Source organism: Danio aesculapii, chromosome 3, assembly GCF_903798145.1.
Source record: "Danio aesculapii chromosome 3, fDanAes4.1, whole genome shotgun sequence".
Taxonomy (NCBI): domain Eukaryota; kingdom Metazoa; phylum Chordata; class Actinopteri; order Cypriniformes; family Danionidae; genus Danio; species Danio aesculapii.
Genome location: NC_079437.1, coordinates 4,261,871 through 4,333,959, shown reverse-complemented (window position 1 = coordinate 4,333,959; position 72,089 = coordinate 4,261,871). Strand labels below are relative to the sequence as shown.

The 72,089-nt window shown below is 39.3% G+C and overlaps 3 protein-coding genes across 4 annotated transcripts in view; all 3 read right to left on the bottom strand.

Moving 5' to 3' along the window:
* Nucleotides 1-17,494: 17,494 nt before the first annotated feature.
* Nucleotides 17,495-36,489, bottom strand: LOC130216775 (uncharacterized). Its single transcript, XM_056448641.1, has 6 exons — nt 36,468-36,489; nt 32,601-33,176; nt 28,404-29,018; nt 22,154-23,047; nt 21,544-22,070; nt 17,495-19,647 (listed from the first exon to the last, which is right to left on the bottom strand). The coding sequence occupies exons 1-6, from the start codon at nt 36,487-36,489 to the stop codon at nt 17,629-17,631; spliced, it is 4,653 nt and encodes a 1,550-aa protein (XP_056304616.1). The 3' UTR covers nt 17,495-17,628.
* Nucleotides 36,490-42,933: 6,444 nt separating this feature from the next.
* On the bottom strand, nt 42,934-55,775 carry LOC130220698 (interferon-induced very large GTPase 1-like). Its single transcript, XM_056452923.1, has 3 exons — nt 55,528-55,775; nt 47,443-48,713; nt 42,934-45,954 (listed from the first exon to the last, which is right to left on the bottom strand). Exons 1-3 carry the CDS (start codon nt 55,541-55,543, stop codon nt 43,858-43,860), a joined length of 3,384 nt encoding a protein of 1,127 aa, XP_056308898.1. The 5' UTR covers nt 55,544-55,775; the 3' UTR covers nt 42,934-43,857.
* Nucleotides 55,776-64,951: 9,176 nt separating this feature from the next.
* Nucleotides 64,952-72,089, bottom strand: part of LOC130220704 (uncharacterized) — a 9,508-nt gene continuing 2,370 nt past the window's right edge. The window contains exons 1-3 of one of the 2 annotated variants that reach the window (XM_056452931.1): nt 70,805-70,984; nt 69,128-69,193; nt 64,952-69,052 (exon numbers count right to left, since the gene is read on the bottom strand). In XM_056452931.1, coding sequence (XP_056308906.1) covers nt 67,665-68,954 — 1,290 coding nt within the window. In that variant the 5' untranslated portion in view covers nt 68,955-69,052; nt 69,128-69,193; nt 70,805-70,984 and the 3' untranslated portion in view covers nt 64,952-67,664. Of the gene's footprint in view, nt 69,053-69,127; nt 69,194-70,804; nt 70,985-72,089 lie in introns of those variants that run through there. The other variant, XM_056452929.1, reaches the window with a different exon arrangement.

The window sequence follows — 72,089 nt, the reverse complement described above, 5'->3', positions numbered from 1 at the left end:
GATAAAAATTAGATCAAAAAGTTCTTCAAATGTATTCAAAATGATCAGTTTTGCAAGAAAAATATATGAAGTATATATTTTTGTCTGTCCAGGTGGAGGATTTGTTTTGCTCTGTGGAAAAAAATTAAAAAGCAACGCAGAGATTATATTATTTGAAGGCAACACATGTTAGATCCACATGTTCTGTAGATGGTATAGAAGAATTTGGTTGAGTGTTTAAAACATGATTACATGGTATGGGTTATTGCCAGTTAAATAAAAGTGAAAAATGTGTCAAGCAGTAAAAGCAGCCAGTGCAATTGTAGGCAAACCACAAGGACAATAAATGAACTTTTTCAAGTAAGAGTTAAACACAAAGCACGTATCCTTTTTGAAGATTGTTCTCATTACTTGAATATTAAATTTCAGCGTTTGCTATCATTTTAAGCATTTTAACCAACCTCAAGTAAAGAAAATTGCATATTAAAACACCACTTGTGCCGACTGCCATTGTAATTTTTTAAATACTGGGAATCAAGGGCGCCGCTGGCCACCACGGGCCCTCTGACAAGTTACCGCGGTTGAAAATGGAGAGGGGGGGCGGGGGAAATCGCAGTTGAAAGTGAAGGGGGGGGGGGGGGGGGGTGATCGCGGTTGAAAGTGAAGAGCAAGGGCGGGCGGGCCCTTGATAATGTCTCTGGGGGCCCCCTAAATGTATGGGCCCTTAGAATCGTCCTAACATCCACCCCCCCCCCCCAGCGGCGCCCCTACTGGGAATTGAGGAGAGTTAATTGTATGCTTTTTAAGATACTTTGTTAGATGGTGTTAAATGTGTTTTTATTGTTAAGATATTTAATGTAATTATTTGGTAAAGCTAAAGACAAATTTATTCTTAAAAAAGCTAATAAAGTCAAACATCTATTAAAAAAAAAGCTGGCGCTCAAAGACAGGTAGCAGAAGTGTGTGAAAGACAAGACAAAACAGAGAATTAGGGAGCAACAGGAACTTAAATACACTGCCTAATGATTTTCAACAGGTGAAACTAATAGAAATCAAAATCAGGTGGCAGGAAGTGGAACAAGGACATTACATCACAATCAACACACAGAAAGAAACACAGAGTTGTTGTTGTTTTATTATTGTTAAGTAATGTCATGCATGCTTTAAACATGAGTTTAAATAAATGAAAGCAGAAGTTTTGTTTTCATTGTAGTCAATTTTGAGTTCACTGTACATTTTCACCTCTAGATGCCAGTAAAGCTGCTCTGAAATATCAACCTCTCACTGGCACCATAAATCATGCATTTAAAAAACAAAAAACAAAGCATTTTCGGTTTCTCTACTCTATACATTTAAAGATTTATACCAGCTTCATGTTAAACTATGTGAAACAAACCTTTTGGGACTTAATAACAGTGATTCCTATAACTTATTTTAAGCCTGTCTCGTGCATTTTAATTCAGTACAACAAATATTTGGATAAATATATTATAATAAAGTGCAATCAATAAAAATTCAATAGCTATGAATGCAATGCCTATATTACCCTTATCTATTTTTTCAATATTTTTTTTAGATATTTCCAGGTTATGCAGGAGATAAATGTGTTTTATGAACATTTTCAATTCTACAAATCTAATTAATAACATCTGAAATTTTCATTGACTCTTCTGCAGCTTATAGAGAACTAACACAGGAGAATATGTATCTAGACAATAAACAACTTTGAGGCGTAGAGTTAGAGAAGTAAAAAATAATTTGTAGCTTTTCTTTTCTATTATTTCACTGCACCCCCATCCTCCTCTATTAATAGCCTAACTCAGGGGGAGGCAAGTTTGGTTCTGGAGGCCCACAGTCCTGCTGAATTTTAATCTGGCCTTGATAAAACCTCACCAGACTGTAGCTTTCTATGTTAACTTAATATCAACGTAGGCAAAATTCAGAAAAAAGTTTTAAACCTTACACACAAAATGTTTTTAAAATGATTTGTATTTACATATATCCATGAAATCTGCCCAAAAACGTTGTATTAATTACTTCAGGCTAGTAGTTGTCACTGTCAGCTTGTTAGAAATCTGTACCTGTAGAGAAATGACATGTTTCAATTTCTGGGCAGGAGTTCTGTTGCTAAAATCCCACACTCCATCTACTCTACCTTTATTGTGTGTGTATTTTTGTTTATGCTTTGCCTTAAAATCAAATCTAGTACCTGATCCCATCATTGCCTGTCGTCAGAATGCAAAAAATTCGGGAAACATGAAATATAAATGTATTCAGTGCCCCATTTTGCTTAAATGTATGTTGTGTTAGTTTAACGTGTATATTGTGAAAAGTGCTTTGTATGTTTGTAATGAGGCAACAAATACACGTAGACTGCAGAATATAAGGCTCCGTTTACACTGCCAGTTTAAAGTGACCCAAGTCTGATTTTTTGCACATATGTGACACAGATTGAATCTGTTCTATGACCGTGTAAACACGAAAAATTCAGCTATTTAGAGGTCGGTTTCAGGCCTCCTTCATGTGTGGAAATAAATAAGATATAAATAAGATTTGTGACAATGTGACTATCATGTAAACAGGCAGATCGCCTTTATTTAGGCATTCCATTTTGTACGTCATTAAACTTGCGACATTGTGGTACTTTTCCACAGTTTAATGACGTAAAAGGAAGAGCGTGTGTGGAGACATCGACGTGGTAAACAATAATAACAGAGAAAACGTGGAGGAGGAAAGTGGTAAGACGCCACAATTTGCTCCCACCAGACCTGAGATCTCTCTTGTACCCACAAATTCCTCTGAATGGTGGAGGACACCATATATAAACCATAGGCACAAGCTGCGATGACGGCCCTATCCCTCCTCCTCCGCTTTCGCCTCAAAATCATTTTAAAGTTGGGCGAACTTCACGTATTTTGCAGAGCTAAAAGCAAGACAATTTCTTCTATCGTGGCTACTGTGGCGCAGATGCTAGAACCCGCCTTTATGCATGCACGATGTCGGAAATTGTATGGCACACATGAATCGGATATGGGTCACAATTAAAAGAACGTGTAAACAGACAGGCAAAAAAATCAGATATAGGCAACAAATCGGAAATGGGCATCAACGGGGGCCAACAGTGTAAACAGGGCCTAAGTATTTAATGTATGTTGATGCGTCAGATCACTCAGCTCCTACTGTCATTTTTCTTTTCGTTATTGACTACTTTTTCCTATTGGCTTCTCGGTATTAGAGTGAGCTCTTGGTATCTTACAGCTCTTCATGTCCACCGTGTTTAATTATTTCTAGAGATTTGATTATTGCTAGAATATCAAAATTGTCTGTAAGCAGTAGACCCTCATATCTGGAGCCTTAATTCCTAGCATGGTTTGGGAGTCAGACACAAATCTTTTTAATCCTTTTTTCAAAACCTGTCCATTTAAATCTTGACTAAAGATACATCTCTTTGGGTCACACTTTATTTTAATGGTCCGTTTGTTGAATTTAAGTTACATTGCAACTAATTCCCATTAGATTATAAGTAGACTGTTAGGTTGGGGTTAGGGTTAGTGTAAGTTGACATGTACTTGCAAAGTTTCTTATAGTCAGTTAAATGTCCTTTGAAGGACCAGTATCAACAGATATTAAGCAGACAGTCTACTAATACTCAAATGAACCATCAAAATAAAGTGTTACCATTCTTTGCTCTAGCTTACACAAGAAACACTAATGCATAACTTTGAAATACAAGTGCTCCAATGGATTGCCAGGCTGCATTTTTTGGGACAACTGGATCTGAGAACACTTTATTTTGAATGGCATCTTTGCTCATGTTAGTCTGTCTGTTTCTCCTTATCTTAAGGTTCACATAATCTTGGACCCGGCCAGTATCCAGAGAAAATGACTTGTCAAGGTTGCAAGACTGATTCCTGCAAGACCCCAGTGACAAAGTGAGAAATCTGCCGCCAAATTAGATCAACAATTTTTTGACAACTTAAGATTCTCGTAAAATCTCATAAATAAAATGCTTTCTAGGATCTGACATGTCCTGCCCCCTTCAAGATGCTATTGCTCCTACTGAACACAATTGTAAAAAAGACAATCACAACGAGTTCAAACTGCCTAAACACTTGCAAATATATGAATATAATCCAGAGAAGATGGTTATTGTGGTCACTGATTTGCAAGGAACGTCGTCGTGTGTCTGGCTGCTCTATCCCTGGAGGATATTGAAGCTATCTATGTATTCGTAACTTTGATAACAGATACAGATTCTGCTGATGAGCTTATGCCATGCCCTGGGGTATCAATGATTGATAAAAGCGGTCAGTGCGGCTCAAAATCCCACCAAGCTGGCCGGCTGGATTGAAACAGTGGTGAGCAGGGTCGTTACAAACCAGACTGTGGCCATGGACCGCAAATTGGAAAACATCAGGGTGAAATTAGCGGCTTTGCAACAAGATTTGATCAGACCAGTGACGGATAATAGATATCTGCTAAATTGACAGATATTAACCCAAATTTGAAAAAACTTTTCTTCTCTTTTGGCTTCCCTGACTCTCCTGCCAGACGGCCTTGGCTGAAGACAAACAACTTCCCCGAATAGCAAGATAAGGAGACGCTCTGAATTCCTACTTCCTGTTCCAAGGACACCTGCTGAGACTCTACAGGGTTACACACACACACATACACACACACACACATACTACAACTACAGATAGACAATCACCACCTAGCCTCGCACCACACGCTTTCGTGTGCTTTCACCCAGCTGTGTGGATAGGCGGGTTTGTGACCAGCACTCTCTAGCGGCAGAACCAGATGGTTGCCGCCCTCATCGGACTCATCCACATCCCGTTGCGATGTTATGTCTATGTGTTTATGTGCTTGGTTGCTGGGGCTTTTTTCCCCCCTGATCTCACACTGTCCTAACTCAAGGACAGTTTTTTCACCTCTCTCTTCCCAAATGTATCCTATTTCCTCTTTCTAAAAAGCTACCTCTTGTTTACCGATCTTTCCTTGAAATGTGTGATGTTTGTATGATGGTCGGGGGGAGTCGAATTTAGCTGCATGTAAAAATGTATGTGACAAATAAAGGCTTCATCATCCTCATCATAAATGGTAGATGAAACCATGTTGATCGAAACTTCTTATTAGATTTGACAATGTATAGAGAATGTAGGAAGACAGCATTTTTAATAGATTTTGGCTAAAGGAATTTAAAGGTTGGGGTCAGATGAATTATGTCAAACATCAAACAAAACAGCTAATTTCTAAACGTTTAAATGTGGATATGTGGAGATACAGATTCTCAGGCCATTCTGGCTTTTTTTTTTTCATGGACAAGCAAACTTTTCAGGGGACTTGAATTATTCATTCATTCATTGTCCTTCGTCTTGGTGCCTTGTTTATCAAGGGTTGCCACATGAACCGCCAACTATTCCGGCATATGTTTTTTGCAGCGGATGGCCTTCCATGGCTGAAAACCAGTACTGGGAAACAGCCATACACTCTCACATTCACACATGAACTCCAGCCACTTTAGTTCATCCAGTTCACCTATACTGCATGTCTTTGGACTGTGGAGGAAATCCACACCAACACATGGAGAACATGCAAACTCCACACAGAAATGCCAACTGGCAAAGTTGGGACTTGCACCAGGGACCTTCTTGCTGTGAGGCCACAGTGCTAACCAGGGACTTGAATTAGATTAGTGCTATTTTAAAGATGCAATTCTCAAGCGATCACATATTTGGGACGTCATTGAAAGAGGAAATCAGAGAAGCAAATCTGAGCAAAACTTGTTTTATTAATATCACATTTAAAATTAAGCTCAATGATTCTGCTTTTTAGATTATGCTGTCTGAATTTGTGCTGTACAGAAACAAAACTAAGAGTTACAGCTGTGTAGTAACCAACTCATTGGCATTTTTACATTTAGCAGACCGTTTTATCCAAACTGACTTACAAATGAGGATAAGAGAAGCAATTTAAAGTAACAGAAAAGTAACAATAGATGCAGGTACAAGTCTAAAGCTTAGCATTGCCCTTTATAGAAAAAACAAACAAACAACCAAACAGGATAGATTAAGAACAAGCAGATTCATTCCACCAGAAGGCAACATTAATGATGAGAGTCTGTATTTAAAACAGATTTGATGTTGAAACATCAATATAAACCTGTGCTCTCATCCTGAAGCTTTCGATAAAGGCTCTTCGAATGTAACGAGCCGGGACTCCCCGAGGTACGATGATCTGAGAATAAGTGGTGCTTACACCAGCCCTCCGTGGCACGTTTCGCTGGACCTGCAGAATGTAATAGGTCAGATTGTTACGGTTTATTATCCCCTGCATGTCAATACGGACATCAGCAGAGTGTAATAGATTAGAACGTGCCTGGTCCACTAAATACCCATTGTCCCATTGACTGACTAAGTTTTCCACCTCATGTTTAAATTGACTTCCATCAGCAATGTCATCAGGATCTGGCTCAGCAGTAAAGGTGGTTATTATCCTATTTCCTTTATCTACTTTTGTACATATCACAATTTTCTTAGGGTCGTTTTCATTGGCTCTCCCGCTGAGATGTGTAGAGGGGATGTAGGAGCACTCTGCAGATTCAATGGGGCCACAGTAATCATAATCTGATCCTGAGGTCCAGCACCAGTTGTAACTATAGTCATGTAAACCACAGGAGTGATCTGAGCGACATGGTGTGCCTTTATAAGTTACATCCACCTCTGGAGAGCAGTAGTCCCAGCCTTTGTCTGTGTGGCACCAGTAGTAAGGTAAGTCCAGTAGTAGAACATCTTTGGCTTCACGAGGCCACAGTAACCCCAGGTTTTCTCCACTGCACACCAGTAATACTTGCTATGCTTTGTGCATGGGCTGTCTTCTTTACACTGCTTGTTCGTGTAATCTGTGTTTTCATTAGGTGAACAGTAATCCCATCCCTGTTCAGTATGGCACCAGTAGTAGTATTCAATTCAATTCAATTCACCTTTATTTGTATAGCGCTTATACAATGTAGATTGTGTCAAAGCAGCTTCACATAAAAGGTCACAGTAAATAGGAACAGTGTAGTTAAGTTTGTAGTGTTTAAGTTCAGTTCAGTTTAGCTCAGTTCAGTGTGGTTTAATAATCACTACTGAGAGTCCAAATACTGAAGAGCAAATCCAACGATGCGCAGCTCTACAGATCCTGAACCATGCAAGCCAGTGGCGACAGCGGAGAGGGAAAAAAAACTTCACTAAAGGCGGAAGTGAAGAAAAAAAACCTTGAGAGAAACCAGGCTCAGTTGGGCACGACCATTTTAATTTCTCCGCTGGCCAAACGTCTTGTGCAGAGCTGCAGTCTCAGTGGCGGAGGCTGGAAGCTGGCCTCAGCGAAGACTCGTCTGTCTCTGGAGCGTCATAGGAATCAGTCTCATGTTCTCCACTCTTCCATGACCATCGCAGTAGTTGTTCAGGATTCGGCCAGGTCCAGGATATGGAAACTTTGGGATCATCTCGTCGTTGGTCTTGGATCGAATCAGTGACTCTGCATAGTCTGAGGGCCTCGGGAAGAGTATCCCCAGGTGGAAATGGAGAATAAAGAAAATAATTAGCGGAGCTGATGTTCACAGTGTATATCAGCAAGATGCATAACCTGTGTGGAAGCCCCCTAAGTGGTGCACTAAGTGTATGCTTTACTGAACAGATAGGTCTTTAATCTAGTTTTGAATTGGGAGAGTGTGTCTGAGCCTCGGACGTTATCAGGAAGGCTATTCCAGAGTTTAGGAGCTATAAATGAGAAGGCTCGACCTCCTTTACTTGACTTTACTATTCTAGGTACTACCAGAAGTCCTGAGTTTTGAGATCTTAAAGAGCGAGTTGGATTGTAGCGAGACAGAAGATTGGTTAGATAAGCAGGAGCTAGATTATTTAAAGCTTTATATGTAAGAAGCAATATTTTAAATTCAATACGAAACTTAACAGGCAGCCAGTGTAAGGAGGATAAAATTGGGGTGATGTGATCAAATTTTCTAGACCTGGTAAGAACTCTGGCAGCTGCATTTTGTACTAATTGAAGTTTGTTAATAGAGGATGCTGGGCAGCCAGCAAACAGAGCATTACAGTAGTCCAGCCTAGAAGTCATAAAAGCATGGACTAGCTTTTCTGCATCTGAGATGGATAGCATACTTCGTAACTTAGCTATATTTCTCAGATGAAAGAAAGCAGTTTTTGTGACATGGGAAATATGATTTTTAAAAGTTAAATTGCTGTCTAATATGACACCCAGATCTTTTATAGTAGAGCTAACGCTAACTTTGTATCCCTCTAATTGTAGGTCGAGTTGTGAGATCTGCTGTGTACAGGATTTAGGCCCAATAAGTAATAATTCTGTTTTGTCTGAGTTTAAGAGAAGATAATTGTTGGTCATCCAGTCTTTAACATCTTTAATACACTCGGTTAGCTTGGACAGATTAGACGTCTCGTCAGGTTTAGTTGAAATATATAATTGAGTATCATCTGCATAGCAGTGAAAGCTGATCCCATGTCTTCTAATAATGTCTCCCAGGGGTAGCATGTATATTGTAAACAGCAAAGGGCCTAAAACTGATCCTTGAGGCACCCCGTATTTTACTGGGCTGATTTGTGAAGGCTGTCCATTTATATTTACAAACTGGTAATGGTCAGATAAGTATGACTTAAACCATTGTAGGGCATGTCCCTGGACACCTGTAATTCACCTCTTTGTTCACAGCTGTCATAACACTGTGCATCTGTGTAAGATCCATAATGGTTGTTGTCATCCATTACCAGCCCACAGTATCCCCAATGTAAGAAATCAGTTTTGGAGGAATAGTTTTCACCACGCTTCCAGCACTTACTGGTTTCACTGCACTGCCGGCCCCAGTAGTCTATGTTTTCTTTAGGCGAACAGTACATTGTCTGACACTGTCCATCTTTATCAATAGTCTTACACTTGTATGCACCCCAGTAGGCCTTACAGTCTTCAATACAACGGGTTCCTTGATGAGTCCAGAATGTTTTCCCGGCACTTGATGAACAGGCAGTGAATATGAGCAAAACAAGAGAGATGTAAGGATGATCCATTTTCTGTGAAAGAAAAGAGGAGAATAAAGTGAATAAAGGCAACATGCTGTAATAAAACCATCATTGTAAAATGTTCACAAATGATCAACTGCAAACATTAAGCTAATAATGATATTTTGTATGTGTACATTAATCATTTTTAGATTGAAGAATGTAAGAAATATGAATTTGATATAATATTGATTTTGATAATTTTCCAGAGATGGAGCTGGAAGGGCTTCTGGTGCGTAAAAACGTGCTGGATAAGTTGGCGGTTCATTCCACTGTGGCGACCCCGGATTAATAAAGGGACTAAGCTGACAAGAAAATGAATGAATGAATGAATGATTTTGATAAGTGAAGTTTATTCATAAACTAATTTCGAGAGGATCACATGCTTGTGATTTACCATGGCTGGTCTCGCGTTAGGTAATCATGATCTCCCGATCATTTAATTCTTAAGTTACTATAAATTACAGCAGTCTTCAGTCCACATTTATCTTCATCTGGAAGATAGCTCTGCCTCTGACTGTGTTTTAGCAACTTAATACAAGCATCAAACGAACATCAACTTTCATCTTCATATCCATCATTAACACCATCTGCTTTACAACCATAATCTCCTTCAACTATTCAGCAGCATCTTCCACAAAACAACGACATCATGAACAACGAAAATAACAACCTGCAAGGAAACAACCAACAAAACAACAACCCGCAAGACAACTCCGATCTCCTCGACTCTCTTTCAACTTCCAGCACCGCCAGGCTCCTAACCCGAGCTCGAGGCCGCCATGAGAGGCCAGCGTATAATTCGCTTCACTTCTCACAGACTTCTCAGTCACAACTCACCAGCTCAATCCACTTCAAAACATCAAAATTCGTCACCCATCACATCTTACGTCTCCGTCACCTCCTCACAAATCAGGAAACTGCTCGCAGACCTCAGAACCCACCCACCCAGATCTCTCAATAAACTGGAACATCAGACTCTCATCCTTCCACTAGCCCACCTGCAAGACCAGCCACACAGAAAATAGTCCACGTTTCACTCCATATCCCCAAACCTCCCACTCGCTACAAGGAAAGAGGAAATCAAAACAAAAACACACAGCAAGAAACTCCCCCGCAAGACCACAACCCCAGAAAACCCGGCCTCCTCAAATGACGTCACAAACTCTCCCACAACAAGACTCCATTCAGGACAACCCTGCCTCCCCCCCTCTCCTCCAAACCTTCTCCACCACTTTTTCTTGGCCTCTCGCCCCTCAAGCTCTCTTATCAGCCCTCATTTCCCTTCTACCCCAATGCTCATTTTCATTCTCTTACTCTTTTTTCCCCCCTTCTAATATTCCATCTTTTTCTTCCTCTCTTCCCACTGCTCACACTAGCACTGATGCCATACATTTTTTCTCCTCCCCTACACCAGTTTCCTCTGCACTCCCCCCATTAACCCTGTCATCTGCCACGCCTCTACCTCCACTGAATAATGCTCTAGCCTTGGAACCTCCACCCATCTCCGATATAGACCTTATTTCACTCTTATCACCCATTGGACCTCTCGCAGCAGAACGCCAGGTTGATTGCGGCGAATTCTCTGTCTCCCTCAAACCTTCAGCCAGTAGCCAATCCTGCATTCTAACCCTAGCAGAATTTTGCATAGCCTTTGCCAGATTTACAGATATAATTTGTTCCACATTCCCCCTTAGGAGATGTGAGTTAAACCATTATATGGCCATTATTGCCGAGCTTGCGCTCTCCTATGGGGGAACTCACTTCTACACATGTCACAAATTATTCTCTGCCAAATGTGCCATACGAGTGACCCAGTGGAACCAGTGTCCCTACTGGGGGGCTTTGGACACTGAACTCCACAACGGGGTATTTTTAGGTTGCCGCAATCTAACCTGCGCTGTCTGCTGCTCCAGTCTGCACTCCACTACCTCCTGTCCTCTGATCAACCCACCCAACCAACCCTCCCGCAACATCTGCCAGATTATCAATCTCAGTAGATGTCAAAGAATGCCCTGCAGATACCTCCACTTGTGTTCCTACTGTGGTGGCGCCCCGCTACAACAAATTTGCCAAGTCCTTAGCGTACACAATAAAAAAATGTAAAATTACCTGGCGACTTATATACCTGTCGAATATTCCTAACCTTGCTCTAGAATTAAGTTCTCACCCTGACACTAACTTCTCTAATTTTCTCATTTCAGGTCTAAACCATGGATTTCACCCAGGCATTTCAGCTCTCCCTTCACTTAGCCTCTTTTGTCCTAATCTGAAGTTCGCTACCACTGAACCCGAAACCGCTGATTATCTAATTAAAAAAGCAATCAAAATAACTATATGATCGAACTATTTATGGCCCCACCATTTAGGTGCTTTAGCTGAAGTTTACTGTATGCTTATGACAAGAGCTAATGTCTATTTCTGCTTTGTATGTACCGTATAGTTAGAGGTATATTATCCTTGTTGTCTGTAGTAAATCAGTCTGGCCTTTAACCGTTTACTGGAGTCTTTTAGAAATACTTATTTTTGTGCATTTTGGTTCTGTTGTAATTCGCAAATGTCCCCTAAAACTGCGTCCGCGAATGTCCAGCAAATATCAACCCTAAAACCAACTTTACTGAGCTAGGAGGTGATTGGTTTTCTAAAGTATTTCCCTTTTCAAACTCCAGGGCGTGTGTAGCTTCACGAAGCAGCTGAGGAACAAACTTCGCCATGTTTATGTTGCCAAATGTCAAATAGTCCTCGCTGCAGCCATGAAGACAAAACATAATACCTGCCTTGCAGCAACAGCCGCCATATGTGCGCAGCCCAGAATGCGTTTTCAATTTTCATTCTGCACCAAACATTGCACATATGTCTTGGAAAATGCTAACTGAAATACAGAAATATTTATATTTAACATATTGCATATATATTCAACATATTGCATTGCCATTTTGCATATTACATTTCGAAATGAATTATGCTACTCATATGCTTCCATACTATGCTGGAATATATTTTTGAAGTGATCAACAAGACTTTTATTTCTGCTTTTTTATTGGCTGTTATTCTTTTATGCTGCATTAATAATCAGAATGTTCAACTCTGCAATTCCCATATTACAATACACCATCCTACATTATAACCATGTGTTCTCACCTTCCTTCGAGTGTGTACTTTTTTTATTCAGAAACCTTGTGGCGTCTGTTCCAGCTTCAGGCCAGTATGGCATTCTGTGGCTCGATGAGAATAAATACTCCAGCTCAAATCATAAATATTATTTTAGGTAGAAGTACCCTGAGACTCATTTGAAACATTAACAAATCACCATATACAAGCACTTTGGTTTAACGAACAAATTTCTGAAAAAAAAAAACATTATAAAAGGCAACATAACAGCGAAGATCATAATAGCTCAGATCTTCCTGTTTTTCTAATGGCATATGCACACAACAGAGCTTGAACTTCCTTTTTTTCTTGAAAGCATATTCACATATGACTCTTGCATAATAACTCATCTGGAGCTGAACTCAGCCCCACAGAGCATACATTTGAACAGAAAAACAGCACCAGAGCTTATAGATTTCTAAACATCTAAAGCTCTAACCTCCTTTTTGAGATCGTTAACATCATTGTAAAGGTTAAGTTTGACAAATAAAGAGAAATTTTCTATTTTGTTTGTAGGTAGTTTTACTTTTTTATATATTTTCTGCTGCTCCCCCAGTAGTTTCAATAGTTCATTCATTCTTTCTTTCATTCATTTTTTAGCGGAATGAACCACCAACTATTCCAGCATGTTTTATGCAGTGGATGCCCTTTCAGCCTCAACCCATAACTGGGAAACACCCATACACTCTCACATTCACACATGCACTCATACACTACGGCTAATTTGGTTTATCCAATTCACCTATACCACATGTATTTGGACTATGGGGGAAACCGGAGCACCCGGAGAAAACCCACACCAACACGGGGAGAACATGCAAACTCCACACAGAAATGTATATTTCAAATGGTTGATTGGGAGATTACATTTTATTTCTATTCCCACCAAACACCCTTCCTATTAAAGCATGCTGCTTAACTGCTGGTCCAACCCCTTCTGCAGAGGGTTGGACTTTTGCAATGCTCTTTTTTTTCTTGCCTCCCAACCACTGGCTGCCAATTACCACCCCACTTTAAATTATAGCCTCTGTCATTTGCCTGCAAAACAAATACAAATAATCAATCATCAAGAGTAGTCTTGAACACCTTGATTAGTTGGAGCAGGTGTGTCTGATTAGGGCTGGAGCAAAACTGTGCAGAGCTGCGAACCTCCAGGCATTGACTTTGAGACCTATGATCTAGAGCGGGGATCACCAAACTTGTTCCTGGAGGGCCGGTGTCCTGCAGATTTTAGCTCCAACCGTAATCAAACACACCTGAACAAGCTAATCAAGGTCTGAAGCTGCGGTCACACTTGACTTTTCCTCCCATAGACTTCCATTTATACGCACGCGAATGCGTTAGACCGGAAACGCAAGGTCATGCGTCAAGTTTCGCAAGTTGCTGCGGTGCAAAGTTCAAGCTTGGTGAACTCTGACCTGCGAAATCGCATCACTTGACTGCGTGTGACCAATTGAGGATTAAAACAGGACCTCTCTGGACAGAAATTTAAAATATTGAGCAATCGCTTGCTTTTTAAATGTCTAATCATCTTGTTTAATCAATTAATCAATAATCAAAATGTTCAATTTCGCAGCGCCGTACAACAGAATTTCGCCGCACAAAGCCCAGTGTGACCGTAGCTTTACTAGGTACACTTGAAACATCCAGGCAGGTGTGTTGAGGCAAGTTGGAGCTAAATCCTGCAGGGCACCGGACCTCCAGGAACGAGATTGGTGACCCCTGATCTAGAGTAATTATTTATTTTTTGGATATTATACATCAAGTGTTTCAAATGTAATAATCACAACTTGAGTATACCTTGCTGATGGAGCCAGATTTTGAAAAAGTGCACCAAAGTGATCATGGTATCATGTAGTTGTTGTGTACTTGATGCAGTCTTCTTATTTTAATTTCAGGTCAGATGGAGGAGACACATCATCATCTGAAAACAACAGAAACAACTAAACTGCTAAAGAGAAAAGACAAAAAATGTTTCACCTGCGCTCAGTGTGGAAAGAGTCTGTCACACGAAAAGACCCTCAAGATGCACATGAGGATCCACACTGGAGAGAATCTATTCACGCCACATGGCTGATGATCACCAAATGTTTACTCAGCTAATGAACAGCATGTGTTTAGGTTTAAATTCAGCTTTCAATTATTGTTCTTCATTTCTCTTCCTTTTGGTATTTTGAAGCACCATTAACTACCTATGATCCACCAATGGAAAATTGTGAATACTTTTTTATGATTACTAATATTTTTCCCCAGTCTTGATTTTGTTTAGGAGTGTATAAGACAGTGAACATAAAACGTACAGCACCTGAACTAGATAGGAGTGCAGGATCTGGGGTGCGTTTTCCAAACAACGATGTAACTCGCTGATGAACTATCATAGTACGATGCATCATTTGGGAAAAGAACGATGACCAGTGTTTCCTTAAAACTCGTAGTTTCTCTGTCACAGATCCATTATTTGACCCACGTTAGTTATAATGTAAAACGCCCATAATGATGCTCTAAACGGGGTGAAGTAACTACTTCTTTAGAGAAGAACCCCATCATTTCTTTGCGCAAATTATACTGATTTACACGCACACACATTAAAAATAAAATCCAATATTAGTTTTGGTAAAAACATGCACTCGCTTTCTATATTAACTGAAATATAAGTAAATGGCACATATAGGGCCTGTGTTTCCTTTACGAATATTATTGAGAACATTACAGTCTATTCTAAAACATAAAATCACTTACAAAAGCTAACACATATTCTAATATCGTATATAAATCCTATAAATAAATAAACAATGAGGCTATTTATTAAGAAATTAAATTTAGTATTTATTAGGAAATTTAAAAAAATCCTACTTTAATATTAATATTAATGATGATGATGATGATGATGATGAGTATTATTAAGTAGGATATGGTTTGGTCCCACTTTATATTAAGTGTCTATAACTACTATGTACCTACACAGAAATTAATAATTCATTACAATGTACTTATTGCGTAAATACATGTATTTACTGTGTACTTATGCTTGATTAATTACATGTATGTAATTACATCTGTAGTTAACTTCTCTAAATACACTGTTGACCATCCCTTACACCTTAACCCACCCTTAAACCCATACCACCAAACCTGTCCAAAACCCAACCCTTATACCCACTCAAGAGCACCACAAGTGTTCTCAAATACATTATGAACACAGTAAGTACATTGTATTCGTTTTTTTTTATGCAAGTACATAGTAGTTAAGAACACTTAATATAAAGTGGGACCTATGGTTTATTTATTTATTTTTTTTTAGAAAAGTTTACTTTTACAATTTGACACATGCAAACCACTGCAGAACTGTTCTAACCAGCAGGCCCATGTCATATACAGATACATTTCTTTAAAACTACTGACTACAAATTAAAAGCATAAACGTAAGCTATGTTTTTTGCTTTCACAAGCTTTGGAGACGTAACATTTTAAATAATAGGTCACCGATAGCTTTCATCATGAGCCACGGCTGTGTTCAAAATGACATGAATGTTTTCAAAGTGCACTTCGAAGGGAGTGCAATTGTAAACATGAAGATCGCTAAAACTGAACTGTAAAATACTTTGAAAGCAAATTACACCTAAGAGAGATGACCTTAATGCTTTTTTTAATAATTCCAAGTTTAAATGTTAGTATGTTCTAAAGGAATAGGGCATAGGGGGGATAACTAGGAATAGAACACAGCTGGAACTATGTTTCTAACTACATCTCTAGAGGTGTAGTTGCAAGCGTACAAGTTTGCGACGCAGTTTGCGAATGTTCATTGGAACGATGGATTTGGGAAATGCCAAATCAACCAAAAGACGGATTGTGCGACCTTAGTTGGCTGACGATGATTTTCTGAAATGCACCTCTGAACTTCAACTCATAAAACTCAGTGAAAAAGAACAAACATCCAACTTCACAATCATGAAAAAAGAGAGAAAAAAACAACAACAAAGCAACATACAGATATTCAGAAATACAAGACAAACACATGTTTAATTAGACTTTTATTAGAACTTCATTTGAAGTGACCATTGTGGTAATCAGTGTTTGCTTTAGTTAGACAATTGGTCCAATGAAGTTGTATCATTGAATAAAGTAATAAATGTTCAGTCCTTGTAATGGAAAGATCACGTAACGCATTAACAATGACCTGAATTTTTCAAAAAGGCAACTTGTGTTTAAGTAAAAACTGAGATGCTTAGAAATCAAAACTCATCTTCAACCTAAACACTGAGGACAATCTAAATAAAGAAGGACATCCATCCCCAGAATCCAAAAATGTTCAATTAACATTAAAATAATTTGTTCTCACCTTTCAATTCAGAGTGTAGTCAGCTATTCAGCAACCTCGGCCAGCTACACACATGTTTGGCTTCTTACAGTGTTTGCAGTTAACATAGGAGAGAAAAGCAGTCAAGCTTGTTTTTGTAAAAATTCCACCGATCCACCTTATATGCGGACTATAAAAGGTGCATTGGGCCCCTCGTTCCCCACCTCCAGTGATTCACTTACCAAACACACAGCCTGTTTTTCACCTATGCTCTGCATTTCAAAACTATGCAAAGCATCTTAACACTTCTAAACAGCTGCATTCAACAGAAAGCCACATATTCCAGTGACAGTGAGGTCATGTCTTGACAAATTTCAGAATATATCAAATTTATTTTTATCAGCTTTCTTATTGCCTACACATTTTTCATGTTATTTGAGTAAATTTGTCAACTGTTTTATTTTAGAGACCTTCCCGTACTGGGAAGATCCAGTTTTTCTTCTTTCACCTTCTCCACGCTGTCTTTTGCAAACCTTGTGCAATCAAATCACTCATATCAGTTTCTAGCAATTGACTTAGGACCCTGCAGAAAAATCCAGCTTAAACCAGCCTAGGCTGGTTGGCTGGTTTTAGCTTGTTGACCAGCCTGGTTTTAGAGGGGTTTTGACCATTTCCAGGCTGGTTTCCAGCCTTTTCCCGCCTGGCCTTGGCTGGTCAGGCTGGAAAATGAGCAGCTACGTCCAGTTAAAACCAGCTTGACCAGCCTGGTTTAAGCAGGACAAAGCTGGATTGGCTGGGCTCCCAACCTGGCAAGGCTGGTCAAGATGGTTTTAGCTGGTCATTTTCCAGCCTGACCAGTTAAGACCAGGCTGGAAATGGCTGGAAACCAGCCTGAAAATGGCCAAAACCCCTCTAAAACCAGGCTGGTTGACCAGCTAAAACCAGCCAACCAGCCTAAGCTGGTTTAAGCTGTTTTTTTCAGTAGGGGAGGGTGTATCTTTTCTATTGGATTAAATAAGCACAAATGTCACGGCATGTCAAAACACCTTAAGGGGCCCAAAATCCCCTCAGACCCCAGAGGGTTAACATACTCTTTATTTTAGTGACTTGTTTGTACTAGTGGATACTTTAGAAGCACTCGTTTAAACTCAATAGAGCTTCTTGCTTTGAGTATTTTCTCCATTCGTCTGGAATCTTACCACTCTCCTCAAATGTCTTATTGTAGTATTTTTCCAGTTGTTTCTTGAATTTGCACACAAACCACTTCCAGTGGGGCAGTTCAGAGAGATCAGGAGTGATGCTCCAGTCTTCATAAACTCCCCCTGCTTGTCTATATTCTCTGTATTTAAACCATACTTCTGGTTTATAAAAACACTGATCACTTGCCACCAAGTTAGTGCAAATATCAGCACAGAGATTCTGTGTCAAATAGTAGTTTGCTCCATTAATCCCTCTCACTCTGTGGAACTCTGCGCTGTGATCTCCAGCATGGTTGTCTATGGTGTTTGTGCAGAATACTCCACAGAACGGACACTGAACCCAACAACATTGACAGAAGTGATCAATCAGTAGCTCATCTGGCCTGAACCTGTAGTCCAGATTAGACGGGAACGTCTCTGTGTTGAATTCACTGCTGATTCCATATATAATATGAGTAAGTTGTTGTCTTATCACATCTTCAACTAGATATAAGTTATTGACATCCTTATGGTTTACTCCACTGAGATCTCTTTCAGAGAAGATCAACTGATCTGAAAGCTGCTGTATGAAGTTTTCCAACCACAATTCGACATCTCCACTGTTGACTTGAACATGTACAGTAGATTCATGTGCTGCTTTTATGATCTTCTGTTTGAGGAGGTCAATGTTCTCCTTCATCTTGGGTAAAATACTGACTTTGAACTTATCAGTGATGTACCGACTGACTTCATCTCTGATGAAACTCATGAAGTAATCTCTGGGATTATGAATGCAGACCAAGTATTTGTCAAAGTCCTCCTCTTCTGCCAGTGTCTTCAGGATGTGTTTCTCCAGATTTGATCTGTTTCCATTCAGTGATTCACAGTTTAATCTTATTTCATCTGTCAGATCTCTGGCGGTTTTCTTGTAGACACTCTGCTCAATGGGCTCCTTCAGTTTCTGACAGATGATCTGACCAAATAGAGCAGATGATTTTGTTCCATGGCAGTAATTACTGAAAACGCTATAGTATTCTTCTTTCTTCTTCTTCAAATATTTTGCAGGGTCATTGGCTTCTCTGAACAGTCTGTGTTGGTCAGTGATCATCTTGTTTGCTCTTTTACAGATGGAGAGAACCGAATCCCTGAAGAATTCACTCTTTAGTTTATATTTCATCAATTCTTGATGTTCTGTTACTCTTTTGTTGATGTAATCTATGACTTGTTGAATGTAGCTGATGCTGTAGCCCATCTTTGACAAGTTAAGGGACTTGATCATTTTATCTGTCTGCTGGACAACATCTGAGACAAATGATCGGATTTGGATTTCGTCAGCAAAACTAGATTTGTTTGTCTTTACATAATCTGCAAAAATCTGCACCGAGAAAATATCCTTATCCTTCCTTACAGTAGGAATGTCATAGATGTCACTGAGGATCTTTTTCGCATCCTTCATTAAGTCGATCTCTTTGATTGAAGGACTCTCTTTGATGATCACCTTCACGCTCTTTTCCCAAAACAAATTAAACTCCTTCTTTAGTGTTTTTTCATCATTTGCTTTGTCTTTGAATTCCAAAGTGAGTTCTTTGCTCTTTTCGTAGAGCGTGTTTTCGTGTTGTTTCCTTTCAGCATCACTCTTTTTCCTCAGGTCTCGCTGTTGAACAATCTTATTTAATTTCTGCTTTGACTCTTTCACTGTATTTTCCAGATGCTCTTTGATTTTAGTTTCAAACAGTGTTTTCCACTGATTCAGTATATATTTATCCTTGTCTTTCTCAAAAAAGTCAGACATTAATTTTTCCACTTCTTCACTCGTCTTTAGTTCTCTTTGCAGATCAGTTTCTTCAACCACGTGGATCACTTCATTGTCTATGTGGTTATACAGCTTATTCTCTATTTCCATCATGGCTCTGTAAAGACTCCAGGACCACTTGCTGTATTGTGAAATCAGTTTTCTGTAGGCGGCAACCTATTGGGATTGAAATAAACATAAGTTATTCTGTATAATCAAAGGTTAGGTCACCTAAACAGGAAGATTCTGTCATTAATAACTCATACTTGTTTTGTTCCAATCCTTCGAGACCATTCATATTCAAACACAAATTCTGCCTCATCCTCTATACACAGAAATGACCACAATAATTTTTCTCGAGAATATGAACCAAAACATTGTCAAAGCAGTCTATGTGACCTCAAATGTTCATTTCTTGGCCAGTGTCACCTACGTCAGGTCAGAGTGTGCATTTACTACAGACAATATGATGCTTGTGTGTTGAGATGACGACTCTAATGCATAAGTCTTAAACTTGATCCCTAGGAGGACGCAGCTCTACAAAAATTTATCGTAACCCTAATTAAACACACCTGATCCAACTAATCTAGGTGTCAAAGAGTACTAGAAACTGTTAAGCAGGTGTGAGTGAAGCTAGTTGAAGCTAACCTCTGCAGAGCTCTGGCCTCCAGTAATTGAGTTTGAGACCATTGCTATAATGCAGGGGTCACCAAACCTGTTCCTGGAGGGCCGGTGTCCTGCAGAGTTTAGCTTCAACCCTAATCAATTACAATTCCTAATCAAAGTCTTATTAGGTATACTTGAAACTTCCAGGCAGATGTGTTGAGGCAAGTTGGAGATAAATTCTGCAGGGTCACTAGCCCTCCAGGACTATTATTGGTGCTAATCAATTGCTCCAATGGCAATACTTAACATTGGCCTTACTAAATGCTCACCCTGACGTGACTTGAGCAACAAGACATTGGCAAAAAAGTAGTTTCTGCAGGTTTCTTCTACACAAAAGTGTCCTTGGAGCTTTGTATGTTTACAGTTGAGTCACATTGACTGTTTTTACAATGTTTTTGGTTCATCTCTGGGCCGTTGAGAATGAAGGCACTCTCAGATTTAATCCAAAATATCTTCATTTGTGTCCTGAAATCAAATGTTCCCTAGAGTTAAACAGTTTAACAGCTTAGATTAGGGGTGCAAAAAATTAGTCCTGGAGGGTCAATGTCTTGCAGAGTTTAGTTCCAACCTCAAGTAGCAACAACTGAACCTGCTAATCAAGCCCTTTCTAGGTATACTAGAAACTTCCAAGCTGGTGTGTTTAAGGAAGTTGGAGTTAAACTCTGCAGGACACTGATCCTCCAGGACCAAGTTTGGGCACCCCTGGCTTAGATCATCGAAGCGATGTTTCATAAACTAATTTCGAGAACATGACTGGCTGCTCCTCTGTAATCAGTAGCAATCCAATCAGAGTGATCCAAGCTTACAATAAATGGATCGTTTTCTCTCTACTGCCCTATATTCGTGTTGGAAGAATCCCCCTTCCACCCCATCTCCTCCTTTTCTTCTTTTTTCTCCTTCTCCTTCCTTTTTTGCTTATTGACCGGGCGGGAGCCTTGGGCTCAAGTATCTCCAGGCTCAGGCTTCGCTCCCGGGACAGCATGCCAAACCTGCTATTAACGCTAAGCATATCTAAGTGGAAACTTTTGAATTAAATAGAGTCATTCTCATCTCACTCAAAATTTCGAAAAACCATATGAATAATTAAAAGCTTGGACCTATTTAAAGATTGACTTTGCTACAGCTACATTGTGTACTAAGAAAGATTTATTTTAATCGACTGAAGTTGTGAAGTGAGTTTTAAGTAAAAACATGTCACATGTGTTGTTTTACATGATTCCAGGTGTAACATTAGCAGTATTTTTATGAAAGCCTGAAGATTTACAGCTGATTACAGAGCCGGTTTAATTGGTAAATGTACATGACAATCGTTTGTGATTTATATGTCTATTAGAGGACTTTTAAAAACAAAACTGCTTGGTGGGAAGATTCTACTACTAATGAAAGACAAAAAACATAAACCCTCACCTGTAGTGAATCATTGGTTTTATTATAGATTTTCTTCATCTTTTTCTCTTTGTCATAGTCCTCTCTCAACTCCACTTGTCTTCTCTTCAGCTCATCGTCATGATCAAGGAGATTCAGTTTCTCTTCTAAAGTCTTTATTCCTTCTTTCAGTTTATCTGAATCCTCTGGTTGTTCTTGTCTCTCTCTTTCTATTCTTTCTCGTTCTTTAATTTTAATCCTGAGAGTCTGATACAGTTCAACATCAGCCTGTTTTTGCTTTTCTTCTAGTTTCAGTTTCTCCAGTTCTTCTTTGTCTTTCTCCTGAATATTTTTTTCTTTCTCTAAATCCTCTTTCCACATCTCATCCAGCACCTCCAGTCCATCTTTTAAACTCCCTTGTTTTCTTGTCCTTTTTCTTTTATATGTATTTTTTTTAAACTCCTCCCAAATCTGTTCCATTTCTCTGAGCATCTCATCCTCTTCTTCTTTACTCACAATTTCATCTTCATCCAGCTCCTCTTCTATCTTCTCCTCGTGAACCTTATCTTCTTCCTCATTTGTTTGTATTTTATATTGTTCTTCATATTCTTCATCTCTTTCTTCCTCTCTTTTTCTATTCTGTCCATCTGACTTTCTGTTTCTGTCTCATTGTTAATCCAAAGTTCCCGCTTTTCTTGCTTAATTTGTTTAATTTCAATTGTAAACATCTCTCGTTCTCTTGTTATCTCTTCTTCGTGTTTCTTTATCAGTTCTTCTTTTTCTCTATTTAGTTTCTCCACTACACCCATCATCGTCTCCATTCTGTGTTTCTCTTCGTCTTGTTCCTTCATCAGTTGTACCTTTTCCCTGTTCAGTTGCTCAATTCTGTCCATCAGGATCTTCATCTGTTGTTCTTGCTTTTTTCTCTCTATTTCCCTGAACATCTTACAAGAGTAGAAACTTCCTCCGTTTGTCTTCAACATTTTGTCTATCTTCTCCAGTAGATCAGACACTTGGGTTCGGTCTTCAGTCTGATTATTGTTGAACACATGGAATCTGTTTCCACAAGCTTCAATCAGCTTCATTAGAGGAGATCCAGGTTTCCCCAAACACTGATTTATAGTTTTGTTTCTTAAATAATCTCCTCTGGTGAAGAGCACCATGGTGTACATTAAAGAGTTTTCCCCAAATGTCTCTTGGATGATCTCCACTGATTTAGCCTCTTCTTGAGTGAATCTCTGTCCTAAATTGAGCACAATGAGGAACACGTGTGGTCCAGGAAGAATCATGGAGATGCAGTTGCTGATTTCTTTCTGGATTTCTTCATTAGTGAGTTCAGTATCAAACAGTCCTGGAGTATCAATTACAGTAATGTGTCGGCCATTAATTTCTTGAGTTTCACTTTGACTCTCTTTAGTAACAGACTCTTGAGATGTTTCAGCTGTAAACACATTTTTTTCTAAGATGGTGTTTCCAGTTGCACTTTTACCAACTCCACTTTTTCCCAACAGGACAATCCTCAGTTCATTTTCAGTCTCCATTGAACCTGTAAAAGAAATATAGGTTTACACTTGGGTAGATGGGAGTTTAAAGCCCAAGATATTTTAAAATGAATATCAAATATTTTTATCCTCATTGCTCCAGAGGTGTATTTAATAAAGCTAAATATAGTTTTGTGCCTGATCGCTATGTTTAAATAATCTCTAGTACAGGGGTGTCCAAACTCTGTCCTGGAGGGCCAGTGTCCTGGAGAGTTTAGCTCCAACCCTAATCAAACACACTTGAAGCAGCTAATCAAGCTCTTACTCAATATACTGGAAACTTCCAGCAGGTGTGTTGAAGCAAGTTGGAGCTAAACTCAGCAGGACAGCGGCCCTCCAGGAGCGGGTTTGGACACCCCAGCTCTGGTATGTTTGTTTTGTTACCCACCTTTATTTAAGTTTATCTGTTTCACTTGTATATAAAGTATATTCTCCTATTCCTTCCACATTGTGCTTATTCATCTTATCCCAGTACCATTCCAGTCCTTAAATTTATTTATACAAATGTTTTTATCTAACCTCACATTCACATCCCTTCAAGGCCAAAGAAGACTTTTCCTGTAAGTTAAACAACTACCTGGACCAGCAATCTGCAAACTTGGACCTTGTGGGCTGGTGTCCTGCAGAATCTAGATACAACCCTAATCAAACACACCTGCCTATAGCTTTCTACAGATCTTGAAGACAATGATTTGCATGTGCAGGTGTTTGATTAGTATTGGAGCAAAACTCTGCAAGGAGAGTTTGCCCATACCTGACCTAGACCATGTACTCTGAATTCTACTGTGCAAGCCTGCAGAGGGCAACCATTCTGGGTGGTACTCTGGAAAGTCTTTCCTCCTTTGTGAAAGAGCCACATCAACTAAAGCAACAGAGAGAATCATTGGCCTTAAGGAGAACATAATTGATCATCTGACCAGGTACGTGGACCACCATTGATGATCACAAAGGGATAAAAGCAGTAGCTGGATGGGAGACCACATGGGAAAACTAGGTTGCTGTTGGAAGTGGTGTTAGTGAGGCCAGGAGGGGGCGCTCAACCTGCGGTCTGTGTGAGTCCTAATGCCCCAGTAAAGTGACAGGGAAACTAAACTGTCAATGAGTGCTGTCTTTTAGATGAGATGTTAAACCGAGGTCCTGACTCTCTATGGTCATTAAAAATCCAATGGAACTTCTCATAAAGAGTAGGGGTGTAACCACGGTGTCCTGGCCAAATTCTCACTATCGGCCCTTACCCATCATAGCCTCCCCATCTACCTAATTGGCTCTATCACAATCTCTCCTCTCCATCAATATATAGTGTGTGGTGAGTGCACTGGCGCAGTGGTCCTGTAGCAGTTATCACATCATCCAAGAGGATGCTGCACAATGATGGGGGTGTGGAGAGACCTCACCCCCCACCCCCACTAATGCGCTATATAGATACACATTACAAATAAATATTGGAGCCCCATCCACATCCCCACCACTTAGGGTAGGGATGTCCAAACTTGCTCCAGGAGGTCCAGTGTCCTGGAGAGTTTAGTTTCAACCCCCTTCAGACACACCTGGGTTAGCTAAATAAGCTTTTACTAGGCTTTCTAAAAAACATCCTTGCAGGTGTGTTGAGGCAAGTTGGAGCTAAAATCTGACATTGGAAAGCCCTGATTAGGGTGAGCTTAATATGGTCTCTGGGAATTTTTTTTAAGAAAATGGACTGTGATAATGAGGAGAATTCCCATGGTTTCTTCCATGCCTGCAAGTTAGCCCAGTAAGTCAAGCAGACAGGAGAGTAGTGGTAGAATGCTGGTGTAGTTCTAACAAATTAAAACTGCTTCAGTTCAGTTTAGTATCAATGGCATTGTTCAGTGCAGTTTAACGCATATCAGTGTAATGCAATTGTCACTATTGAAGATAGTTTCACTAAAGAGTAGCTTCACCGGCCCCAACCAAGCAAGCCAAAGGCAACAGTGACAAGGAACCAAAACTCCACCAATTGAATTAGAATTAAACTCAACAGAACTCAGACCAAACTGTAAAGGCAGAACTGCAGTCTGGACGTTGGAGACTTGAAAACAATGAGCATCCATTGTTGGATGCAGGTCCTAGTAGGTCACTGGGGCGACTAGCCGAACAGTGCTAGGAAGGCTGATCCAGAATTAAGATGTCTGATTTGAAGCATCTACCCCTCTCCTCTTCGCTGCATCTTGGTCAGCTGAGCCTTGAGTCCTGCCTTGGCTTTCAAGGCATCAGAATCACCCTATCTCATCAGTTCTTTGGTTCTGCATAGTGCAACAACTGCACCTATATTGTTTGGCATACAGATGCTGTCAGCCACTTCTCCACCCTGGCTCCTATCTTCCTATCAAGCTGCCATCAAGGTCCATTTCCTCATTCTTCAGTCTTCTTTCTGGCTCCCCCTTAGTCCTCTTTTCTGCCTGTCCTGTTTCAATCTACCCTTCATCATCTCCACTCTGGTCCTCTGTCCTCCCCTAGATTTGCCATCTTTCCTTCACAGTTGTTCTACACCTCCACAGAAAAACCAGTATTACCAGCATTCATACACTCACATTCTTTTCTACTTTTTAAGAGGCATAATTCTCAAAACCCATCCAGTCACTCTTCTACCACTTGATCCAATTCCATATCAACTCCTTTAAGCAATTTCTCATTCAGTAGTTCCAGCCCTTACTCACACAATTAACACGTCTCTTCATTTTGGTTCCAGCAGTATTTAAGAAAACTATGGCATGTCACTATTGTATGTCACACAAGTGATATTCAACCAAGTCTCTGCCTTTCTTATTTCAAAGATATTCTACTAAAGTTTCCTCACAGATATTCCTCACAAAGGTGCATTCACATTTTCAGTATTTGACTTGCTATGTATATGTATGTAAATCCTGTACACAGCAGATCTCACAACTCGACCTACAACTAGAGGGATACAAAGTTAGCGTTAGCTCTACTATAAAAGATCTGAGTGTCATATTAGACAGTAATTTAACTTTTAAAAATCATATATCCCATGTCACAAAAACTGCTTTCTTTCATCTGAGAAATATCGCTAAGTTACGAAGTATGCTATCCATCTCAGATGCAGAAAAGCTAGTCCATGCTTTTATGACTTCTAGGCTGGACTACCGTAATGCTCTGTTTGCTGGCTGCCCAGCATCCTCTATTAACAAACTTCAATTAGTACAAAATGCAGCTGCCAGAGTTCTAACCCGGTCTAGAAAATTTGATCACATCACCCCAATTTTATCCTCCTTACACTGGCTGCCTGTTAAGTTTCGTATTGAATTTAAAATATTGCTTCTTACCTACAAAGCTTTAAATAATCTAGCTCCTGTTTATCTAACCAATCTTCTGTCTCGCTACAATCCAACTCGCTCTTTAAGGTCTCAAAACTTAGGGCTTCTGGTAGTACCTAGAATAGCAAAGTCGAGTAAAGGAGGTCGAGCCTTCTCATTTTTAGCTCCTAAACTCTGGAATAGCCTTCCTGATAACGTCCGAGGCTCAGACACACTCTCCCAATTCAAAACTAGATTAAAGACCTATCTGTTCAGTAAAGCGTACACTTAGTGCACCCCTTAGGGGGCTTCCACACAGGTTATGCATCTTGTTGATATACACTGTGAACATCAGCTACGCTAATTATTCTCTTTATTCTCCATTTCCACCTGGGGATACTCTTCCCAGAGTCACTGATTCGATCCAAGACCAACGACGAGATGATCCCAAGGTTTCCATATCCTGGACCAGGCCGTATCCTGAGCAGCTACTGTGGTGGTCATGGAGGAGTGGATAGCATGAGACTGATTCCTGTGATGTTCCAGGGACAGACGAGTCTTCGCTGAGGCCAGCTTCCAGCCTCCGCCACGGAGACTGCAGCTCTGCACAAGACGTTTGGCCAGCGGAGAAATTAAAATGGTCGTGCCCAACTGAGCCTGGTTTCTCTCAAGGTTTTTTTCTTCACTTCCGCCATTAGTGAAGGTTTTTTTCCCTCTCCGCTGTCGCCACTGGCTTGCATGGTTCGGGATCTGTAGAGCTGCGCATCGTTGGATTTGCCCTTCAATATTTGGACTCGCAGTAGTGATTATTAAACCACACTGAACTGAGCTCAACTGAACTGAACTTAAACACTACAAACTGAACTACACTGTTCCCAGGGGCGTTGCTAGACATAAAGCTCTACTGGGGCACATACCCCCTTACCCCATATATATATATATATATATACACACACACATACATACATACATATGTATATTATATTTATTATAAATAAAAGTATTCTTATTATTATACTTACTATAGTATTCTTATATTATATATATTATATTATTATAATTATTCTTCTAAATAATCTTAAATGTAACTGGAAAACAATGTTAAGACAACTGGAGTGATATGCTAAGATCATTTAAGAAATTACTTTTGCATAAATATTCATTTCGTTTAAATTAAATTCTATAGACAATTCAATAAAATACAAAAAAAAAAAAAAAGGTGTTATAGAATTATCTGTTGTAGACTTGACACATGGCAGATAATTAGGTTTGTTATGTCTTACCTCCCTGACTTGTCATCCCCCCTTTTTGCTTCATACAAAAAAATCGATCAGGATGCATGCTTAGTAAGATCACCGTCACGTTGTTTAAACTTTAGTTTTGTCCACTTGCAAAACAAAAAAGGCTGTTACGCTGGTTTTACAACGCATGAGCGGCGCGTAACAACCAGTTTAGCCTGCTTTTTTGGCGCGCATGTTTACTACCGGGACTCTCAGAAGAAGAGCAGCGCGTGCGAGATGAGCGCGTGCCAGAGGCGCGCGTGTTCTCTGCGCACACGCGGAGATGCTTCAGTTTGCTTTTTGGTTAAACACATTGCTTTCACCAGCGTTGGTTCGGTTGCACATAGAGAATAACGTCTTTATTTCGGAATTACCACTCTTATTAAATACACTTGCATATGAAGTAAATCATATCTCAATGCATTTACTGGGGCACTGGAGATTTTTACTGGGGCACGTGCCCCAATGAATTGGGTCTAGCAACGCCCCTGACTGTTCCTATTTACTGTGACCTTTTATGTGAAGCTGCTTTGACACAATCTACATTGTATAAGCGCTATACAAATAAAGGTGAATTGAATTGAGTTGAACTCCACCTCCTATTACACTTATTACACTTAGATTTTTTTGAACTTCATGAACAGCTGTTTGTTATCTTATTACTTGTTCTATCGTTCTTATTTGCAAGCTAAATTGGATGTGGAAGTGTCTGCTAAATGATTAAATGTGAATACCTGCACTAACAGGATTTAGAATTGTAACTTTTTTTATTTATTTTTTTTAGCTCAGACAGATTTTCTGGTCATTACCTTGGGACAGTAAATTTGTCTCTAGTGAATGAAGTTTCCTCTTCATGTCTTCATAGTGGAAATTTTTTTTCATTTGTGCCTCAAGAAATGTCTCTGTTGAGTAAGCCCCTTTCCTGTTTTCTTCCAGCATCTTCTCAATGTTCTCCATCAATGTGGACACCTGAGTGGTGGAACCAAAGATATAATGTCGTCCTCCAAAACTCTCAATGACAGCCTGCGTTTCTTCATTGAGTTCGGCTTTCTGAAGCTCTGAATTCTGCATGATGAGGGTTATGAGGTACTTGTTGATTCTGGAGCTGAAAATCCTCTGAATCACCTCCATTTCTGCTTTGTCCTCATCAGTCAGTGGAGCATCGGGAATAATAAAGAGAAAAGCATGAACGCCAGGTTGACAGAGAGACACACAGCTGAGAGTCTGACGCATCACTTCCTCTTCTGAGAGCTCAGTCTTGAACAAAGCTGGAAGCTCCAGCACATTGATCTGACAACCATAAAGATCCACGTCTGTGCTCACACTCTCTGATCTTCTGTTTGTGTGCTGTGGGATCAGCTCTGTGATGGAAGATTTTAGGGAGCAGTTGCTCCCGCACACCACCACATTCAACTTCTCACAGTCTGAAAGAGAAAAAGAAGATTATACAGGGGTCACACTGCATGATTTTTTTTGTTTTCTCACTACACGATTATCTGGAGGTATCTGTGGTTCTCTTAGATTCTTTTCTTTTAGTGAGGTGGAGTAAACAATATATATCTCTCTTTCTACCTCAGAACTGTTGGCAACACTTCATTTTGATGGTCCATGTGAGTATTAGTAGACTGTCTGCTTAATATCTGCTAATACTGCTCCTTCAACAGACATTTAACGCACTATAAGAAACTTTGCAAGTACATGTCAACTTACACTAACCCTAACCCCACCCTGATTTGTATTGTAAGAATATATTTACAAGTTTGCACTGAGTAGTGAGATGTACTTAGGCCCTCTTTACACCAATACGTTTAGTTTTAAAACACACAACCTTGTCCACACTGGCGTTTCACGTCAAGAGTTCACACTTAGCTGATGATTGATCATAAACCTTGTTTGGCATGCTGTCCTAGGAGAGAACCCTGAGCTCATAAGATCCTCGTGCCCGGGGCTCCCTCCCATTTGCAAGGCGAGAGGAGAGTTTGAGCTCAGGTAGATCTCGAGAACTCCTCTGCTGTGGTAGCTAATGAACAGACAGTGATTGCTTTTAAGAGATAACTACTTACTAAGAGCATATCTATGGTGCCAATTTGGATTAGTCAGTTAACTTAAAGTTGTATGTTTTTGGACCATTGGAGGAAACCGGGGAACCCGGGGAAAACCCACGTGAGCACAGGGAGAACGTGTAAACTCTGCACAGAAACGTCGACTGGCTTAGTAAGGACTAGAACCAGTGACATTCTTGCTGAAACATATATCATGTGACCATTCAATTATCTTCTCTTAAACTCAGACAAAACAGAATTATTACTTATTGGGCCTAAATCCTGTACACAGCAGATCCCACAACTAAACCTACAATTACAGGGATACAAAGTTAGCGTTAGCTCTACTATAAAAGATCTGGGTGTCATATTAGACAGCAATTTAACTTTTAAAAATCATATATCCCATGTCACAAAAACTGCTTACTTTCATCTGAGAAATATTGCTAAGTTCCGAAGTATGCTATCCATCTCAGATGCAGAAAAGCTAGTCCATGCTTTTATGACTTCTAGGCTGGACTACTGTAATGCTCTGTTTCCTGGCTGCCCAGCATCCTCTACTAACAAACTTCAGTTAGTACAAAATGCAGCTGCCAGAGTTCTTACCAGGTCTAGAAAATTTGATCACATCACCCCAATTTTATCCTCCTTACACTGGCTGCCTGTTAAGTTTCGTATTGAATTTAAAATATTGCTTCTTACATATAAAGCTTTAAATAATCAAGCTCCTGTTTATCTAACCAACCTTTTGTCTCGCTACAATCCAACTCGCTCTTTAAAATCTCAAAACTCAGGGCTTCTGGTAGTACCTAGAATAGCAAAGTCGAGTAAAGGAGGTCGAGCCTTCTCATTTATAGCTCCTAAACTCTGGAATAGCCTTCTTGATAACGTCCGAGGCTCAGACACACTCTCCCAATTCAAAACTAGATTAAAGACCTATCTGTTTAGTAAAGCATACACTTAGTGCACCACTTAGGGGGCTTCCACACAGGTTATGCATCTTGTTTATATACACTATGAACAGCAGCTACGCTAATTATTCTCTTTATTCTCCATTTCCACCTGGGGATACTCTTCCCGAGGCCCTCAGACTATACAGAGTCACTGATTCGATTCATGACCAATGACGAGATGATCCCAAGGTTTCCATATCCTGGACCAGGCCGTATCCTGAGCAGCTGCTGTGATGGTCATGGAGGAGTGGAGAACATGAGACTGTTTCCTGTGACGCTCCAGTGACAGACGAGTCTTCGCTGAGGCCAGCTTCCAGCCTCCGCCGCTGAGACTGCAGCTCTGCACAAGACGTTTGGCCAGCGGAGAAATTAAAATGGTCGTGCCCAACTGAGCCTGGTTTCTCTCAAGGTTTTTTTTTCTTCACTTTCGTCTATTAGTGAAGTTTTTTTTCCCCTATCCGCTGTCGCCACTGGCTTGCATGGCTCGGGATCTGTAGAGCTGCGCATCGTTGGATTTGCTCTTCAGTGTTTGGACTCTCAGTAGTGATTATTAAACCACACTGAACTGAGCTAAACTGAACTGAACTTAAACACTACAAACTGAACTACACTGTTCCTATTTACTGTGACTTTTTATGTGAAGCTGCTTTGACACAATCTACATTGTATAAGCGCTATAATAATAAAGGTGAATTGAATTGAGCCATTCGCGTACTCTGGGCATGCGCATTCTAGTATAAACAGGAAGCATTTGGATACTGCTAGACAACAAATACTGGTTAAACGATGAACGTGATGGCAAAGAAAGCAAGAGAAGTCTTTGTGTGGACAGACGACCAGGTTAAGTTGTTGCCAAAAGTAACAAATTAATATAAAATGGCCATGACTATCAAAAATGACTGGGAGTCATATCAGAGTAAATACAACAACCTACTCAACCTATTTTTGGAAAACTATCTGACATGGGAGGAAGCCATGGCTACGGGAAAAGATTTTCCTCACAAAAAGGAGGACATTACAAAAGGTACAATGTTTGCTCACACGTTTTTACTTATAAATAATATAAACTCTGGCAAACATCTGTACATTTAAATAGAAAAATATTTGTTATGCAACCAAACCTCTGTTGTGTTGTCAGTATGGGAGAAGGGCCTAGACCACATGTATTTATTTGTATCAGTATGCGTTTGTTTCAATAATGATTACAATCCAATTATAGAAACATATCGATACAATATCAAGTCATTTTGCTTTGCAATCTAAACTGCACACACTGTCATGTGATCTTTATCATATAATATATTAAGTACCTACTAGGAGCATGTCTATGGTGCAGATTTGGACTTAAGTTGGATATTTTTGGACAGTGGGAGGAAACCGGGGAAAACGTTGGCTGGCTTGGTAAGGACTAAAACCAGTGACGTTCTTGCTGTGAGGCAACAGTGCTAACCACTGGGCCACCGTACCACCCCTCTAGTAAAGGAGGAGGAGGAGGAGTAGGGGTGAAAGGGCGAATTCTTCAAAATGAAGATGGCTGTGATATGGAACTTAGAGTATTTATAGTGGCTTAGAAATCGTCTGATTGGTGAATCATCATTGAATAATGCAGGACCGGCTGCAAGCAATCAATAGCATGTGATCCTCTCGAAATTAGTTTATGAATAAACTTCACTTAAAACAAATGCCTCTCCAGCATTTCTCAAGTCTCAGTTTTTGGGGCTCGAAAATTCCAGCGTAGTGTGGACAAAATGCGTAACCGTAGCAAATCTTATGCATTTTAAAATGAAAACGGGGCCTTAATCTCATTGCACAAATAAATAATGTACTTTGTATATGTTTACAGTGACAATAAAAGGTATTTTATTCTATTCTAGATCAGAACGAGCATCAATTTGCCTCTAATTTGAAGAATGTGTCTGCCATTTTCCAAAACCTGTCAGCAGGTCAAATCAGAGTTAACATCATTAAAGAGTTTCTATATCAAGAAAACATCAGACATCATCATACTCACCTCTTTTTGTGGTCTGTTTATCCACTGTAAAACACTGTGAAGCTTCATATTGAGCACAAATCAGGTGCCGTCCATCATTGCTCTGCTCAATATCCTCGAAGGCCTGCAGAAGATCATCAGGAGAGCTGCTTCTCTGAAGACTGAAGTGTCTGTTTGAGCACTTCTGGATGATCTTCTGCAGGATCTCATTGGGTTCAGCGGACTCTTGTGTGCTGAGCACCATTGTGTGTTGAAGAAGGCGCTCAGAGAAAGAGTCCTGCAGCTTCTCCACACGCTCTTGATCTTCTGCTGAACACTGCTGATGTTGGAGGAGCAGAACCACCACATGAGGTCCTGGATCAGACAGACTCACACACTCTCTGACTGTCTGTGTGATCTGATCATCTGAGATGTTTGTGTGGAGCAGCTGAGGACTGTTGATGAGTGTCACATGTCTGTCCTTCAGTCTTCCGCCGACTCTCTCCACAACACCAGGAGGAGCTTCACTGTCAAATGCAGACCGGCCCAAGATGAAGTTTCCCACCTCGCTGTTTTCTGACACACTTTTCCCCAGAAGAACGATCCTAAGATCACTCACTTAAACACAAAATACACAGTCTAAGGAAGAAAAGAGCACTGTAGTAACATGATACTTCTGTAATACCAGAACTCAAACACAATGTGTTGTTGTTTATCCTTTACATCATAGCATTGGCTTACCATTATTAATTGTTAAGTACTGACAATATTCATTTTGTATATAACATTTAACATTTGAAATAGATCATGTATTGAACATACTGTTAGGGCGACCCAAAAATGGACTACTACACCCCACTGTAAAAAAACAAAACATAACAGAATGTTAGTGGACTTGAATCTTATGTGCACTAAATGAGATTTAAATAGTATGCACTTTATTTGAGTAGAAGCACTGTTTTCAAATGCAAATGAGTTGCTGTTTATGAAGAGGGTGGGACTTTTACAGCTCATGCCTTGGTCTCCATAAACAATAAAACATCTGCATGATTTAATGAGCACACAGACACAAAGTAGGCACACAGAAAGACGACTTACGGACAATGTCACATACGTATCATAGCTTATCGAATGCCAGCTGTTAAATACACAAAAGGTCATCTCAAAAGCACACATAAACTAGAATGTTCCCCTTCATTCTATCCTTGACACATGGTAGCTAGACCAGTTATGCGCTTGGTGAGAAGTTTGCCAAGCATGTTGTGAGTACACAAGCATCACCAAAAGTGCAGCCTTCCAACGTCCCCAGACCCTTACTTAGCAAAATGTGTGAATAAATAAATATAAGGAGTCGAACAAGTTCTTTTTCACAGCTAACTGTAGACTAGGGATTTTAGAAATACGACAGTTGGGAAAGCGTGCCAGTCCTATAGTGGAAGGACACTGCCAAGGCCACCTGCTACCCAATAAGGAGAACTGGTGACAATATAAGCATATAGGCTAGCCCTATCCAGAGGGAGCGCTGCATATGATAAGCTGGTTAGCATGTAGGGAAGAAGGGGGAACTGCATCATGGCTGACTGATCCATATGGGATCGCCAGTGGGGATCACAAATAGCTGGCACCAATCCTCAGGATGCAGGTAGACCAAGTGAGCATACAGGACAATATACTGAGCCAAGCACCTGGCTCCTTCACCTGAACTTTCTAGGGTCGGCCAGATGGTTGGACCACAGTGAAAGACGAGTCTTTGCATTGATCCCGTGGGCCAAGCTGATCTACCACCGGTGCAGTTCTCCACAATGGATGTCCAGCGTTTTCCAGCCTCCGGTGTCTAGACTGCAGCTCTGCACAGAAAGTTTGGCCAGAGGAGAAATGGTCGTGTCCATCTGAGCCTGGATTCTCTCAAGGTTTTTTTTTTTCACTTTCATCAATTGGTGAAGTTTGTTCCTCACCACTGTTGCCACTGGCTTGCTTGGTTTGGGATTTGTGGAGCTGCGCATCGATGGATTTGCTCTTCAGTGTTTGGACTTTCAACAGTGAAAATTAATCTACACTGAACTGAAATAAATTCAACGTCAACTGTGAAAACTGGACTGACACAGTTTCAATTGCAATTTACTAGAACTATGTTTAGCTGTTTTGATACAATCTACATTATAAAAGCACTATAGAAATAAAGATTAAATAAATTATTGAATGGAACTGAAGTTAGACCGAGCGAGCATACCGGACAATATACTGGGCTAAGCACCTGGCTCATCTGCTGAATCAGGGGCCTCAGAGGAACTTTCTAGAGTTCGTCAGATGGTGAGCGGCACTAATCTAGCATGTCCAGGGGTATTCTTGGCAAAAAGTGCACCACTCAGTAAATAGACAGTTTAGGGCATAGGCATGCCTCATAGGTGGTGCCAAAGGCCACGGATAAGTAACCTTCAGGCCTGCTCGACTGTTCACCGTCTTAAGAACTCAGTTGTGCAACTGACATGCCCTCGCAGTGAGGGCATGAGCTGTCCACGAGCACTGCCTCCACATGCTAGCCCCCACACATGTGATGCAGTACTTGTGCCCATCATCTGGGTAGGGGAAATCACCAAACCAAGAAACGAGTGGTCGGAACAACATCTTAAAAAAGATGCATCGCTTGACTGTGTTGCTCTTTTAGATTATATTAGGACCCAGCTCAACCGTTGCTGCTTGCAGCTTGGCTGATATTCTCTTCAGTTCCTTTGTGAGATTTCTGAAGCAAAAAGTCTGGCTTGCTGGCTTTATACTTCGCCTGATCGCTGGCATCTGTGGAAGCTGTACTTTCTTAAGGTTGGTTTATACTTCTGCTTCGAGTAATTACCGTGACCCACCATCATTGCCTTGTGCGTAGCCATGCATTTATACTTCTGTGTTCTGTTTGTCTTACTCTGCAATAACACCTCCAAAATGCCAGCTGGCAGCAAGTTTTTATGTTCCTCTGTATTGAGTTTCTTTGTGGGTGTTTTTAATGCTACCTTACTGTAGAAATATCTCAAACTCGCTCATTCAGAGATGAGAACCAGCATCATCATGACATGTAGTTACGTTATTTGAGAGGTATGTGTCAGGATCAGCATCAGCCACGGTGACCATCCGTGTGCACTCGACACAGATTTATAAATCATCCTTTACTCTTCAGAGTGATTGGTCATCTAGTGATTCCCAATGTTTAAAGGACACAACATAGAAGTTCCCGTTCTGAAGGGGAACATTCATAGCACCATACAGAAGTGTAATATATTCACATATATGTAAAAACGTTATTTATATTTAAATATATATATTTTCCTAATGCATAAAATTCCTATCTAAAACTTTCATCTTCATGTTGCATGTGTAACATATATGTGTCAGTATATCTTATGACATTTAAGCCTATAAAACATTATACATGAAATTTGACACCTATGCATGGACACCAGAAATGGAATAAAAGGGTCAAAAAAGAGGCCAAAATCAAATAATTAAATTTGTTTTTGACATATTTAAATACGTGAAAATCTATGAGTTACTCAAATATTTCAATCTATGTGACTTCCATATGGGGCACCAATTTTTGAAGTGAAGTTTCATAAACTAATTTCGAGAGGAGCACGTGATATGATTGAGCACGTCTGGCCACTCATCTGTAATCAGTAATCTTCGTTGGAAGAATCCCCCCTTCCACCCCATCTCCTCCTTTTCCTCCCTTTTCTAAAGGGGAGCTCTCGAGACCTACCTGATCTCGGATCTCCTGATATGCTTATCGACCGGGCGGGAGCCCTGGGCTCAAATATCTCCGAGCTTAGGGTTCTCTCCCGGGACAGCATGCCAAACCTGCTTTATACACCAAGCATATCTAGGTGGGAACTCTTGAATCCAAAAATAATTTTAAATTCTTACCTCTGCTTTCTCTGCTGTACATCGTAATATTTAGTCCTTTCCTTCGTCTTCAGCTGATCATTTTCATCTTAATTCTGTCTGTTCATCCTCCTCTAAAAGATTCAAAAGTTCTCTAATCGTGTTGCAATTTAGCATCATATTTACACAATTGCTAACAGCATTAAAAAAAGTCTTGTTACAACTACAATTTACATTTGTAGTAAGAGAATTAGTAATAAATTACACTCTTAATCTTAACTAAACTGTCCTGAACAGATTTGTTTGTTTTGAGACCAAAAAAAGTAATTATATTAAGTTAAATTTAAGAAACATGGATAATATTTATAAAATGTACAAGTAAATACCTGCTTGTCAAGGTCTCATCCTTCTCCGGTATTATTTACTTTGTTGTCAACATGAATCAGGAAGAAATCTATATCCGTGGGAAGAGTTGGTGACGTTAAAAAGATAAAAACCAGTTTCGGTGTATCTGATTTGATTAGGCAAGAGCAGACAAACTGCAAAAAAAGAAATGCTCTTCTTCAAGTTTTTGTCATGTTTCTAGTTGTAATATATACAAATTCTTAAATCAAGAAGCATTTTCTAGACAAGTAAAAGTAATTGTCTTGTTTTGAGAAAAAGTAAGTCCAAATTAAATGAGTTTTTCCTTAAAACAAGCAAGGTAATCCTCCAATGGGGTAAGCAAAGTAATCCTAATTAACAAGACTGTTTTTCTTAATCTTAAAACAAGACTATTTTTTAAAAAAAAGAGTAATTCCATGTACTCTCCTATCAGAAAAGCTATGATAACATTAACTATCATTAAATTGGTGCGTTATCCTGCTGGAAGTAGCCATCAGAAGATGAGTACACTGTGGTCATAAAGGGATGGACATGGTCAGCAACAATACTCGGGTAGGCTGTGGTGTTGACACGATGCTCAATTGGTACTAATAGGCCCAAAGTGTGCCAAGAAAATATCCCCCTCACCATTACACCACCACAACCATCCTAAACTGTTGAAACAAGGTGGGATAGATCTATGCTTTCATGTCGTTGACGCCAAATTCTGACCCGACCATCCGAATGTGGCAGCAAAAATGGAGACTCATCAGACCAGGCAACGTTTTTCCAATCTTCTATTGTCCAATTTTGGTGAGCCTGTGTGAATTGTAGCCTCAGTTTCCTGTTCTTAGCTGACAGAAGTGGCACCCGGTCAAGCCAATCTTCTCTGACCTCTGGCATCAACAAGGCATTTGCGTCCACAGAACTGCCGCTCACTGGATATTTACTCTTTTTCAGACCATTCCTCTGTACACCCTAGAGATGGTTGTGCGTGAAAATCCCAGTAGATCAGCAGTTTCTGAAATACTCAGACCAGCTCGTCTGGCACCAACAACCATGCCACGTTCAAAGCTGAAATGATAAAGATCCTAAAGTTAAGGTCTAATGTTTTCCTCTAGAGATTCACTGCAGAGTTGTAAAAGAGCTGCTTTTGATCCCATATGCTTAATTTTTAAGGTCAAGTTGTTTGCTCTTTTAAAGGAACAATACACGCAAAAGTGAATATTCTGTCATCGTTTACTCACCATTTATTTGTTAAAACCAGTTTGATTTTCTTTTTTAGGTTGAACACAAAGTGTGGTTTATTTATAAATTAATTTCGTGATGATCACGTGCTTATGATCAACACGGCTGGCACCTCATTAGCTCCGTAATCTGCCCTATAAGATTATTACTGACGCATTATCAATAACCAGAGTTTTTCACTCCAGTTATCTTCGTCTTGAAGTTTCCCCCCCCCCTTCCACCCCTACTTCCCGATAGGGTGACACGGTGGCTCAGTGGCTAGTACTGTTGCCTCACAGCAAGAACACCGCTGGTCCAACCTCTTATCGGGCCAGTTGGCAGAGTTTCCATGTTCTCCCCGTGTTCTCGTGGGTTCCCCCGGGTTCCCCGGTTTCCTCCCATCATCCAAAAACATACAACATAGCCAATCGACTAAACCAAATTATGACCCAAGACAACCTTAGTTTACACTTCTAACACGGCGACAAGCAGGGGAGTTCTAGAGACCTACCTGAGCTCGAACTCCCCTCTCGCCCTTCTAATAGGAGGGAGCCCCGGGCTCGGCGGTATTACGAGCTCAGGGCTATCTCCCGGGACAGCATCCCAATTACGTTTTTTGATCATCAGCTAAGTGTGAACTCTTGAAAGAAGATATTTTGAAGACATATAAAACCAAATAACCACTGACTCCCATATTTGTTTCTCCTACTACAGTATGGAAGTCAATAGTTTCCAGCTTCCTTCAAAATATATTTTGTGTTCAACAGAATAAAAAAACTTTTCAGGGGGTGATACTTGAGGGTGAGTAAATAATGAGTACACTTTCCAATCTTTTGAACAGTTTTTTTTTTAGATTCCTGGTAAATTTTCCCAGTTTACCTGTTGCACTTTTTCTGTTTTCTTCTCTAGTTAAAATATTTTTTCTGACCGCGTCATGCTTTGCGTGTAAACTCTTATGATTGAAAAGATACACAAAGTAGGTGTCTGTGGTATGAAGACTATTTCATACTTTTATTTCTGTTGATATGCAGGAGGAAGCGTGACAGATAAAAAGACAAAAGCTGGTATCTCAGTAAGTGCTGCTCATGTCTCCAGACACAACGATTAGCTTAAGTGTTTTAGTGACTAAAAACATGTGATGAATGTGACCATTTTGATCAAGATTTGATAATGACAAACCCTGGAAAACCCCTGAGACAGATAAAGAGCAGGATACACCTTGTTCTTGCACTGTTAAGGCTCTGGTATGCTGCAAACCAAATCAAAGAATTAACTGAAATGACATTATTTTCAACAAAAAAAAGGTTATTTTTGAGTTTGTTTGAGCAGTTTGAAACAACTCACCAAGCAAAGTTTCATTTTGGCTCCTAAACACCTCTGAGGTACTATTGGTCCGTGGTGATTATGCAATTTATAGTTTTAATATGAAGTCACAGGTCACACTTTACAACAAGTTTCATTAGTTAATGTTAATTAATGCATTTACTAACATGAACAAACAATGAACAATACATTTACTACAGTATTTGTTCATGTTAGTTAACATTAGTTAATGAAAATACAGTTGTTCATTGTTACGGTGCATTACCTAATGTTAACAAGGATTGTCTTGGATGTTAATAATGCATTAGTAAATGTCCAATTATGATTAATAAATGCTGTACAAGTGTTGTTCATGATTAGTTCATGTTAGTAAAGGCATTAACTAAGGAACCTTGTTGTAAAGTGTTACCAAGTCACAAGTGTTTCAAAAGTTCACACTTAGCTGATGATTGATAATAAAGCGTGTTTAGCATGCTGTCCCCTGAGCTCAGCCCGGGGCGCCCTCCTATTTGTTGGGCTTAGGTAAATTACACTCGAGAACTCCCCTGCTTGTGAACGTGTTAGGAATAGCTGAGATATAGCAGGTTGAGCGTTTGTCTTAAGATGCTACTTTGGAGTAGTCAATTTACATCTGGGAAAACCCACGCGAGCATGGGGAGAACATGCAAATAAAGGATCTAATTACTTAGTTTCAGTCACAATATATCTAGATTTTTTTCAGGAAATCTTGGAAATATTCAATTCAATTGACCTTTATTTGTATAGCGCTTTTACAATGTAGATTGTGTCAAAGCAGCTTCACATAAAAGGTCACAGTAAATAGGAACAGTGTAATTCAGTTTGTAGTGTTTAATTTCAGTTCAGTTGAGCTCAGTTCAGTGTGGTTTAATAATCACTACTGAGAGTCCAAATATTGAAGAGCAAATCCAACGATGCGCAGCTCTACAGATCCTGAACCATGCAAGCCAGTGGCGACAGCGGAGAGGGAAAAAAACTTCACTAATGGCGGAAGTGAAGAAAAAAAAAACCTTGAGAGAAACCAGGCTCAGTTGGGCACGATCATTTTAATTTCTCCGCTGGCCAAACGTCTTGTGCAGAGCTGCAGTCTCAGTGGCGGAGGCTGGAAGCTGGCCTCAGCGAAGACTCGTCTGTCCCTGGAGCGTCACAGGAATCAGTCTCATGTTCTCCACTCTTCCATAACCATCACAGTAGCTGCTCAGGATACGGCCTGGTCCAGGATATGGAAACCTTGGGATCATCTCGTCGTTGGTCTTGAAATATTAAAGAAGTGGGTAGCACAGTAAGAAAGTCACTGGTTCGAGTCCCAGTTGGCATTTCTGTGTGGAGTTTGCATGTTCTCCCTGGTGCTCTGGTTTCTCCCACAGTCCAAAGACATGCACTATAAGTGAAATGTATAAACTAAATTGGCCATAGTGTATGTATGTAAATGTGTGTATGGGTGTTTCCCAGTACTGGGTTGCGGCTGGAAGGGCATCTGCTACATAAAACATATACTGGAATAGTTGGCGGTTCATTCCGCTGTGGTGACCCTTGATAAATAAAGGACTAAGCTGAAGGAAAATTAATAAAAACTATCCAGGTTTAATATGGATTTAATAAATAGTTCATATATATTATATGATATATATATATATATATATATATATATATATATATATATATATATATATATATATATATATATATATATTTTTTTTTTTTTTTTTTTTTTTTTTTTTTTTATTAATTACACACTTTTCTAAGAATTATGTTGTACTGAAATTAAAATGCATGATGCAGACTTAAAGTTACTCCCTGACAGTTTTAGGATAGTACCAGTGAGCAATGGAGACTTCATTGTGGCTTTACTGACCTCTAGAGGTGAAAACATGCAGCTGACTCAAAATTGAAAGGAAAAGTTCCCCCAAAAACGTTTTTATACCTTCACGTTTTAAACTTGCATGGCATTCTGTCTACTGCGGCATATAAAAATTAAGATAATATTAGTTTAGATATAAGTGTCTGGAAAATAAATAAATGTAAATGTTGAACAGAGTAAGACATACTGACTCCATTGATGTTAGTCATTAGCTGGAATACCACCAGGGGAATTTGGATCATATTTGAATGTTTCATTGATTTTGCTTTATTAAGTTTTATTAATAAAAAATATAGTATAATTTGAACAACTTTAACAATTATCCTTTGGAAGGACAAAGTCTTGGACATAATCTTCAAATCCCATTGACTCAGATAACAGCAGGTCATTGAGGCCTTAATGGAAAACGAAAGGATGTCAAATGTCAAAAACCAGCCAATGAACAAACAGAGGTAAAGAGCACATCATGACAAGACAAAGAATGACACTGCTTTCTGTAACCCTTTCAAATATTTGAGTGCACGTCCAATTTAGGAAGGGCTCATTTCCTAATCTCTTCAGAGAGGGTCCCTCAAAATCACAGTTCCTGGAGCATTGCAGCTCTACACTGTTTAGCTTGAGGCCTAATTGACACAACTAATTAAAGAGTAATTTGGGTTGTGGGTGTGTGTGTGTGTGGGGGGGGGTGCAATAAAGAATAAAATCCAAGAATTTGACAGTGTTCAAACGACAAAAAATAACACAACCCAGACATGCATGAAGCAATGATGCATCTAATATATACAGCTTAGTCTATAAAAAACTGTGTTTGTTCAGTTTTTTATAGACTAAGCTGCATCATCGTTTCATGCATGTCTGGGTTGTGTTATTTTTTTGTTGTTTAAAAATGCAAGAAAAACCTGTTCAGTGTTGATTTATGTTGGTCATTTAATTTTTAACACACACACACACACACACACACACACACACACAGACACACACACACACACACACACACACACACACACACACACACACGCACACACATATACAAAGGTCAAAGTGATCTGCATCAGTCACTTAAGAATGTATAGTGTTGCACAACAAAGATTGTGTCTGGTGGCGTTGAGGGTGGCTTTGGGGGCTTAAGCCCCTGATGTATTGTCAAAAGCACCTGATTTTTTTGGAATATGTTGCACTTTGAAAATACTTTGTATAACATTTATTATCCAAGTACTTAAAATTACCACATACATCACCCACATTCCACTTAACACAGCGTTTGTGTCGGGTATTTAAAGTCAGCTCTTCAACAGTACCTGTTTCTACCAGCAGGTGGGAGTGTGATTGTTGTCATGGTTGTCACACAGTATACGGGGAGTGTTAAAAAATCCCACCACTGTCTTCATTCATTCATTATTTTGAGGAGCTGAAGCTGATGAGGTAATAATACAACAGTTTTGCGAAACTGAATAGTTCTAACTACTGATGAAGCTTAATATTTGTTTTTACATTTTAAAATGTGTGTAGTTTTGGTGAAATAACTGTAATCAATAAAATGTGCGTCATATAAATGTAAATACATGCAAATTAGTCAGAAAAATGTCAATTGTACTAGCTTTCTAGATATGATATAGATATCTAGACATATTTATCTAGATTTGATATAGCCAGTCAAATCTGTTTCTGTAATAGTTAAATCACAGTGAGTTCATGCATCTAGCTTATTATTAACATGCTATGTCAGTTAGCATCGAACTATAAATCAATGTATTCTTATGAAAAAACCTAAAATGGCTGGAAGAACACAGTTAAAGCCTTTTTATGTTTAATCTGATCTTATTTTTATTCATTCAACTACAGCAATAGCTGGATGCCGTCATCCATGTTATTGATGTCCTGGACTGTTCTACTACTTCTCAAGTATGAATGAAACAGGCATTACATGCATTTCAAGAGTTCACACTTAGCCGATGATTCAACAAAAGCTTGTTCGGCATGCTGTCCAGGGAGAGAGCCCCGAGCTCAAGGGATCCTCGAGCCCGGGGTTTCCTCCCGTTTGCAGAGCGAGAGGGGTGCCTGAGCTAGGTGGATCTCAGAACTCCCCGTCTGCAGTAGCTAAGGGAACATGTGAGGAAAAAAGGGGGCTAGACAAATGCTTGATTGTTATGCATGATGAATATATTTGAATGGTGGGAGGAAACCGGAGAACCCGGGGAAAACCCACGCGGACACGGGGAGAATATACAAACTCCTCACAGAAACACCTACCGACCTGGCTGGACCAGGGCTGGCAGTGTTCTTGCTGTGGGGCTAACAGTGCTAACCACTGGGCCTCCGTGCCGCCCGATCTATAGTGAAGGAGGAGAACGGGGAGGAAGGGGGTTTCTTCCAAACGAAGATAAAGTGGATTGAAAACTGTGGTTATTTATAGTAGCTTATGGCTCATATGATTGGATGATACTGATTAGCTTAATATGAGACCGGCTGTGATAAATCATAAGCACATGATCCTCCCGAAATTAGTTTATGAATAAACCTCACTTATAGCTCCACATTGTCCACATCTTTGACTTCTTTGGGGATAAGCCCCTCATCCCTTTCGACCCTAGAAACGCCCCTGGACATGGGCTTATATAAGCCCAAGCTTTATGTGCTCTATTAAATGTAATCATCTAAACTCTCAATAGCATCTTCTTTTGAGTATTTTCTCCATTCGTCTGGTATTTTACCCTGTCCATCAAACGTTTTATTGTAGTATTTTTCCAGCTGTTTCTGGAATTTGCACACAAACCAATTCCAGTAGGGCAGTTCCGAAAGATCAGGAGTGATGCTCCAGATGTCAAATCGGTGTCCTGCTAGTTTGATTTCCTTCCAAATAAACTTTCCGTCTGGTGTACGGAAACTCAGATCATATGCTATAAAATGTGTGCAAATATCAACACATAGATTCTGTGTTGGATTGAAACACGTTCCATTAATTCCAGACACTCTATGGAAAGCAACACTGTGATCTCCATCATGGTTTTCTATGGAGTTTGTGCAGACGGCTTTACAGAACGGACACTGAAGCCAACAGCACTGACAGAAGTGACCAATCAGAATTTCTTCTGGCCTGAACTTATGGTCCAGATTTACTGGAAACGTCTCTGTGTTGAATTCACTGCTGATGTCTGATATTACATGAGTAAGTTCTTGTCTGATCATATCTTCAAGTAGGTTGAAATCATCAACATCATCATGTTTGACTCCACTGAGGTCTTTTTCAGAGAAGATCAGCTGATCTGAGAGCTGCTGTGTGAAACTGTTCAACCACAAACCAACATCTCCACTGTTGACTTGAACATGTATAGTAGATTCATGTGCTGCATTTAAGATCTTCTGTTGGAGGAGTTCAATGTTCTCCTTCATCTTGGGTAAAACACTGATGCTGAACTTATCAGTGACGTACCGACTGACTTCATCTCTGATGAAACTCTTGAAGTGATCTCTGGGATAATGAATGTAGCTCATGTATTTGTCAAAGTCCTCCTCTTCTGCCAGTGTCTTCAGGATGTGTTTCTCCAGATTTGATCTGTTTCCATTCAGTGATTCACAGTTTAATCTCATGTCATCTGTCAGATCACTGGCGGTTTTCTTGTAGACGCTCTGCTCTATGGGCTCCTTCAGTTTCTGACAGATGATCTCAGCCAATATAGCAGACGATGTTGCTCCATGACAGTATTTATTGAAAGTACTATAGTACTCTTCTCTCTTCTTCTTCAAATAGAGACAAGGATCATTGGCTTCTCTGAACAGTCTGTGTTGGTCAGGGATCATCTTGTTCGCTCTGTTGCAAATGGAATAAACCAAATCAATGAAGAATTGTTTTTTGAACACATACTTCACTTGTCCTTCCTCATGTTCTGTCACTCTTGTCCTGATGTAATCCGTGAGTAGTTGTGTGTATGCGCTGTTGTAACCCATCTCTGAAATGTTAAATGAATAAATCATTTTGTCTGTCTGCTGGACAACGTCTAATACGAAAGATCGGATCTGACCTTCATCCTCTGGAGACAAGACATAACTAAACATTTCTTTAACTGATATAATAGCGCTTTCAATAGGTGATGTAAATCCACTTGTTCTTTTTAATCGTATATATTCTGAGTAGCTCCGCAGAAAGAGAATATCTCTGCTGTCACTCCAATAGTTTAATGGAGGACTTTTGTAGACATCACTGAGGAAGAGTCTTGCATCCTTCTTCAAGTCAATGTCTTTGACATCTGGAGTGTCTCTGATCCAGTTTACAGTCTTTTCCCAAAACAAATCAAATTCTTTCTTGAGATTTTCTTCATTGTTTTCTTTGCCTTTGAATTGTAATGCAAGTTCCTTAACCTCTGCATAGATGGTGTTTTCATGATGCTTCCTCTGATCATCATATTTCCCCCTCAGTTCTCGCTGTTGAAGAATCTCATTTAATTTCCTCTTTGTTTCTCTCACAGTGTTTTCCTGAAGCTCTTTGATTTGGATTTCAAACGATGGCTTCCATTGAATCAGTATATCTGCGTCTGGGACATTCTCAAAGTATTCAGACATGGATTTTTCCACTTCTTCACTTGTTTTCTTGAGTTGTCGATAAAGATCAGTTTCCTCAATCTCCTGAATTGCTTCATTTTTTATGCGGTTCTGTAGTTTGCTCTCTATTTCCATCATGGCAGTGCAAAGACTCCTGGACCACTTGCTGTATTCGGTCTCCAGTCTCCTGTAGGCTGTAGCCTTTTAAAGTTGAATCCAGTGCAAATAATACAGTAAATAAAGACCCATAACATCCTTGATAAATACATGATCTATTATTGATATTAAAGGTGCAGCATGTAGGATTGACACCTAGGTATTGTGATAAAAATTTCACCAGGAGAGAGAAGCTTTAATGTACCTCCTCCGTCATGATGGAGGTTGCCAGATTGATGACACCAACAGATCACAAGCATGCATGAAGATCAAAATAATGTTTGTATTTGTAATATTTTTCTTATGTGGAATTTTAAGCTCTGAATCTGTGTCTCGTTTCGAAGGCTGCTACTGTCCTCTAATGGTTGCATTTTCAGCAGAATCATCTGCACACCCAGCAGGCACACAATGTCATATGACCTTAATATTAGGTTAGATTTAGGTCGCCAACATCTAAGGACAATGTTATTTTGTCATCAATAACAACGTGAAATGACGTTGATATTTTGTTGATTTTTGGTTGTGTTAGAAAGTAACCAAAATCCAACGTCGAGCCAACATCTTAAACCAACATCATATTAACGTCACATACTGACATCTATCCATCAGGTATAGCAACCAAAATCCAACGTCTAATAGACGTCATCTTGGTATCGTCCACACAACGTCAAACTGTAACATTAGACATTGATATTTGGTTGTTTTTATGCTGCATTCACACCAGAAGAAGCGTCAAGCGTGAGTGATTTACATGTTAAATCAATGCAAAGACGCAAATTGACATACTGCGGCACGAATGAAGTGACACGAGTTGAGCGTTTTGCATGATTGACGCACGTTTTGGGTGAATCGCTCAAGTTCGAAAATCTGAAATCTGAGCAGACATTCGTGCCGCGTTAACTAATCAGGAGGTTTCTCTTGTAGGGGCTTGCTTATTACATAGCGCCTGTTGTTAGGGTCCCAGGGGGAAATCCTCTTGCTGACTGACACCGGACAACAGTTGATCAAACTGGGCTCGGCTCAGTCGGAAGCACCGCTGAAAGCTTCCTTCATCCAGGTACAGTTTCTGGATGAGTTTATGAACTCACAGAGTTGGGTGCACTTCTGAATGGATCTAGTGTACATAACACATAAACAGAGCTATTCTCTCAATAAAATAAGTTCGCCATTTAGCAACGAAACTAGAACCACCGTGCAGACAGAAGCCCCCGCCCCCAATGTTGGGGCACAATGTCAATCTGACGTTATGTTGACGTCCTGTGCCTGCTGGGTACACTGAGGCAGCCTTCAAGACTGAAATGAAATACTACATGTTTTCCAGCAATGCAACCCAGACTGCTGAAATGTAATTTGATAAACCGGGATTGGGAAGACTAACACAGACCAAAACAAAGAGACATTATCACATGTAACAAACTTTTTGAAATGAGAATAACTGACTTTAGCATTGATTTTTAGATAGTCAATACCTTAAATACAGCACCTTTAAATTGTTATATTAACAAAATAATCATACAAAACATGAACACTCACTTGTAATGGATCGTCCATTTCAGAGTTGGTTCTCTTCTTTGTCTCTTTCTCTCTGTCATATTCCTCTTTCCACTCCACTCGTCTTCTCTTTAGTTCATCTACGTGCTGTTCTTTAAGAAGTTTCAGTTTAACTTCGGAAATCTTTAGTTGGTCTTCTTTTATAGTTCTTTCCTCCTTCAGTCTCTTCTTTAAGTCATGTAGTTGTTCTTGTGTCTCGTTTTCTATTTTGTCTTTATCTTTGATTATTCCCTCCATCTCACACTTGAGTTTCTGGAACTGCTCAACAGAAATCGATTTTTTGCTCTCCCACCTTTTCTTATCCTCTTCCTCTCTTGCCTTTTTTTCTTTTTCTTGATTCTGTCTTTCACGCTCTATTATCGTCTTCATTTTCTCTTTCTCTTGTTCTGCTTTTTTCATAATTTCCTCTTTTTCTTTGCTAGTTTGCTCCACTCTCTCCATGAAGATCTTCACTGTCTTTTCTTCAGCTTCATATTTGTTTTGAAGCCTTTCATTTTCCTGCCTGCATTTTTCAACTTCATCTGCAAGTGTCTCCCTTCCTCTTTTTATCTCTTCTTCCAGCATGATGATCTGTTGTTCCCTTTCTCTGACTCTGTCCATCAGGATCTTCATCTGTTGTTCTTGCTTTTTTCTCTCCATCTGTCTGAACATCTTACAAGAGTAGAAACCTCCTCCGTTTGCCTTCACCATGTTATCTATCTTCTCCAGTAGATCAGACACTTGTGTTCGGTCTTCAGTCTGATTATTGTTGAACACATGGAATCTGTTTCCGCAAGCTTCAATCAGCTTCATTAGAGGAGATCCAGGTTTCCCCAAACACTGATCAATGGTTTTATTTTTCAGATCATCTCCTCTCGTAAAGAGCACCATGGTGTACATTAAAGAGTTTTCTCCAAATGTCTCTTGGATGATCTCCACTGATTTAGCCTCTTCTTGAGTGAATCTCTGTCCTAAATTGAGCACAATGAGGAACACGTGTGGTCCAGGCAGAATCATGGAGATGCAGTTGCTGATTTCCTTCTGGATTTCTTCATTAGTGAATTCAGTATCAAACAGTCCTGGAGTATCGATTACAGTAATGTGTCGGCCATTGATTTCACTTGTTTCGCTTTGACTCTCTTTAGTAACAGACTCTTGAGAAATTTCAACTTTAAATAATTTTTTTCCAATGATGGTGTTTCCTGTTGCACTTTTACCAACTCCACTTTTTCCCAGCAGGACTATCCTCAGTTCATTTTGACTCTCTGTTGAACCTGTTTAAAAGAAAAAAAGCATCAGTCTTAAAGCCTTGAAATAGTTTTCTCTTCAAATGAATCAATTAATAAATAAATGTAAAATTTATAGCATGTATTAGGGATGGGAAGATTCCCTCAGGTGCATCCTGAATGCTTGACGCTGTGTGTGCGTCAATCCCTATTTGCGTGTACAGGCTGCACATCTCCATTTTAAAATAACAAACTTGTGTGCACAAAAGATGTGATGTGTTAGTTTCTCTAGAGCAGGGGTTGCCAAACTTGTTCCTGGAGGGCCGGTGTCTTGTAGATTTTAGCTCCAACCATAATCAAACACATCTGAACAAGCTAATCAAGGTCTTACTACTGTATGTGAAGTTTAGTTATAAACTAATTTCGAGAGGATCACGTGCTTATGATTGCTAGCGGCTGGAGCACCCAGAGTTTCAATTGCTGCAGCGGAGACGCTCTAAACAAGCTCATATACACCTTAATTTTCAATACCACTATCGTCCCATGTACTCATACAGCAGCAATGCTTCTACGGGTGCGCACATTACCTCCATATTGACCCACTGCACCTCTGCAGCAGCATAGACGCTCCGCCAAGCTACACTTACCCATAGCACCACCGCAACTGCAGTGAAACTCTAGCTATGCCCTTATTTACCTTCATCTCTACATATCACCACGGACAGTATTTACATTCCAGTGGGAACACTCATAACTCCACTGAGCTCAAACTTCCCTCTCGCCTTGCAACGGGAGGGAGCCCCGGGCTCGAGGATCTTATGAGCTCAGGGCTCTCTCCCGGGACAGCATGCCAAACAAGCTTATAATTAATCATCAGCTAAGTGTGAACTCTTGAAATCTAGTTGATCTATGGGAGACTGCAGAATTGATCGAACTTTAACATTTTTAAAGGTTAAACCAATATCTCGTTTTTGTCAAGTCAAAATTTATGGCTGACACTAAAACACATCCACAATGGACGTAATGTTGACACACAGACAAAAGATTTATAATAGTCCTTCAATAATAGCCCTTAATCATGCTTTTACACATTTTGTCACATGTAGATATTCGAACCAAATAAAAGTTAACAAAAGGTTCTTACCATAAACAAGGTCTATCAGTAACCAGTAAGTTGTCGTTTGCTGCCATCTAGTGGCTACAACGATAATTTCAAAGTAAATTATTCTTGATGAATGTTTTTAAGAGTTGTAAACCTCCAACTCCTTTAGATTGTGTGTATTTGTATAGAATATGTCACATGTGCTTGAATAACTGTGAAGTTTTGAGATTTCTTTTGAGTTTACAGGCTTACACCAGGTTAAAAATACCATCTGAATCAGGGGTGCTCAACTCTGTTCCTTGAGATCTACATTACTGCAGAAAGGTAGTATAGCTTCTGCCCTGAACCAAATAAATAGGACCTGAACACCACGTGATAATTACAGACAGGTGTGTTTGATATGAGTTGCAACTGAAATCTGCAGGAAGGTAGATCTCCAGGAACAGGGTTGGCAACCCCTGGTCTAAATGATTGTGATAGGACTGTGCAAATGCAAAAGTGCAACATTATTAATAAATATGTATCGAGGCTGTTTTTTGTGCTACATCAACGTAACCAGTATTTAACAAGTCTATGGACTGCCTAGATCAGGGGTGTCCAAACTCGGTCCTGGAGGGCCGGTGTCCTGCAGATTTTAGCTCCAACTTGCCTCAACACACCTGCACGGATGTTTCTAGAAAGCCTAGTAAGTGCTTGATTAGCTAGCCCAGGTGTGTCTGATTGGGGTTGGAACTAAACTTTGCAGGACACCGGCCCTCCAGGACCGAGCTTGGACATGCCTGGCCTAGATCATAGGTCTCACACTCAATTCCTGGAGGGCCGCAGAACTGCACAGTTTTGCTCCAACAATAATCACACTGGACTTTTCTCCCCATAGACTTCCATTCAAATGCATGCGAATGCGTCAGACTGGAAACATCAATTTCGCAGTTTGCTGCATTGGAAAGTTTAAGCTTGATGAACTCTGACCTGCAAAATCGCATCACATGATTGCGTAAGACCAATTGAAGATCAAAACATGACCTCTCTGGACAGGAACTTAAAACATGGACCAATCGCTCGCTTTTTTAATGTCTAATACTCTTGTTTAATCCTGCCCCTTTTCACAGTGCCATACAACAGAATTTCGCACACACAAACTCTACTGTGACCGCAGCATAATCGCGGTGTTTAAAAGACTCTTGAACACATTGATTAGTTGCACCACTTAGTGAGCATGTTTGACTGCAGGGAAGAGGGGAGAAGGATGACCTGGGCACTTCCTCGCATGTCCTCTTCTCCAACTTCCAGACTTTTTATTGTTTTATTGCAGGGCACATTTAAGTTTGAGTAAAATCCATTCTTACAGTCTTAGGCCCACTGCTGTTTACTTTGATGACTCTCGAAGCATTAGCCTAACATGACTTAAATCATTTCATTAAATTTGCAGATGATCCAACAGTCCAAGAATTCCTGTAGCCAGTACTTTCATCATAATGATGAATCGGCTATAGAGAAGTTAACTATCTTATTTGATAACATTTTTTTTTCTAAATGTCAATTGACAAAAGAGACAATTGTGGACTCTTCCACCCATCAGCCAAACATTGGAATCCAGTGGCGTGGGTGCTCCAACCCAAGGGCTTTGCCTCACAAATAAAGCATTGTACAAAACTGCTAAGCAAACTGAGCACACCAGAAAAGTTATTCATATGGAGATAGATTAGAGAGGCAAACATATTCATTGCAAATCATGGACAGTGTTAAGTTGTTTCATGGTATTTATTTGGTGCTGTGCAAAGAACTGCACAAACTAATCCTTCAGTCATCAATAATATATTTGTGTAAATATCTATAGTATGAAAAGAAACAACAAAAACAGCCAGACACAGGAAAGGTTCTTTCCTCAGGCCATCTACCTCATGAACAGTTGAATATTCCCCTACTGTGCAATAAATGTGTGCAATACTTTCTCATACGCACTTGTACACAGCACCTTATAACCTGTATATTTATAAGAAATCTCTAAATACAACTCAACATCCAGATTTCTTGACTAAATGCATCTCTCTTTAATGTTTATCGTCTTTTTTTCATATTTATTTTGTGTTGTCACTTGTCACTTTATGTACACTGGAAGCTTCTGTAGCCAAAACAAATTCCTTGTGTGTGTGAGAAGCACACTTGGCAATAAAACTGATTCTGATTATTATATTTATTTCATGTAATATTACATACTGCCCTGGGTTCAGTGATCAGACTAAACTGGATGTTTTAGTTGTCCAAAATGAAAATAACAGTTATGTAGGGATGGATTTGACTCAGACTTAAATGTGCCATGGAATAAAACAGCAAAAACTCTGGAATCTGAAGAAAAAGGCCCAGAAAAGACTTTGACACACATTTTTGCCCTCTTTCCTGAACTTTCCTTCCTCTCTGGTATTGATAACTACTCAGGTGTGACTGGAGTTTTTTTTTTCACTATCTTTGATACATTTTGATTAAATCCCAACAGATGAGTAAATCTTTAAGTCACTGGTTAACTTTAACAAAATAACCTTTCATTGCTGTCATATGGTATTTAAAAAGAACGACGAAACATCTCAGGGTCACAAGTCTGTAGCCAGACTGGCTCATGGTGAAGAGCACTCAAGCTCATCGCTATGTATAATTTGTACTTCCATCTATACTCTTAGGCCCCGTTTACACTGCCAGTTAAATGTGACCCAATTCCGTTTTTTTTTTGCTCACGATGTCACACAGTTTAGATCTGTTCAATGACCATGTAAACACGAAGAAAATGCATTCAGATATTCAGAGATCGGTTTCAGGTCTCCTTCATATGTGAAAATGAATCAGATATAAATCGCATATGTGACAATGCGACTGTCATGTAAACAGGCAGATTGGATTTATTGAGGCGTTCCATTGTGTACACCATTAAACTTGCAACAATGTGGTACTTCTCTGTGCTTTAATGAAGTAGAAGGAAGAGCGTGTGTGGAGACGACAACGTCACAATTAAAAGAACGTGTAAACGGACAGGCAAACAAATCAGATATAGGCAACCAATCGAAATTGGGCATCATGACCTGATAGTGTAAGTATTTGATGTTATGCATTTACTTCTGAATTGGCTTTTACTGTTTGATTCTGTAATCGGCTTGATACACTTGTATCTGGAAAATAAATGTTAACCTTTCTGTTTAATTCTGGAGTCTCCCGAAATTACTGTATCCAGTATGCAGAGTCTGTGCTACCTCTATGTTGTGACATGATTTTTAAGGTGCATTTGACTGTACAGAGCAGGAGGCACAGCAACATGAAGATCTTTAATCATTTAATCACTAATATTAGCAAGTTGTATTGAAAAGACTAAATGAACTACTCTTTTAGTACGAGTGAGTGAGCAGGAGGCAACCAGACTAATTTGGTAAAAGTTCAAGTTAACCCTGCATCCTCTAACAAACTTCAGAGTGTTGAGACGCAATCCCGGGGGCGTGGAAGCGGCGTTTGGTCCCTAATGAACATACAATTAAGAATATCGGACCCAAGAATATATCAAAATCTAAATTATCACAACTTATATTGTGTGCAGCTAAAAACATAAACAGTAAAATTGGAATAATCAAAACTGGAGTCAAATTGAACTTTCAGAAGCGCTAGAAAAGGCTTGAATGCATTTAAATTTCGACTATTCATCGGTTTTCGTTAGTGGGCTGATAGAATAAATTCTTAAAGTGACACAATAAAATAAGTAAATGGCCTTGTTTTATCTTAATATGCACACCAGTAATGTGTGTCCTCATATTTAAAAAAAAAAACCTCTCTATAATTTAACTGACTAACTAGGCAATTTAGTTGTATACTGCAAGTGTTACATAAGTAAACTACTAGTATAGAATAAGCACAAAATTTAAAACTTCATTGTGGACTATTTTCGCACAAAAAGTGAACTACTTTTACACTTTTAGTACACCTAACAATGTACTCTAATTACTTTTTAAGTTTTTATAAGTAATATGTAGGGCCAGACGGAATCTGCGGACGTTTTTTGCAATTTCTGCAGAGTATTTTGGTAAAAATCTGCGGATTTCTGCGCAATCATTTTGGGAGTATCATAACTAAAACCTTAATATGTGTCTTTTATCTTTTATTTCAAGAGTTCACACTTAGCTGATAATCAATAAAGAGTATTTGGCATGCTGTCCCGGGAGAGAGCCCTGAGCTCGTAATATCCTCGAGCCCGGGGCTCCCACCCGTTAGAAGGGCGAGAGTGGAGTTCGAGCTTAGGTAGGTCTCGAGAGCTCTCCTGCTTGTCGCTGCGTGAGAAGTGTAAACTAGGGTTGTTTCATTGATAATTTGTTTAGTCGATTGACTATGTTTTATGTTTTTGGACGGTGGGAGGAAACCAGGGGACCCGGGGGAAACCCACGCGAACACGGGGAAAAGGGGAGAACATGTAAACTCCGCACAGAAACACCAACAAGTCCTATAGGAAGTTGGACTAGTGGTGTTCTTGCTGTGAGGCCACAGCGCTAGCCGCTGGGCTACCGTGTCACCCATCGGAAAAAGAGGGAGGAAGTAGGGGTGGAAGGGGGGAGCTTCAAGACGAAGATAACTGGAGTGAAAAACTCTGGTTATTTATAATGCATCCGTAATCATCTAATTGGTCAGATTACGAAGCTAATTAGGAGCCAGCCGTGTTGATCATAAGCACGTGATCCTCTCGAAATTCGTTTATGAATAAACCACACTTAATGTTTAAAATGCAAATCCAATTAGATCCACTTTATATGGTAAACAAAGTAAGTCTCTCATACAATATATATATACACTGAAAAAAGTGTCGCATGCAAAACTGTTGCAAACAATTTATTTGTGTTGACTTTAAACAAACAAATTAAATTTAATAATGTTAACTTAATTTGTTTGTTTAAATTCAGCCTAATTAAATTGTTTACAACCACTTAACGTAAGAAATTGTGTAAATCCAAGGAATCATCTTTGAATAATTTTTTTCAGTGTACTAAAAGACAAAAAACATTACTGTACACACTGCATTGTACATAAATCAGATGAGCATTTTCATATTAGTCATTAATATTACTGTAATTAATTTAAAAACTGAATAAATATAGATTTACACACATTTAATCAAGTAAATAAACAAAATTAATGATGGGCTAAAAATCTGCCCGTGCAGATTCCGTGTAGGCCTAGTAATACATTTATTTATGTATGCTTTATTAATATAGGAATTTAGTTTGCGGTCTGTAATAATGTCTTCAAACTGATTGTCAGCAAGATTAGCAGATGCGATTTAATCACCGCAACTTAATTTAAACACTGATTTGGCTATAAATGTAACGAAGCAAAAATGTAATTAATTGACTTGTTTACTCTCACGGATCTTTTGTTTTTAGCATCACATCGTGCAAGCTTTAAATCAAACTCATTTGAATATTGTTGTAATCTGAAAAAGATCTCGTCTGACCTGTTTTAACAAACTGAAGGCAATCAGCAGCTCTACCAAACTTACACACAAGACACAGATTTCCTGCTCTTTCCTGTCGAGCTTTAGTTTTGTTTAAAGTAGAACAACGAGAAACAATTTGAAGATTTCTTTGAGAAGTCGTGTTTTTTTACAGCAGAACTTTGGAATTTTTGTTGTGATTAATTTGTGAAATCGTCATCTAGAGTGTGAGTGAAGATTTAATCACTGAAATTCTTGACAGCAGTGAAGATGGTGAATAATTCAGTATCAGCAGAAGAACTTACATGTCCAGTGTGTCATGAAAACTTCAAGGATCCTGTTGCCTTATCATGTAGTCACAGATTCTGTAAAGAGTGTCTTCAACTATTCTGGAAAACCAATGAAACTCAGGAGTGTCCTGGGTGCAAAAGAAAATCCTCACATAAGGACCCTCCATTTATGAGCGAAGAAACAGAAGACAACTGCAGTTTGCATGATATGAAACTTCAACTCTTCTGTGTGGAGGACCAACAGCCTGTGTGTTTAGCGTGCGTTAATGCTGGAAAACACACCAATCACACATTCAGACCCATCAATCAAGCTGCTTCATCGTGTAAGGTAAGTCAGACATCTTGTTTTATATTTAAATAATCAATAGCAATCAATACACATACAGACAATACAGATATTTTAACATTCACACACCTGTATGCCATTTTGTTCCTAAAATCTTAACATTATATAAGGGAAAGTCCATCTTAAATAGTTGGATTACAAAAAACATAGACATACTGGTGAAATCCGAGAGCTCCCTCATCATCCATAGACAGCAAGGGTCCTGTCCAACAAAACAACAAAGACCAGAAATTACATAAAGTGCAGGAAAATACCAAACAAACAGTTCTTATGCCTTCAGTGGTTCGATCAGAATATTATCAAGCAATAAGAAGACTTTTGTGCGCATATAAAACAAAAATAATGACTTCATTCAACAGTTTCTTCTCCTCAGTGTCAGTCTATTGACCGTTTGCATGTGCTTCTTTAATTAAATTAACTCATTAATACAGAATTACGATGAACTGGCTGGAACTAATGGAGCATTACACTGGTTAACCTACACCAAGCCAATTAAAATGAATAATACATAACAGTCCAGCAGCAAACATAAAAATTGAGTATTTTTTTATAAGGAAATGCTTCAAATAAAAACAGTCCTGCTATGCCAGGCTTGCAGTTTCTTTTCTTAGAGAAAACCTGTAGTACTGCATTTCTGGTTCACAAAAGAAAAGAAAAAAAAAAAAAAGGAATCATGTGAGTAGCAGAGCTTGGACAGACTTATCCACACCTGCACGATTGCTCATGAAAAAATTTTAAAGGGCACCTAAGCTAAAATATCAACTTTTGTAAGCTGTTTGGACAGGACTGTGTGTAGTATAGCGTGTCCACAGTCATATTGGAGTGATATAAACACAATAGCCTAAATCTTTTCTTATTTCCAGACATTAAAATAGGATCAAAATCCCTCCCATTTTGAGGTCCACTGCAACGTGATATAGGACTGTGGTTTCCCCCGCCCACCAAATTGATTGACAGTGCATCTTTACGAAGCCTCATTCATTAAGAAAAAAAGATTATCATAAGCTTTGAGGAACGTATAACTCTTGTTATTATTAATAAGTTTGAGAGATTCAACATTGAACGAAATTTCAGCAAGAAAAATATTAGGTATTGTCTTTGGGAATTTATTTTTGTGTATAACAAATTTACGATAAGATAACGAAAAGATCGAGAACATGATCAGTACCAGAAAAATACAGAAATATATCTTTTATAGACAAATTTAAATTGTTTAAACAAGGACGATAAATAAATAAAAATAATGTAATCCGATGATTTGTTCTTTTTCAGGCACCGCTCAATACCACAGTGAAGTTATCAGAAGAGGATTGTAAAGGCAATTAAAACACTGAAGGAGAGTTTGGGAAAACAGCTCAACACGTCAAGGTGAGGAAACAGCTACTGCTTTAAACTCATACAAAAACATTTTTATTGATTTATAACTTTTGTTAAAAATAGCATGACAGTGAAATACTTTCATCCCTGCTGACGGGGTCAAAAGTAACAACGTGCAATTGATGTTTAAAGTGACGTTATATTGGAGTTGTTCTACACTGATAAACAATATCAGCTGATTTTGATAGAGCACGCGTGCGAGTTGTTCCCACAGCAAACATATAATTCTCTCAAAACATTATCTTTTAAAATTAGGTTATGAAAAACGGTACTTTCATCCGCGCTCACGCATTCTATATACAATGTATTAGACTGTATATATTGTAGTATTTACATTTCCAAACATTCACTTTGCTGTTAATTGTAATAATGTGCGTGATTTTTGTTTGCAAAAGCAGCCTGCAGAAGCCGGTGCTCCACACAGAGATCTGTTTTCAGCATTATCATGAGGACACTCAAACTGAGATGGGAGAAATTCAGAAGAATTGAAGATCATCTTTAAGACTCTTCATGAAACCTTCCAAGTTATAGGCATGTGGGTAAAAATTCTGTAAATGTGAGGTTGCTTTCAATAAGGATGCCATAACTCATTTTTCTTTATTAGTGATCTTGTATTAAACAGCCGCCCTGGTTTTACGCGATTCCATGATCGCGGAATCCAACGCAAAATCAACAAAAAGTCGAATTTTTTTGCGATCCTGCTAAATTCTTAATTAAACACTAAAATAATCGCAAAAAAATGTATTAATCTCATATAAACATCAAATTTCAAACCATATAAATCAAATTAGATTTATTTCAGTTTGTAATTTATTTATTTTTTACATGACTTATAGACTTTACATATGCAGCGCACGTGATGTATTTGAGTGTCTCAAAAAAAAATGACGTCTCACCTGCGATTAGACATCATGTGGTGCAAATTTGGCGTTTTGTGCATTTGATGCCTTCAGACTGCAAAAACAGTGTTAGCAAACATCTAAAAAACAAAGCAGTGGAACAGACAGAACAGCAAGCAGCTTACAATGATGGAGATTGCTTGACGGCTGCTGGACATGACCGAATTGAAAGATATTGTCTGTGCTTTACACGTAAGGCTGGTATTAAGGTGTTCATGAAATCAATAAGTGATTTCAATCCAGGCTCATTCTGAAAACGTAGTCCCGTGGACATTTCTGGAGGCCGCAAATTATGTAGCCGAAGGTACGTATGACTGGATTTAATTTTTTAAGCGAACGTTACTGGGTGGTATGACGCCGTTCCTTTTAGTGCTTACCGGCTGACCGCTTACCTTCGTGTGGAGGGCTTTCCCGCCGCAACCAGTTTGTCCAGTAAGCTCGTCCTGTACGTCGGCGGACTTGAGACGCAGAGAAGAGCAGACCACGATGACGATGACCGGGTTCGAGTCCGGGGAAGAGCTGTTCCAGAAATCAGGTAAGACAAAAACAGAATCAAAAAAATAAAGTGAACAAGTTCATTACAGGGTGAGAATGTGGTAAAATGCGAAAACGTGGTAAAAAAATTAGACGATTTCAAACGGGTCAATCTGTAAAATTGGTTGGGTTCAGGGAAGGAGGAGGGTGGGTCGGCCTGCCGATTGGCCGGTCGCCCAGTCAATCATTCAGCCAGTCAGACAGCCGGTCTGGTGGGTTTACGTGAGAACAGTATGAGAACAGTATAATAACTTAATCCCTTCCGTTTTAGATCTTGTCTTGACAAGAGACCTAAATAAAGAAGCTTTATTTTTATTATTTGTGTCCTTTATCATTGTGTCAGATTGCACACCTAACATAGTAGGCTACCTATTATAGTAAATAAGATACACAGTTGAAGTCAGAATTATCAGCCCCTTTGATTTTTTTTTCTCTTTTTTTAATATTTGCCAAATGATGTTGAACAGAGCAAGGAAATTTTCACAGTATGTCTGATAATATTTTTTCTTCTGAATAAAGTCTTAGTTGTTTTATTTTGGCTAGAATAAAAGCAGTTTTTAATTTTTTAAAAGCCATTTTAAGGTCAAAATTATTAGCCGCTATGTAATTTTTCCATAGTCTACAGAACAAACCATCTTTATACAATAACCTGCCTAATTACCCTAACCTGCCTAGTTAACCTAATTAACCTAGTTAAGCCTTTAAATGTCATTTTAAGAATCAGTTTTATTGCCAAATGTGCTTCACACACACAAGGAATTTGTTTTGGCTACAGAAGCTTCCAGTGTACATAAAGTGACAAGTGACAACACAAAACAAATAAATATGAAAAATAAAAAAGACGATAAACATTAAACAGATGCGGTTAGTGAAGAAACCTGGATGTTGAGTTGTATGTACAGATTGTTATAAATATACAGGTTATACGGTGCTTTGTACAAATACGAATGGAGAAGGTATTGCATTGTATATTGATATAAGGTGCTGTGTACAAGTGCGTATGAGAAAGTATTGCACATATTTATTGCACAGTAGGGGAATATTCAACTGTTCATGAGGTAGATCGCCTGAGGAAAGAAACTTTTCCTGTGTCTGGCTGATTTTGTGCTCTGGTGCTCTAACAGTTCGAACAGGTAGTGTGCTGGGTGTGAGGCATCCAGAGTGATTTTGCGATTTTAAGCTGTGTAGAAGTGTCTTGAAATAGGTTGAAACAAAATCTCTCCGTTAAACAGTATTTTGGGGGGGGAAATAAACGAGGCTAATATATATTAATATTATAATTTTTTATTGCAAAATTGACCACAAATTTCTGGGAATTACAGTCACAAAATCAGTCATTTTTATCATGAAAAAAATTAAATAAAATCTCTACTAGGGAGTCTGATTAATTGAATTAATTCAACATTCGGTTGGCATTGTCAATCATCTTTTTCACTCTTTTCATTAGCTCTGTCTGTCTTCAAAATAAGCATGCAGCATATTGCCAAGATGAACACTTTTCACAACAATGTTTAGTTTCAAATGAATAACTGATACAATGAGTGATGAGTATTATACAGTTGTTATTGTTACCGTTACTATTATAACTCTATTATTGCACAAATTGCTACTGTATTTGTCTATATTCTATATTCTGCTATATAATTAAATCTTTTTAAGACAAAGATTTGATCATGACTATGGTTAAACTCTGTGACAAATACAGAGGCACATGTACACAAAAATAAAGTTGATTAAAATATATGATCATTGAATGTTCTTTTGTGTTTCATGCAACGTTTTTAAGCCTTTCTGAAAGTTTTGTTAAAATGTAACCTGAAAAAACCCCAGTCTGGTTCTTTGACCTGATTTTAACACCTCGAGATCAGAAACTCCTCCCTATTACAGCTCTGACCAGGAAGAGATAGACATGTGATTTCTCCTCTTTGTCACACACTGACTCTGTTCTGAACTTATTGACAAGCAGAACAAAAACAAGCAGTGACCAGTGGAGAAAGGAGCAAATGCTTTCAGTCTGGGTTGATGGCAGACTGAAGATGAGACAAGATGGCGGCGCGTTCACATCGGGGGCTCAGCGACTCTCCAGTTTCTGCAATTTTGCAGTGTTATTCCTGCTCATTTTGGGTCTGTTCGTGCAGAACAGCAGTGCCTTTACATCGTACACCCAACAGGAGATTTTGGATATTGGTTTGTGCACTCCGGACAGTTTTATTAACAATCTTCGACTCATCCCTGAGATCGCCAGAACACCCGGGCCTGAGCGCCCTACCCAGCCGGGCGGAAGTGCTCGAAGGCGGCGCAGAGAATGTAAACAAAGACGGGGGAAGCACGGCGGGCTAAGAGCTAAGCTAAAGCTAACACCACACCGGCTCTCTTTACCCAGCATCTTTCTCGCCAATGTACGGTCACTGGTGAACAAAATGGATGAGATTCGACTGCGCATCAACCACAGCAAAAGATTATGGAACTGTAATGTCATGATTTTCACAGAAACATGGCTAAACAGCGGGATACCAGACAACGCTATATCGCTAACGGAGCATCAAACATTCCGAGCAGACAGAACGGCGGATGACTCCGGTAAGACCAGAGGCGGAGGATTATGCATTTATATTAACAAAGCTTGGTGCACAAACTCTGTCGTCGTTGGGAGACATTGCTCTGTTAACCTGGAATTTCTAATGGTTAAATGTAGACCGTTTTATCTGCCACGGGAGTTCACCTCCACCATAATAACTGCCGCTTATATCCCTCCCGACACTGATGCCAAGCTTGCTATGAATGAACTTCATGCAGCCATCAGCAAACAACAGACTGCTCACCCGGAGGCTGCTTTTATTGTTGCGGGGGATTTTAATCACTCAAACTTAAAGACAGTGCTCCCCAAATTCCATCAGAACATTTTCTGCCACACAAGGGGAAACAAAACTTTAGACCAAGTTTACACAAACATGGCTGAAGCATATGCTGTGACCCCCCTCCCCCACTTGGGTCAATCAGATCACCTTTGTTTGTTTCTCACCCCCAAATACTCACCCATCGTCAACCGTGTGAAGCCATCAGTAAGGACCATCAAAGTGTGGCCAGCGGGGGTGGACTCCACACTCCAGGACAGGTTTGAACACACAGACTGGAGTATGTTTGCTTCCCAGGCCACATGTGGCTCTCACACAGACATTGACAGTTACACTTCCTCTGTTCTGGAATATATCAACACCACCATAGACAGTGTTACAACCCAGAAACAGATCACCACATACCCAAATCAAAAGCCATGGATGAACAAGGAGGTGCGCCTCCTGCTGAAGGCACGCAACACTGCTTTCAGATCAGGGGATGCACAGGCCTACAGCACTTCCAGGGCTAATCTGAAGAGGGGCATCAAAAAGGCCAAGCACTGCTACAAGCTAAAGCTAGAGGAGCACTTTTCCAACTCTGATCCTCGGCGCATGTGGCAGGGCATCCAGGCCATCAGCAACTACAAACCCAGCCAGTCCACCCCCACAGCCACAAATGTCTCCTTCCTGAACGAGCTAAATGACTTTTATGCCCGCTTTGAAAGAGACAATACAGAACCCTACACCAGGAACACTTCCTCAACCGACCACTCACCTATCACACTCACCTCCTCAGAAGTCTACACCGCACTGAGTCGGATCAATGTGCGTAAGGCTGCTGGACCAGACGGTATTCCTGGGCGCGTCCTCAAAGCATGTGCAGAACAGCTCACTGGGGTATTCACAGACATTTTCAACCTGTCGCTTAACCTAGCAACTGTGCCAACATGCTTTAAAACCACCTCTATTGTGCCAGTGCCCAAACACTCCAGCCCAACATGCCTGAATGACTACCGCCCTGTAGCACCCACACCCATCATCATGAAGTGCTTCGAGCGGTTGGTCCTGGCACATCTGAAAGACTCTCTGCCATCCACACTGGACCCATATCAGTTTGCCTACCGTGGCAACAGGAGCACAGAAGATGCCGTCTCCATAGCACTGCACTCTGTACTCACACACCTGGACAATAAAAACACTTATGCACGAATGCTGTTTGTTGACTTCAGCTCAGCATTCAACACTGTCATACCCTCTAAGTTACTGATCAAACTCAGAGACCTGGATATGTGTAATGGTTATTTATAGCCTGTTTGTTGTTGTTTGTCTTAGCTGTTTATTTTGGAAAGCAAATTGGTCAATGGAAGTAAATTGTGCTCTATTTACAGTTGAAGTCAGAATTAGTAGCCCCCCTGAATTATTAGCCCCCGTTTATTTTTTTCCCCAATTTCTGTTTAATGGAGAGAAGATTTTTTTCAACACATTTCTAAACATAATAGTTTTAATAACTCATCTCTAATAACTGATTTATTTTATCTGTCATGATGACAGTAAATAATATTTGACTAGATATTCTTCAAGACACTTCTATACAGCTTAAAGTGACATTTAAAGGCTTAACTAGGTTAATTAGGTTAACTAGGCAGGTTAGGGTAATTGGGCAAGTTATTGTATACCGATGGTTTGTTCTGTAGACTATCGGAAAAAATATAGCTTAAAGGGGCTAATTATATTGACCTTAAAATGGGTTTTAAAAAATTAAAACTGCTTTTATTCTAGCCGAAATAAAACAAATAAGACTTTCTCCAGAAGAAAAAAATATGATCAGAAATACTGTGAAAAATTCCTGAATCTGTTAAACATCAATTGGGAAATATAAAAAAAAATTAAAAATTCAAAGGGGGGTTAGGGGGTGCGAATAATTATGACTATACTTATGGCTCGTTTCCACTGACTGGTACGGTAGCTTGCGTTTCCACTAACAAGGGTACCCTTTTGGTGTACGACAAAGTTTCAGTCGACGTCATTCTCGCTGGAGGAAATGTCTACAATAAAGCTGTACAGGTCGCATACATATCATATGAGAAGCACTTCTCACAAAACAGATGCTTCATACACATAAATACTTGTGTAGAAATGTTTATTACTAACTTTTCAATGAACATGAGTTGATTATAACTGCAGATCAATGACGTAACATCTGTAATTATATTAAATAACTAAATAAATGAACATATATAAACACATACAGCCCCTTACAGTCTCCGATATGTTATCAACTACAGAAGAACTACACACAGCAGACATTTTGTGCTTATTTAGGTTAACAAAACAACACAAAATATAGCCCACAGTCAGTGAAAACCTCTCATCTGTGTCTATAATCTTCAGCAGCACATGTAGCCTCTGTTAGACAGTAATTCCGTCATTCCCGGTTCATATTAGTCCAAAAGGTGAAGATAATAAGTTAGTTATACATGACATTTTGTTCATGTTTGCTGAATAATAATGTGCTCCTTTTTTCCGGCTTCTCCTTTGCTTTCTCGCACGTCACTCTCGTGTTTGTCAGTGTCTGACAGGATCGGGTTTTTATTGGCGCGGGCCCTTAATAATGTCTTATTAAGTATGTACTTAAGTATATTTATTAATTGGAAACTCAACTTGGTTATAGATTAGTTTCACTTTATTGAATTTGCCATCATGTACAGATGTAATTTTACATAACACTACAATGTACCTTTCTGGTAATTAAGCAGATTTTATACACAATAAAAGACGTAAACAGAGAATATGCTCAACTGTCAGTGGAACACACTATTGCATTTGCACATTTAATACACATATATCCACAGAAATCATCACAGGGAGTCACAAAAAGATGATGCATATAGCCATCAAACATAATCCTCCACTGTCAAGAATTTTTCAGAGCTGTGAATTCATATTCAGGACGGTAGAAAGGTTTGCTGTGCCGGTGAAGACACATGATTGTTTGTTGAAATCATGTGTTATGTGATTGGCTGTTTGTTGCAATCATGTGACATCATTGGCTGTTTGCTGCAGTAAGTGCAACGAACAGGCAATCACACAATTGCAACAAACAACCAATCACATAACATGAGGATAGCAAACAACTAATGACATAACACATCATTTCAACAAACAAGCAATCCCCTAACATGAGTATAGCAAACAATCAATCACACAACACACGAGTGCAGCAAACAACCAATCACACAACACATGATTTCAACAAACAACCAATGACATAACATGTGTAGCAAACAGCCAATCACATAACGTGTAGCAAACTGCCAATCACATAACACATGATTTCAACAAACAACCAATCACATAACACGAGGGCAGCGACAGCTATTAGCGCCATGCTTTTTGTTTATATATATATATATATATATATATATATATATATATATATATATATATATATATATATATATATATATTGATTAATGTATTGATTAATTGATTGAATATTGATTCATTTCAATAACCCTACAAATGACAACTAAATATGACATACCATTAATGTGTGTGCAGTATCATGCAGTAGTAGCACTACAGTACAGTAGTTACCTGCTAACACTCCTGCCAGTTACTCGCTGTAATTTTCAGTATATAACTGTAAGCAGTTTTTCCAGTTAGTCGCTGCTACTGCTCTACTACAGTAATTCAACTGGCAACACTGTAAAACGCCTTGTAAGGTCTCACATTGTGGTTTAGAAGTACTAAGTGTACATACATATTGAAGCAACAGGATGATTATTGTTACAGCCATAAAAAAACATTAGGAACATTTGTAATATTTTTTTAATATTATTGATATATTGTAAGTGACTGCTATGTAATATACAGTTTGCATATTTGTGAGATTTATATTACGTATGTGAAGCTCATAGGTCAATCTTATATGTATGTGAAAGAGGCAGCTGAGCGTTTTGAGGAAGGGCTCGGCGTCTTTGAAACCATACCGAATGTGAAGCTTGTGAAAGTGTTAAGTTTGAGTTATTAAATATGTTATATAAATGAGGATTACCTAACAGGAACTGAAGGTCCTGCTAACTTCTAACAATGAAAACCCTCTCCTCTTTGTCTCTGACTACACATAAAACTTTAAACGATTGTTATTTACATATTTTTGTTCTTTCGTTTCTTTGAATCCTTGTATTGTTCTCACTTGTGTTGAATAAACTTTCATTAAAGAGCCCATATTATGGGTTTTTGAAAATGCCCTTCCATGTAGTGTGTCACACAGCTCTAAGTGAAGTGAAATATCCAGCTAAGGCTTAAATCTGTAAGTGTACAGTGTTTAAAACTATTGATTCATCTATAAAAGAGTCGACTCATAGTGCTTCAAACGAGTCGTCTTGATAACGAGTCATTAGGTGTTTCGCGATGACGCAGTGTAAGTGCGATTTAAAATTGTTGCCTCGTTTACTCTAGCTTGCAAATTATGTATTTATTGTGTTTTGTTACTTGTTAACCTGGTACAGTACACGCGGTTACTCTTTATATTCTCTTATCACGTGTAAGCCACGTTAAAAACGCGACGCGTGCCGCTTTGTTTACGGATTTAACATTAAAGGCTTTTGTGAGCTCGCGTTCCACTGCCGTTTGTCGTTGCTATGGCGATCGTAAGCTAGGAGAAAGGAGACTCGTGTTGATCTCCCTAGTTCTGAGGAGCGTTGTGTGTGTGTGTGTGTGTGTGTGTGAGTGTGTGTGTGTGTGTGTGTGTGAGTGTGTGTGTGTGAGAGAGAGAGAGAGAGAGAGAGAGAGAGAGACTCGCGTCGCTTTCCCTAGTTTTTCTGAGGAGCGTTGTGTGTGTGTGTGTGTGAGAGAGAGAGAGAGAGAGAGAGACTCGCGTCGCTTTCCCTAGTTCTTCTGAGGAGCGTTGTGTGTGTGTGTGAGAGAGGGAGAGGGAGAGGCTAGGAGACTCGCGTCGCTTTCCCTAGTTCTTCTGAGGAGCGTTGTGTGTGTGTGTGTGTGAGAGAGGGAGAGGGAGAGGCTAGGAGACTCGCGTCGCTTTCCCTAGTTCTTCTGAGGAGCGTTGTGTGTGTGTGTGAGAGAGAGAGAGAGAGAGAGAGAGAGAGAGAGAGAGAGAGAGAGAGAGAGACTCGCGTCGCTTTCCCTAGTTTTTCTGAGGAGCGTTGTGTGTGTGTGTGAGAGAGAGAGAGAGAGAGAGAGAGAGAGAGAGAGAGAGAGAGAGAGAGAGACTCGCGTCGCTTTCCCTAGTTTTTCTGAGGAGCGTTGTGTGTGTGTGTGTGTGTGAGAGAGAGAGAGAGAGAGAGAGAGAGAGAGAGAGACTCGCGTCGCTTCCCCCAGTTCTTCTGAGGAGGGTTGTGTGTGTGTGTGTGTGAAAAAAGCCTTACACTATGAAGCGCGTGTGCACTGTGACTACTTTTATATTGTTGATTACCAGCTGGGCATTTCACTCTGTCTCGTGCTGAAGCCTGTCACTGTCGACCAATCGCAGCAGGCTGTCATCGGTCCAATCAGCGCAGATTAGCTTCGCGCTGAGGAGGGGTTTGGGAACAAATGAATCGCTGAACGATTCATATGGGAGTCGTTGGGATAATTAGGTAAAAATAAATGCAGATTATAAGACCATCAAAGTGTTTTATGACCTTGCATGCATATTAGACTGTTGTTGGAGACCCTTACAACCTAAATATGACCCTATTTCATGTATAATATGGGCTCTTTAATATCCACCAACCCATCATTTAAGCACTGAGAATTACAATAAAAGTCAATGCTCAGCTTGAAGAGGTACCAGAGGAGAGATCGAGTTGCTGTAATGTAATGAATCAAAAACTGCTGGAAAATGTTAATTATCAGATTGATTAACTATTTATTACAGCAATTTGTGGACGGAGCACACCAGATGCAGGGAATCAATATATTCTGCATGCAAGATGCAAACAATCAATACATTTGGTTTTCTTATGAGAATAGGCTTATTCTGACTTCTGTTTGAGCATTTTGAGGTGTTCCATTTACATCTGAACCCCAAGATGTCACTGTCATTATATTATCTGTAAGTGTATCTTGGGTATTTACTATGAAATGCAGATTGGTGAGTGTCTGAATTGTATTAATATCCGATCTGTAGGCTTCCAGCAGTGAGAGTCAAGGCCTCTAATTGGGCATCAGGAAGCATTCAGGCACATTTACTGTCCCGTCCTCATTCTCCACAATCACCACCTTAAAGACGTCAGATGGCACTATCTTCCCATTCAATGTAACAGCAGTCCCTCTATTTCTGTAAATTGGCCCAGTGTACACATGGACATTACGGACAGTGCGAAGACCACTGCTTTCTTGACAATAGTTCTCCAATGTCCTCCATACGCCACGGTTTAACTGCTTATGTTGTGGTATAATGTTGTCGCTCGGAAAAGTGTCCTCATAGGCTTCCCTGCACCACATGTGATTGGAAGCTGCAGCAAGATGACCTCTGTCATAGACACCTCCAAAAGTTCCCTGCCGCACATAATTTTTCACCAAAGTCTGCTGGTTCAGTATCTCATACACCCATTCAGCATTGTTGGTTCTACTGTCGAATGACATGACATATGATTTTCTTCTCCTTATTTCAGTATTGAAATAACGTATACCTTCATGAAGACGGAAAGGAAGTCCATCTGTTAATTTATAGGCGGATGGGACAGTATTTGGAAGAACAGTCAGAACAGTCACAAAGTCATTTGGTGTCACTTCATTGCCATACATTCTTATGACTGGGATTGGTATGCAGTTGGTTGGAACTCTTCTGTAAGGGTTTACTGCTGCGTGACTTTGTAATGCTGTATTTTGATCATATCGGGGCTGTCCATATGAAGCATTGTAATTATTCCAATTCTGCTGAACTCCATTGCCCTGACTGACACTGTGAGTTTGCGTTGAATAACTATATTGTTGGTGTGTAGATCCAGCACATTGCACAGCTGACCCTGAAGCTCCCTGCAGCTTTATATCATCAATTAAATGAAGACTATCATCCTCTCTTCCATTCTCTCTTTCAGCTTTTAATTGGACCGATGTCTCATGCAAACTCAACTCGGCACATTTCTGAACAACATTTCCACTCTCCATCAGATCTTCATTTCTCATTTGCCTTTTTAACAGCTGCAGTGTGATCGCAAGAGCCCAGCATTTTCTCCTTTTGGAGCTTTTATTCATTCTTTGTGTTTTCCCCCAGGCACGTTTGATATCGCCAGCCGGCCAGCAGTTGCCGTCCTCTTTTTTAATGCTGTATTTCTTTTCAATCTGGTTTTCGATGGAACAAAAGTACCTAAACCCGCTGTAATATGACAACAAATCCTCAACTACATAATCTAAAGAAATATCAGGCGGATTTTTCCCTTTTTTTGTAAGGGTGGTGTTATCAGTTTTATGAAGTGTCTTTTGTGCACTACAGGAACTCATCTTGATTAAGAAGCAAATAATAAAATAAAATACACTTGACTCGGCTTGGTGTTTTTACTTCTTTGAGAGCATCAAGGTTCTTCTCATCATGTACAGTTCTGGATGGGGAAAAACAGTTTTTAGTCTCTGCTTTATTAAATTCAGATCGATTCAGTCAAGACAGATATACTCACATCAACAGTCTGTGATGGGATGAAGACAAACATCTGCTGCTGATTAGACTTCAGATCTCTTCTGCTCTGCACACACACACACACACACAACATTATGGTTATTGAAAAATTGCAAAGTGTTTTGTATTACCATGTGAGAGTAAGGAGACAGTTGCCTTTTGGCTCCTAGGCAATTGAAATAATTAGATAAATTCCACAATATCCTACTGAATTGCTTGACAGGAGTATCTTTATCCAGTCTTTATTTACCATGGAACTGTGCGATTTGGGGAAAATATCTAAATGTGATTAATATTATCATTAATATCTGAATGTTAATAATAATCTCATTTAGATATTTTCCCCAAAATCACAAATTGTACTAAAGCAAGAATGGGGGTTGTTTGATAGTTTTAGGACAACTTTGATGAAAGATTTTAAACCATTTCAAATGTTGACTATGTGTGTATATATATATATATATATGTGTGTGTGTGTGTGTGTGTGTGTGTGTGTGTGTGTGTGTGTGTACACTAGCAGTAAAAAGTTTGGGGTCAGTGTCTTTAAATGTTTTATAATAAGCTTCTCCTGCTCACCAAAGCTGCATTTACTTCATCAAAACTACATTACAAATTGTACAATTGTGAAATATTATTGCACTATAAAATAACTGTTCAAAAGTAGTTTATCATTTAATTTAATAATTTAATCCAGTGATTTTAATGATGAATTCTCAGCTTCATTACTCCAGTCTTCAGAGTCACATGATCCTTCAGAACTCACTCAATAATTCATTGATATTATTATTATTATTATTAATGGTAAAAGTAATAAAAGTAATAATGACAGATAGACTATATATTCTTATGTGATGAACTAAATATTTAAAATTTTAATATTTGTGCCAAGTGACATCACATGTGTGACAGGAAAAGAAAAAGAACGTATGCTGTCTGCCAGGTATTGTGAGAAAATGGCACATTTTATTGCATTGAATACAGTATACCCTTTTAAAAACAAAGCAGATATGTGGTCAAATGTTTAGTTATGTCACTAAGGTTGTTAATGTTGAACAAAACAAAATTCTGTGTGTAAACAGGTATAATAAAGTGTGTCACATACTTTTTCTTTTTTTTTTTTTTATGGGGCGGGGTTGTTCTGTAACAGAAAATAACATAGAAGGTAGCTCAAAATATATATTTTTTCTTTATTACTTTGTAGCATGGGTGCTCTCACCTTCAAAATTTTAGGAGAACCAACCAAAAATGAATAAGACAGATTTATTTTATTTGTACAATCAGGACTAATTATCGCTGCAATTTTGTTATTAGACCACTGATTCCAAAATAATTGTCCAATAATAAATCGAATGATGATGATAATAACAAGAATAATTCATTCATTCATTTTCATTTCGACTTAGGCCCCGTTTACACTAATACGTTTTAGTTTTAAGTGAAGTTTTTTTAAAAACAAATTTTGAGAGGATCACGTGCTTATGATTCACAGCTTATGGTTCACAGCTGTTCCAGCATTAGCTCATGACTATTTATGCTATCAGACGATTCTTAACTCACTATAAATAACCAGAGTTTTCTCATCTCAATATCTTCGTCTCAAAGAACGCTTTCCGCTACAAACGCTCCAGCGTTGCACCATTTAACCTATCTATACGGAAGAACAAACAAACAAACATACAACAACTCTAGCCAGAGCCCCGCTCTTCTCTTCTCGAGAATCCAGCCGCAGCCTCGCCAGCAATCGAACCGAGTTCCCGCAAAATGCCGACCCACCAGCTCTTTCACCTTCTACTCCAAACCGCTGTTGTGCCGAAATCTGTGACCCGTCGAAAACTGTGACCAGATGGCGCTGTTCAGTAAAAATTTCACTCGGGAACGTGCTTGTCGCTCATGCACGCGACCGTGAACGCGCAGTCACTGAAATCAAGCGATCAGCGTCGAGCGGTGCTGTAAAAGGATGTTTTAAATCCTGGCATTCAGAAAACAGGTTCATGGAAGAACTTTAATGTAGTCCTGATATGTTGACCATCCAAATTCTTGTAAAGAAGAAATAAAAATTAAATATTCCGTCGCTGTTGTTGTCTCCTGATAGACTCGTAGTTTGTAGGTTTCGTTATGAAATAGTTTATGCGTTCCAGATTCAAACTACTGACATATGACACTGTAGATCAGCTTCACGGAATCTGAGGTAACATTCAGCCATCTAAATGTTCTACTGCATATGCCAGATTACAATGTTTAAAGTTAAGAAAGTCAGGCAATCTTCTTTCTATTTGTATAACATTTTGACCAGCTATTAAATTAATATATATTTGATCTAAACTGTGTCTGGAATCTGAAATTCAGCTATTGAAATGCCATTTGTTTGATCATGTTTAATAAAATAAGTCATCTCATATCGTATGCATCTAAAGCATATTGACCAGATATTTATTTACAATTGCTGTAGTCACTGAATATGAAATTAACTGATAATAATGTTTAATAAAATGACTCATGACGCTCCTCCATATGATCTGATTTTGAAATCTTTAGAAAGGTCATTGACTCTGACAGATAAAAATATATTCCTATAGAATTCCTATGTCTCTTTGTCTTAGTGCAGTCATTTTTCTTTTTCTTTAAGGATGCATTTTTAATGTCTTTGAGAAACAACAGGGTCAAAATCATTGGTTTGGAACAATGACAGTTTTCATTTTGGGGTGAACTATCTGTTTTCACTCATTAGATTCAGTAACTTAAAGATCAGATCAACTGTAAAGGAATAAGTGAGAATGGTCAATATTGCTTTACAAAAGAGGAAGATGATGGACTGACACATAACCTTTATCCCTTTATCAAATATTATAATTAGTCAGCATATGGGGTAACCTAACATATTTCAATGAATTTTATGGGTCATCTTCAGTGAACATCAGTCTATATACAAATAAAACATCTGAATAAATTAGAATGTCTTCGAA

Excerpts from the sequence above, each read along its gene's own strand:
- LOC130216775 (XM_056448641.1), bottom strand. The coding sequence starts at position 36,489 with ATGTACAGCAGAGAAAGCAGAG. Across the intron at positions 22,071-22,153 it reads CAATGAGACAGAAACAGAAA|AAGATAAGGTTCACGAGGAG; the intron begins GTCAGATGGACA and ends CAAATGAGGAAG. Across the intron at positions 19,648-21,543 it reads AAACCAATGATTCACTACAG|GTTGCCGCCTACAGAAAACT; the intron begins GTGAGGGTTTAT and ends CAATCCCAATAG.
- LOC130220698 (XM_056452923.1), bottom strand. Across the intron at positions 45,955-47,442 it reads AAATGGACGATCCATTACAA|GCTACAGCCTACAGGAGACT; the intron begins GTGAGTGTTCAT and ends CAACTTTAAAAG.